Source organism: Loxodonta africana, chromosome 4, assembly GCF_030014295.1.
Source record: "Loxodonta africana isolate mLoxAfr1 chromosome 4, mLoxAfr1.hap2, whole genome shotgun sequence".
Lineage (NCBI taxonomy): Eukaryota > Metazoa > Chordata > Mammalia > Proboscidea > Elephantidae > Loxodonta > Loxodonta africana.
The window spans coordinates 84,518,017-84,590,105 of record NC_087345.1 but is presented as its reverse complement, the minus strand read 5'-3'; the positions used below and the strand labels follow the sequence as shown (position 1 = coordinate 84,590,105).

General features: G+C 37.0%; 1 protein-coding gene and 3 pseudogenes across 1 annotated transcript; all 4 read left to right on the top strand.

Annotated features, from left to right (window-relative positions):
- The first annotated feature begins 7,526 nt into the window (after nucleotides 1-7,526).
- On the top strand, nucleotides 7,527-9,846 carry LOC100667846 (olfactory receptor 6C2-like; annotated as a pseudogene).
- Nucleotides 9,847-38,661: 28,815 nt separating this feature from the next.
- On the top strand, nucleotides 38,662-39,989 carry LOC100668138 (olfactory receptor 6C2-like; annotated as a pseudogene).
- Nucleotides 39,990-49,076: 9,087 nt separating this feature from the next.
- Nucleotides 49,077-50,362, top strand: LOC100668417 (olfactory receptor 6C2-like). The gene has a single exon (XM_003405534.3). It carries the CDS (start codon nucleotides 49,165-49,167, stop codon nucleotides 50,098-50,100), a length of 936 nt encoding a protein of 311 aa, XP_003405582.1. The 5' UTR covers nucleotides 49,077-49,164; the 3' UTR covers nucleotides 50,101-50,362.
- A 20,252-nt stretch (nucleotides 50,363-70,614) lies between these two features.
- Nucleotides 70,615-71,356, top strand: LOC100668697 (olfactory receptor 6C2-like; annotated as a pseudogene).
- Nucleotides 71,357-72,089: the final 733 nt, after the last annotated feature.

Below are 72,089 nucleotides of genomic sequence, written 5' to 3'. Positions count from 1 at the left end.
GAAATCACACAGCATGTATTTTTTGTTGTCTGACTTCCTTCACTAGGCATAAATATTTTGAGATTTATTCATCTTGTTTTGTGTATCATTACTTTATTCCTTTGTGTTGGTTTGTAGTATCCCATTGTGTTTCTAGTATCCCATTTTATATATATTACAGCAAAATTTGTTTACCAATTCACCAGTTAATGGACCTTTGAGTTGCTTCCAATTTGGGGCTAAAATATCGCAGAAGTTGATGTGAGACAAATACGAAAGCTACCTGTGAAATTGTGGCCTAAGTAGTTGTGCAACATATGACACAATCCAAACATAACACTGAAAACCCCATATATTTCTTGACACGGGACGCACATTGATGTGTCAATAAAGGTCTTCAGAAGTTCTGTTTTTGGTTCCAAGCTCTTTCTGGTTCTCCTGTGTCTCACAATTATTTATATCCTTCAAATTAATCAGCATATCTTCACAATGTGAAAGATTTTGGATTATGTGAATGACACAGGCCTTTTTTTTTTTTTTAACCTCACGTATTAACAGAATAAAGAGAACATATTATTTGATATCGGTTATCAATGTAGAAAATTTTTCTGACAATTTCAAAAATCTGTTATGACAAAGAACTCTTAGATGACAAGGAATAGAAGGGCACCTTCTGCATATGAAAAAAAATCTGCAAATCTCTACAACTAACAATATAGTTAATGAAGAAATATTGTACACTTGAAGTTCAAAAAAGACAAAGATGTTCACTATCACTAATTGTTTTCAATATGGAATGGAGGGTCTAGCCAGAATGAAAAGGTGGAAAATGAAATAAACAAAATGTACAAAAATTCAAAAAGAACTTAAATCACCATAATTCACTGATGACATAAATAACTGTAGAAAATCCAAAATATCTACCAAAAAATTATTAAAATCGATGAATAAATTTTTCAAAATTGAATGATACAAAACTCATGTGCAAAATATTAAACAATGTAGGAAGCATCAAACCTAGATGGAAGGAATACACAGAGTCACTATACCAAAAAGAATTGGTCAATATTCAAACATTCCAGGAGGTAGCATATATCAAGAACTGATGGTACTGAAGGAAGAAGTCCAAGCGGCACTGAAGGCATTAGCGAAAAACAAGGCTCCAGGAATTTAAGGACCAGCAATTGAGATGCTTCAACAAACGGATACAACACTTGAAGTGTTCTCTTTTCTATGCCAAGAAATTTGGAAGACAGCTACCTGGGCAACTGACTGAAAGGCATCCATATTTGTGCCCATTCCAAAGAAAGGTGATGCAACAGAAAGCAGAAATTATCGAACTATATTATTAATATTGCATGCAAGTATAACTTCGCTGAAGATCATTTAAAAACAGTTACAGCAGTACATCCACAGGGAACTGCCAGAAATTCATCCTGGAATCAAAGAGAACATGGGATGAACGTTATCATTGCTGATGTCAGATGGATCCTGGCTGAGAGCAGAGAATACCAGAAAGATGAAAACCTGTTTTTACTGACTACGCAAAAGCATTTGACTCTGTAAATCATAACAAATTATGGATAACATTATGAAGAACGGGAATTCCAGAACACTTAATAGTGCTCATAGGGAACACAATAAGGTGGTAGTGCATGGTTTAACATCAAAAATGGTGCGTGTCACAATTGCATCTTTTCGCCACGCTTATTATAGCTTTATACTGAGCAAATCATTCAAGAAGCTGGAGTATATGAAGAAGAAAAGGGCATAAGAATTAGTGGAAGACTCATTACCTCCTATTTGCAGATGAGGTGTAGTGGTTAGGTGCTGTGGCTGCTAACCAAGACGTCGGCAGTTCAAATCCTCCAGCTGCTCCTTGGAAACTCTATGGTGCAGTTCTACTGTGTCCTATAGTGTCGCTATGAGTCAGAATCAACTGAACAGCAGTGGGTTTGGTTTGGTTTTTGGATATGCAGATGACAAAACTTCGCTTGCTGAAAGTGAAGAGGACTTGAAACACTCACTGATGAAGATCAAATCCAGCTTTCAGTATGAATTACACCTCAACATAAAGAAAACAAAAATCCTCACAACTGGACCAATGAGCAACATCATGATACACAGAGAAGAGACTGACGTTGTCAAGTACTTTGTTTTATTTGGATTCGCAATGAATGCCTGTGGAAACAGTAGTCAAGAAATCAATTGATGCATTGCACTGGCAAATCTGCAGCAAAAGCACCCTTTAAAATGTTAAAAAGTAATGATGTCACTTTAAGGACTGAGGTGCACCTGACCCAAGCCTTTGGGTTTTTTCATTTTCTCATATTCATGGAAAAGCTCAATAATAAATACAAAAGACTGAAGAAGAACTGATGCCTTTAAATTTTAGTGTTGTTGAAGGATATTGGAAATATCATCGAATTCCCAAAGAATAAACAAGTCTGCCTTGGAAGAAGTAGAGCCAGAATACTCCTTTGAAGCAAAGATGGTGAGAATTTGTCTCACATACTTTGGATGCTTCATCAGGAAGGACCATTTCCTGGAGAAGGATATCACATGCTTGGTAAAGTAGGTGGTCAGTGAAAAAAAAGAAAACCCTCAACGAGATGGCTTAGCACGGTGGCTGTAATAATGAGCTCAAGCATATCCATGGTGAGGTTGGCTCAGGACCAGGAAGTGTTTCATTCTGTTGTACACAGGGTAGGTATGATGGCACCTAACAACAAAAATATCAACAAAGAGTTGAAAAGGAAATTTATGAAATGATATCTTTTAAAGTTAAAAAAATTATTACATAAGAAAATTCAAACAAAATGTAAAACCTCTACACTGAAAACATTGCTAAGAGGAATCAAAGAGAACTGAACAAATAAAGAGATATCTTGTATATATGAATTTGCTTTTATTTTTAATGGCAATTACAGGCTTGGTAAAGAAGTAAAGCAACTACATTTCTGGTTAACTGACCATAGGAAGATTTTCATTGTTAAAATAGAAATCCTCTCCAACTGACCTATTGATTCAATAAAATCCCAACCAAACTCCTGGAAAATATTAACTTTTGTGCAATTGGGCAAGTTCATCATAAAATTTATATAAAACCATTGGTGATAAAAGTTCAAAAGTGGTTATTTATGTGGGATTATTCCAGTGGCACTTAAGAAAGGGGAACAAAGGAACCTTCTGAAGTGATGAAAATGTTTTTTCTCTCAATTCTTGATGTACATGGTAATTGTACCAGTATATAAAAGAAAAACCAGTATATACACAAGGAAAATTCATTGAGATTTATACTTAGTATTGTTGTGCTTACTGTGAACCTTGCCAAAATTTAAAAAAAAGGCGGGGAGCGGAGCTCGGGGAATGGTATTTACAATAACAACATAAGAACCAGGAGTACTTCACATGAAATGTTCAGAACAAAAACATTCAGAATTTCAGGATGAAAAAAACCATATAACTTTATTATTTAGTCATTAAAAGAACAAATACCATTTTGACCCAGCATGTATACTTCTGGTAATAATTCTAACAAATATGCCAGTTTTTCTTAGTAGATGTCTTTTTCAGAATTTGTTTTGGTTGTAGAAATGGAGGTAAGTCTACCTTTGTTTTAGGTATTGGTAAAACAATGGGGATACATAAAGAAAAAAATTTAATACTAGTGAAAATTTATAGAAAAACATGGATTTATAACAATGGAAAATAAAAATCTCATGAACCTTTAAGATACTGAAAATAAATAATTGCAATAAAATATTCATATATAATTACATGTATATGAATTTACAATAGGTGTAGAGGTTGAAGAATACTTGACAAGCTATGTATCTAACTATACAATTTGTTGTTAATGTAAAAACGAAAACCGAACATGTTGCCACCAAGTCAATTAGGACTCTTAACTACCCAACAGAATAGAGTAGAAGTGTCCCATAGGGTTTCCAAGAAGCGGCTGGGGAATTTGACCTGCTGACCTTTTGGTTATTGGACAAGCTCTTAATCACTTTGCCTCCAGGGCTCCTATTAATGTATACTTACTTTTATTTATTTTAATTTTTCATTGTGCATTAGGTAAAAGTTTACAGAGCATATTAGTTTCCCTGTTTATTACTTTTAAATAATAACTATAAAATAATTGGACATATTTGTATAAGCAAATGGGAATGCATACATTGTAATGTAAGCTGTAGAGTTTATGGCATTTCACATATTTCTCCTATTTTTTTGTTCTCTAGTTTAAATTTCCCAAACACAATAAATAATTCATGTAACAAATCAGTAATCAAGAAGTACGGTCTCCAATGGAACAGAATTGAGAATCCAGGCATAAATCCATCTACATATAAGCAGACGATATTTGACAAAGTCCCAAAGTCTGCTAAATGGGGAAAAAGCAGTCTCTTTAACAAATGGTGCTGGCATAACTGGGTATCTATCAGCAAAAAAAAAGAAACAGGACCCATACCTCACACCATGCACAAAAACTAACTCAAAATGGGTCAAAGACCTAAATATAAAATCTAAAACAATACAGATCATGGAAGAAAAAATAGGGACAACTCTTGGAGCCCTAATACCTGTCATAATAGTATATAAAACATTACAAACAATACACAAACACCAAGAAGAGAAACTAGATAACTGGGACCTCCAAAAAATCAACACTTATGCTCATCCATGACTGGGAAAAAGCTTTTGGCTATGACAAATCTGATCAGTGTTTGATCTCTAAAACCTACGTGATACTGCAAAAACTCAACTATAAAATGACAAACAATCCAATTTAAAAACTGGGCAAAGGATATGAACAGACACTTCACCAAAGAAGACATTCAGGCAGCTAACAGAGACGTGAGCATATACTCATGATCATTGCCATTAAAGAAATGCAAATCAAAACTACCATGAGATCTCATCTCACCCCAACAAAACAAGAAAATTTTTTTTTTTTTTTAACAAAAGGCTGGCATTAATCCAAAAAACACAAACTAATAAATGTTGGAGAGGGTGTAGAGAGACTAGAACACTTATACACTGCTGGTGGGAATGTAAAATGGCACAACCACTTTGGAAACCAATTTGGCACTTCCTTAAAAAGCTAGAAATAGAACTACCATATGATCCAACAATCCCACTCCTTGGAATATATCCTGGAGAAGTTAGAGCCCTCACACGAACAGATACGTGCACACCTATGTTCATTGCAGCACTGTTTACAATAGCAAAAACATGAAATAAGCCAAGTCCCCCATCAATGGACGAATAGATAAATTATGGTATATTCACATAATGGAATCGTACCCAAAGATTAAGAACAAAGATGAATCTGTGAAACACTTCATAGCGTGGAGGAATCTGGAAGGCATTATGCTGAGTGAAATTAGTCAGTTGCAAAAGGACAAATATTGTATGAGACCACTATTATAAGAACTCAAGAAAAAGTTTAAACAGAGAAGAAAATATTCTTTGATGCTTATGAGGGTGGGAAAGGAGGGAGAGCGGTATTCACTAATTAGATAGTAGACAAGAGCTATTTTAGGTGAAGGGAAAGACAACAGACAATACAAGGGCGGTCAACACAACTGTACTAAACCAAAAGCTAAGAAATTTCCTGAATACAACCAAATGCTTCGAAGGCCAGAGTAGCAGGGACGGGAGTCTGTGGACCATGGTTTCAGGGGATATCTAGGTCAATTGGCATAACAAAATGTCTTAAGAAAATGTTTTGCATCTCACTTTGGTGAGTGGCATCTAGGGTTGTAAGCGCTAGCAAGCGGCCATCTAAGATGCATCATTTGGTCTTAACCCACCTGGAGCAAAGGAGAATGAAGAACACCAAAGACACAAGGTAAATATGAGCCCAAGAGACAGAAAGGGTCATATAAACCAGAGACTATATCAGCCTGAGACCAGAAGAAATATAGGGTGCCAGACTACCCTAATAGGGAACACAATAGAGAACCCCTGATGTAACAGGAGAACAGCAGACTTCCAATTCTCTTAAAAAGGTCAGATTTAACGTTCTGAATGAGACTAGAGAGACCCTGGAAGTCATGGTCCCCAGACCCAATGTTAGCCCAAGACTGGAACCATTCATGAAGCCAACTCTGCAGAGAAGGATTGGGCTGGACTATAAGACAGAAGATGATACTGGCGAAGAGTGAGCTTCTTGGCTCAAGTAGACACATGAGACTATGTGGGCAGCTCCTGTCTGGAGGAGAGATGAGAAGGCAGAGGGGAACAGGAGCTGGTTGAATGGTCACGAGGAATACAGGGTAGAGAGGAGTGTGCTGTCTCATTAGGGGGAAAGCAGCTAGGACTACATAGGAAGGTGTTTATAAGTTTTTGTATGAGAGACTGACTTGATTTTTAAACTTTCACTTAAAGGACAATAAATTAAAAAAAAAAAAAAAGAAATGTGCTCTCTTTATTCTCCTCCGTTATGATACGTATCAGATTAAGCAATTTGACAGTAAAATGAAGCTAAGCTTGTGTTTCATAATCTGATTCTTCTGTTGTCCTACTGTTGAGTATGAATGGGGACACTCAATTGGAGAATGTGATTTGTATTTTAAATGTGGTATACGTACATATTTGATACTTAGTGACATTGATACCAAGACGTTGAGGTGTGCTTCAAGCTTGGTTAAGCAGATTGAAAATATAAAACTATCACAATGTGGTTGTACACCAATATTCATGCTGTACCCAAAATAGCTCACATACAACAAATTTTTCATCAAAACACAGCATCTGATGCTGCACCCTTCTGTCTCCAAGGACACTGTCTCCAATGGTGTCTTTGTTACCATACTTTCATTCCTCCAAATTTTATTACTCAGAAGATTCATTAGTGATCTTGTCTGTCGGTCACGAAGGACTCTTTGTTCATTCACTTAGTTGCATTTTTATCAAATAAAGCAATTGTGAAGTCAGATGTAGTAAACTCACTTGCTGCCCGGAGAGGTCAGAATGGCAGCTCTCCTGAAACACGAGAGGATTCCTCAGATTCCATAACCCTCATATTGCTGCCACTTTTTTTCTTCTCTTTCTTGTGGAATTTATAATAGTCCAACAAGGAAGTCCATGTAATTGGTTAAAAATGGGTACTTCAGAGAGCTCTATGCATTCCAGAGTTGTCATAAATATGACAGTGGATTCATAAGCAAAAATCAGCAGAAGTTCACATGAAAATCTTCATCCGAAGTACCATTTTCAACCTAGAAGTTTTAAGACTTGGTATGTTTCAACAGCCAACACAAACTATGACTGACAGTTGTAATAGTAAGTTGTGAGATTAAGTTTGTCATCTGAATTATATTTGCTTCCGTGTTATCTGAGCCTTATTATTCTTTGGAAGCAAAATTTATTTTATAAATCTTTTAAAAATCAAAGATGTAAGTAATAATTTTTATATTTGGGAAAATGCCCATTTTCTCGTTCTTTAGAATGCAATTTCTTTGGATATATAAATGTCATTTGGGGGAGATTTTATGCATAAGTATATTTGGCATTTAAAGTGATTTAGAACTTTATTATGTATATTGTCAACATCATATAAAAAAAGATCTATATATGCATATAATGATATAAGCATACTTCACAATCCCCCAAAAGAATGACATACTGTCTGAAGATGCATCACCTCAGTACCTTCCCTGCTCAAATTTTGAAAAGAAAATAAAGAAAAACCAGTTGGTCACATTTCACTGTCAGTCACCTGTTAAATCTTGCTTCATTATACTTTGTAGTATCTTGGGAAAAATAAAATAAAATTTTTCTAGAGCATTGAATATTGCCCAGTGTTAACAGGGCTGAGGAAGTTTACTCAGTGATATACGCATTACCTGAGGTCTTAGAAGGAAGGGTGGAGAAAGGTAGGAGAGGCTACTTCAGTGACATAGCAATTCAATCAACATAGTTGTTCAACGTGTCCGTAAATTCCCTGGGAGTGATCTAGTGTCAGGAAAACCTTGAGCCATATCAGTTCTTCCTTATGTTGTAAACTGTACCCGTGAAGCCATAACTGGACTCACAGCTCAGGTGGACAGAGTGAATCTGCCTAACATTCATAAAAGAACATATTAATTAACACAACGAAGTGAGTTCATGCACAAATAGATTTGAGTCTCCAGGAAAACATTTCGCTATTCTCTGAAGAAGAAAAATTTCAGGGCTAGAGACACTAATTTTAAAATGAACCCAAAGGAATTGATGAAAACTCAGAGGGATGTCAGTTATGATGAGAGGTGAAGTGGGATGAAGACTACATTAGGAAATAACAACAGATAAAAGACTAAGGGGAAAAAATAACGCCTGTAGACCTGTAGGGTATTTGAAGCTAATTTATGAGAGTATTTCATGCAAGGATGAATGGAAAACCTTTAATTAACCAATAAGATTTGCTGCATTCTGCAACACCGTAGAATATAAGAATTACTTAGGGGCGGATGGAGCTAAGAAGGAGTCAGGAGGGGAGCTGGAGCTCCTGTGTGTGTGTATACGTGCATGTGTGTGTGTAGAGTTTAGCCATGTTCATTGAAGAAAATCCATGTGTGCTATGAACAAAACCAGAAAACAAAACTCTTTGAGCTTAAGAGCTAGAACGGAGAAGTCAAGAGACTATAGAATGTGCAACATGAACCCGTTATCTGACTTACTTTAGCATTTTAAGAAGGAACAAAGTGCCAAGAAAATATATCAAACAAATAATTTTTGAGCTGAATGACATCTGTGCTCCTTATGAAGTGGGAGACTAATAACAGTCAAAAGCAATTCTTTTCAGAGTGTGGATTCAAGATGCAAAAACTGTTGATCATATACTTTGATGAATAAGAAAAGTCTGAACAGAATAAATGTACTACAGTTAAAATGATCTATAATAAAATATCTCTGAATATGACATGCAGATTGGACAGAAGTCAGGAGTCAGTGATGACAAACCGCACAGTAACGACATTCATCCTGTTGGGACTGACAGATGACCCACAGCTGCAGGTTTTGTGTTTTATCTTTCTCTTTCTCACCTATATGTTGAGTGTAACTGGGAACCTGACAATCATCACACTCGTCTTATTGGATTCTCACCTCAAAAGAGCCATGTACTTCTTTCTACAAAATTTCTCCTTCTTAGAGATCTCATTCACATCTGCCTGTATTCCCAGGTATTTGTACAACATAGGAACAGGTGACAAGCTCATTACCTACAGTGCCTGTGCCAGTCAAATATTTTTTACTGACCTCTTTTTGTGACAGAATTTTTCCTTCTGGCTGCCATGTCCTATGACTGCTATGTGGCCATTTGCAAACCTCTACACTATGTGACCATCATGAACAGCACAGTCTGCAGAAGACTTGTATTTTGCTGTTGGGCGGCTGGTCTGTTTATAATTATAATTATAATCCCCCCACTCATCCTGGACTTGAATCTGGAATATTGCAATTATCTGTGATGCAACTCCCCTCCTGAAGATCTCTTGATCAAATACTTGGTTCATGGTATAGACTGTTATAATCTGTACCGTGCTGACTCTCATTATGACGCTTATGTGTGTCTTTCTGTCCTACATTTATATTACCAAGGCAATTCTAGTATTTCCATCTGCTCAGCAAAAGAAAAAAGGCTTTTCTAATTGTTCTTCCCACATAATTGTGGTTTCTATCACCTATGGCAGCTGCATCTTCATCTACATTAAACCTTCAGCAAAGAATTCAGTGGCCATTAATGAGGCCGTGACAGTGCTCACCACTTCCATTGCCCCCATGCTGATCCCCTTCTTTTACACCCTGAGGAACAAGCAAGTAAAACAGGCCTTCAATGACTCAATCAAAAGAGTTGTGATATTTTCCAAAAAATAGGGGAATGGGAAGTACAGTTTACACGTTAGAGTGAACTTTCCAAACTCTGTTATCAGGTCAGCTTTCTCAAAACACTGTCTCACTTATCCTGGTCTAGGCATTCATTTTCTCATAAACATTACCCCTTAATAGGCATGTTAGTAATATTCTCCCTTAATAGACACATCAATGGCATTCTAAAATTTAAATTTTGGCTTCATCTTCAAATCGGTAATACCAAAAAGTAAAACACAACAAAATTAAAATGAAAGCATATCTCCAAATTGGGAACATCAAAACAGAAAAAAAAAAAAATTGTAGGTTAATGAATTTTCCAGTAAAACAATAAGTTATGATCACTATTGCTTCTTCCAAGTAAACCTTCTCAAGTGATACACTCGTTGATTCCCTTAACAAATATTTACTGGTATGTTCCTTAGGCCAGTTATCCTTTCAGGCACTACAAACAGAGGAGTGAATAAAATCACCAAAAACCTGCTCCATGTGCCCTCAGAGGTAAAAAGGAAACAATCATGTATTAAAGAAAGAAAAAAGTTAACGTGCACTCAAATAAATACTTTTGTCTTGAAGGTGAATTATAAGAAGACTTACAATTCTGGAAAAACCTCTGAAATGTTAAAACTGTAAAATTATAAAATTTGTAATGTATCTTGAATTAATAATAATAAAAAACTTTAACTTCCTCACCTTTGTATTGATCAGACCTTCAGTAACTTGCAATCTTTCATGGGAAGCACAGATATTTATCTCAGTGGCTTTTATTCCTATAATGGTATTTTAGGGCACTAACCCAACCCCAGTGCTGTCGAGTCGATTCCCATTAGGGCTCTAATTTCCTATGTTCTTCTTTAATCTTTTAAGGAAGATTAATTTAGTTTAATTTCTTTTTAAACTTGTTAAGTTTTTAAGTCTCCTTTTTTAGTTTATCATGTTTAGGTCGACCTTTGTTAGTTCAACCATAGGTTGGTTAATTTTCCTGACAGATTCATCCAGATTCTGTCATGTTAGGGGTGTGTCCCATAGTAAACTATATGAAGTCTAGGAGTTTGGGATTTTTTTAAAACTACCCACTGTTCAAAAAATTAACCTTGAACTCATGATTTCTAAATTCAGATTCTGTATCTGTTCTTACTGTAAGATTTTTAGTATATTACCTAGCCTTAAATCTTTTCCTTTTGACTGGATCATTTAGTCCATTTAAAAAAAAAAATTAATATAAAATTCAGATACTATAAAGTTCACCAATTTGAAGTATATGGTTCAGTGATTTTAAGTCTGTCATAAAAAGTGGTACATCCATCATCATAACGTAACTTTAGAACATTTTTATAACCCCAAGAGGAGCCTTGTGCCCATCAGCAGTCATTCTGTCCATCCCTTTCTTCCCAGCCTTGATGTTTTCATTGTTGTTAGCTGCCGTCCAGTCAGCCCCTGACTCCATGGCGATCCCAAGCACAAGTGAATGAAATGCTGCCCGATACTGTTCTATCCCCATGACCAGCTGTGAATCGGTCCATTATGATCCATGGGTTCTCACTGGCTGATGTTTGGCAGTAGATCTCCAGGCCTTTCTTCTTAATCCATCTTACAGTTGTGTGGTGGCTGCACATGAGTGCACTGGCCAGGAATGAGCCCTGGTCTTCACATGGAAGGTGAGAATTCTGCTTTACCACTAACGCGTTATTTCCAGCCTTAGGCAACGACTAATGTTCTCTCTTTCTCTATAGATTTGCTCATTCTGGAGTTTTCATATAAATGAAATGGAACAGCAGTTGGCATTTTATGGCTGGCTTCTTTGAAGTCCATTTATCTTAATGTAAAAACTTTTTTTTTTTTTTACACCTGCCCTGTTCTTAGAAAGCACCTTTCGGTGCTTTCAGCTTACCGAAATTTTTCTGTTTTTTTTTTAACCTTTGAAATTTCTACATTAGTTTGTAAGTTATACACTATACTCTTTTTTATATACTCTTTGTGATTTCACTAGAATTAAAACTATTTGGTTATTTTTTTTTTTCCTAATCCATCATGCCACCTTTCAGAGTTTTTTGTAATTTTTTTTAATCTTGGGTTTTTTGAACATAGTTTTTTTAGCAGTCTGTCTTATGTCTTCATTATCTAAAGTAGCATGTATCTATTTCTGTTGTCCATTTTTCCCAGATGGTGTCTTTTCTTTTAATACGTCTGTTAATACATAACTACGGCCTAGACACCGTAGTTGCAGAGTTATTAAAAAATTTAAGCTGCAATAATATTATCTTTCTACGGAAAGGATTTCTGTTTGTTTTTTTCCAAGACCCTGGTTTGTAACCTGAACATACCTCAAACCAAGCTCAAACCCTGATGCAAAATTGGCTTTAATTCTACATGAGGGTTCTTTGACTTCTGGTTCACATTTATCCCTTAGAATTATATTTAGTCATGTCATAGCCCAAATTTCATAGGCAGCCGTTACATGAGACAGGAACTACATATATTTCAAAATCAAGACTTAGATATGTTGCACTTCTGTAAACATCTCATGTTTATGTGTTTTCCGTCTTTGTTTTCTTGTACCCAATCTGATTGGCAAATCTGATTTAATAATTTTACATAACCTATTTAGAGTTCTTGTGTTTTGTGGTCACATACTCATTTCCATCATCTCGTTTTTTTTTTTTAATAATTTTTATTGTGCTTTAAGTGAAAGTTTACAAATCAAGTTAGTCTGTCACATATAAGCTTATATACACCTTACTCCATACTCCCACTTACTCTCCCCCTAATGAGTCAGCCCGCTCCATCCTTCCAGTCTCTCCTTTTGTGACCACTTTGCAAGTTTCTAACCCTCTCTATCCTCCCATCTCCCCTCCAGACAGGAGATACCAACACAGTTTCAAGTGTCCATCTGATACAAGTAGCTCACTCTTCATCAGAATCTCTCTCCAACCCATTGTCCAGTCCCTTCCATGTCTGATAAGTTGTCTTCAGGAATGGTTCCTGTCCTGGGCCAACAGATGGTTTGGGGACCATGACTGCCGGGATTCTTCTAGTCTCAGTCAGACCATTAAGTATGGTCTTCTTGTGAGAATTTGGGGTCTGCATCCCACTGATCTCCTGCTCCCTCAGGGGTTCTCTGTTGTGCTCCCTGTCAGGGCAGTCATCGGTTGTGGCAGGGCACCATCTAGTTCTTCTGGTCTCAGGATAATGTAAGCCTCTGGTTCATGTGGTCCTTTCTGTCTCTTCAGCTCATAGTTATCGTGTGACCTTGGTGTTCTTCATTCTCCTTTGATACAATGGGTTGAGACCAATTGATGCATCTTAGATGGCTGCTTGTTAGCATTTAAGACCCCAGACACCACACTTCAAAGTAGGATGCAGAATGTTTTCATAATAGAATTTATTTTGCCAATTGACTTAGAAGTCCCCTTAAGCCATAGTCCCCAAACCCCTGCCATTGCTCTGTTGACCTTCGAAGCATTCAGTTTATCCCGGAAACTTCTTTGCTTTTGGTCCAGCCCAGTTGAGCTGACCTTCCGTGTATTGAGTATTGTCCTTCCCTTCACCTAAAGTAGTTCTTATCTACTAACTAATCAGGAAATCCCCCTCTCCCACCCTCCCTCCCTCCTCCCTCTCATAACCACAAAAGAATGTGTTCTTCTCAGTTTATACTATTTCTTAAGATCTGATAATAGTGGTCTCATACAATATTTGTCCTTTTTCATCTGACTAATTTCTCTCAGCATAATGCCTTCCAGGTTCCACCATGTTATGAAATGTTTCACAGATTCCTCACTGTTCTTTATCGATGTGGAGTATCCATTGTGTGAATATACCACAATTTATTTAACCATTCATCTGTTGATGGACACCTTGGTTGCTTTCAGCTTTTTGCTATTGTAAACAGAGCTGCAATAAACATGGGTGTGCATATATCTGTTGGTGTAAAGGCTCTTATTTCTCTAGGGTATATTCCGAGGAGTGGGATTTCTGGGTTGTATGGTAGTTCTATTTCTAACTTTTTAAGAAAACGCCAGATAGATTTCCAAAGTGGTTGTACCATTTTACATTCCCACCAGCAGTGTATAAGAGTTCCAATCTCTCCGCAGCCTCTCCAACATTTATTATTTTGTGTTTTTTGGATTAATGCCAGCCTTGTTGGAGTGAGATGGAATCTCATCATAGTTTTAGTTTGCATTTCTCTAATGGTTAATGATCGAGAGCATTTTCTCATGTATCCGTTAGCTGCCTGAATATCTTCTTTAGTGAAGAGCGTGTTCATATCCTTTGCCCACTTCTTGATTGGTTTTTTTGTCTTTTTGTGGTTGAGTTTTAACAGATTCATATAGATTTTAGAGATCAGGGGCTGGTCGGAGATGTCATAGCTGAAAATTTTTTCCCAGTCTATAGGTCGTTTTTTACTCTTTTGGTGAAGTCTTTAGATGAGCATAGGTGTTTGATTTTTGGAGCTCCCAGTTATCTGGTTTCTCTTCCCATCATCTCGTTTTTGTGTTTCTTTTATGGATATTTTCCATTCTTTCCTGAATTTTTCTATTCTTTCCCAAATTTTGTTTCAGTGTTAAATTTTCCTTAAAACACTTTAATCTAGCTACATATATGATGTTCACTATATTTTCATTAGATATTGTAAAAAGTTCTCCTTACTGATATAGCAATAAATGTAAGATTTATACTGAGTGAGATAATCAGCTATAGAAAAATATATAATTAAAAAAAATGGTGCCATCAAGTTGATTCCAACTCATAGTGACCATATAGGACAGAGCAGATCTGTCCCATAGGGTTTCCAAGGAGTGGGTAGATTCAAACAGCCAACCTTTTGGTTAGCAGCTGAGCTCTTAGGATCTAACATATGAATATATATATGCTTTAAGCCTATCATGCAAACAGATAGTATATAATGTAGAAGCATACTTATCAAACTAGTAACAGCTGGTTATTCTACAAAAAGGTTTAGGTTTGGGTGGAGAATAAAAGAGATATTAGCATTCTCTATCTCTTTGGGAAGTCATGACATAATAATACCACTTATCGGTTCATGAAACAAGTTTGGAATCAACCAAAAAATAAGACAAAAGTGCAGAAAATGCGGATAAAACATTCAGTGTTAATGATTAAAAAAGTGCAACGAAAAACACCGCTTGATTCATGGCAACTATTATCTCCTTTAACATACACTATGACTGTATTTTACCACACAGATTGAAGGCCAAGCAGAAATTTTTAGTATTTTCTGCAGAGGAAGATTACTGAAGACATGGCAAGGAAGAAATATCCATGTCATTGAAGATAGACAAATTCACAAAGCAATTGATAAGGCATACCAGAATTCTAAGTCAAGTATGATGAAGATTTTTCTCAAAGTCAACAATCAGATGAGTCACTATAAGATAAAATTGAGTAAGTGAGGACACTGAAAATTTACTGAATTAAGCAGAGATTGGAGTTCCAGGGGGCTGACATAACTGGAGAACGGAGCTATACAACAAAAGTGTGTCAAAGCCCACTTTGTGGCCCCCTTGTGTCTTTGCTGACTACTAAACCATATATGTATAGGATAAAAGTCTATGAGGCTACACAAGGAATGATGAAGGAGCTTTAACTAGAACATATTTCAAAGATCAAATAGGGTTGGAAGATAGTAAACTTTCAATAAACCAGATTGAAATACCCTCACTGAAAACTCAGGGCATTAGGTAGAGACTCCAGGTGGGTCCTTCCTTAAAAGTAAGCCTAAATTAATCTCATAATACAAATTATTCTAGCTGCTGAAAAATAAATCTTAAAAAGAAGTGTAAATGGATCAAGCAAGGGTACTGCTGCATGAACAAAATATAGTACTCAAAAAATACCTACAACAACAAAATCCAGATATTCATCAACATAGCAGTCATAATTTTCAACCTTAAATAAAACAAACTATATATATATATACACATATATTTTTTATATTAGATTAGCCAATATCCATGAAAATACAGCACAAATCAGGAATAAATTCAGTCATTTGAAAGAGCTACAGAAATGACAGCCCAAAGGATTTAAAACAAATATTATAAATATGCTCAATATAATCAAGCATCTTAAAGGAAAACTGAAGAGAGAAATGGAAGATATGAAAAAGAATCAAATGAAATTTACAGAGATGAATTATACAATATTTGAAATGAAGAGTTCACTGGATGGGCGTAACAGCAGATTATATAGTGAATAATAAAGACTAATGAAATTGAAAATGTAACAAAATAAATGTCCTAAATAAAAGCATGCAGGAAGAAAAGCACTGAAAGAAATCAATGGTGTCTCTATGACATGTGGAAAAAACAAGCAATCATTTTATATGTGTAAATGGAGGCCTAGAATGAAAGGATGAAGAGGGGGCAAAAGGTATTTTAAGAACAGAAACTTTTACACATTTAATAAAAACTAAAACCCTACAGGTTCAAAAAGCTCAATGAACTCCCAGCAAAATAAACACACAGCCAGATTAAAGCATGTCATAACAAAATGACTGAACACCAGTAAAAAAGAAAAAAAAAATTTCCAAAGAAAACAAACAGGGGAAAAGACACATTATGTACACAGGACCAAATATAAGAATGTCAGTATGTTTTTCGTCAAAAACATTGCCAGCGGGTGGGGCCAAGATGGCGGACTAGGGAGATGCTACCTCGGATCCCTCTTGCAACAAAGACTCGGAAAAACAAGTGAATCGATCAAGTACATAACAATCTACGAACCCTGGACAACAAACACAGATTTAGAGACAAAAAACGAACAAATACGGGGAAGCAGCGATTGTTTTCGGAGCCTGGAGCCAGCGTCCCAGTCAGGTAACCTTGGGCGCCCGATTTAGGGCAGAGCTCAGGGGAGCTGACGGCGCAAACAAGGGGCGCAGCCCTACCACCCTGAACTCACCCCAGGAGGGGGCCCAGCCAGTTCGCGCTGGTGGCGTGACGACGCAGCCGGTGGGAGAAGTCCCCGGGAGGCAGTGACTGGTCTTGGAGCTGGGAGAGCAGCGTCCCAGCCGGTGAACCGTCCCATCAGGATTTTGACTGGGAGCTGGCACGGCACAAGCAAGGAGAGCTGCTCCACTCCACTGAACTAACCCCGGGAGGGGGCCCAGCCGATACGCGGAGGCGGCGCGGCGACGGCTGGCGGGACGAGAAGTACCCGGGAGGCAGCGACTGATTCTGGAGTCGGGAGTAAAGCGTCCCAGCAGGGGAACCTTCACGCTAAGATTTAGACTGGCAGCGGGTGGCTTCAGGGGGCCAGACCCCCGGGGGCAATCTCCACACAGCCAGCACACATAGGCGACATGCCCCATGGGAATCTCAGATATAATAGTCATTCCAAGCAAGACAAGCAACTCTAGCTATATTCTGAGGTGCTACTCTCCTATCTCTCTGGTCCCTCCTCCACCCTTCCCAGGCTGCTTCATTAACATTGGAATTGCCTGAGCCAGAGGGAGAAAGGCTCTGGCTCCGCGGCGGCTTTGCTTTCTCCCCCCCTTTTCTTTTTTTGGTCTTTTCCTAACCCACTCTTTCGGCCTGAGAGAAGGAACAAAAAAAAAAAAATCCAGGGACCAAAAATCCACCCCTAATAGGGCTAAAAACACAGAACCAGCTACAGCCAAGCATATATAATCCATATCTCAGACTTTCGTCCTTACAGGGAACAAGGTGGCAGTTATAACCCAAAGGCAATTCTGATAGGGATCTGACTGCATTTTTCTTTAGTGGATTTTCTGGAAAAACTAGTTTCCCAGTGATGGCTCGGAGACAGCAGTCCATATCAAACCACATAAAGAAGCAGACCATGACAGCTTCTCCAACCCCCCAAACAAAAGAATCAAAATCTTTCCCAAATGAAGATACAATCTTGGAATTATCAGATACAGAATATAAAATCTAATTTACAGAATGCTTCAAGACATCAGAAACGAAATAAGGCAAACTGCAGAAAAAGCCAAGGAACACACTGATAAAACTGTTGAAGAATTCACAAAGATTATTCAAGAACATAGTGGAAAAATTAATAAGTTGCAAGAATCCATAGAGAGACAGCATGTAGAAATCCTAACGATTAACAATAAAATTACAGAATTAGACAATGCAATAGGAAGTCAGAGGAGCAGACCCGAGCAATTAGAATGCAGAGTGGGAAATCTGGAGAACCAGGGAATTAATACCAACATAGCTGAAAAAAAAATCAGATAAAAGAATTTAAAAAAATGAAGAAACGCTAAGAATCGTGTGGGACTCTATCAAGAAGGATAACTTGCGTGTGATTGGAGTCCCAGAACAGGGAGGGAGGACAGAAAACACAGAGAAAATAGTTGAAGAACTCCTGACAGAAAACTTCCCTGACATCATGAAAGACAAAAGGATATCTATCCAAGATGCTCATCGAACCCCATTTAAGATTGATCCAAAAAGAAAAACACCAAGATATATTATCATCAAACTTGCCAAAACCAAAGATAAACAGAAATTTTAAAAGCAGCCAGGGAGAAAAGAAAGGTTTCCTTCAAGGGAGAATCAATAAGAATAAGTTCAGACTACTCAGCAGAAACCATGCAGGCAAGAAGGCAATGGGACGACATATACAGAGCACTGAAGGAGAAAAACTGCCAGCCAAGGATCATATATCCAGCAAAACTCTCTCTCAAATATAAAGGCGAAATTAAGATATTTACAAATAAACACAAGTTTAGAGAATTTGCAAAAACCAAACCAAGGCTACAAGAAATACTAAAGGATATTGCTTGGTCAGAAAACCAATAATATCAGATACCAGCACAACACAAGGTCACAAAACAGAACATCCTGATATCAACTCAAATAGAGAAATCACAAAAACAAATTAAGATTAATTAAAAAAAAAAATACTCTTAACAGGGAATCACGGAAGTCAATATGTAAAAAATCACAATAATCAAAAAGAGGGACTAAATACAGGAGGCATAGAACTGCCATATGGAAAGTGATACAAGGCGATATAGAACAATACAAGTTAGGTTTTATTTAGAAAAATAGGGGTAAATAATAAAGTAACCACAAAGAGGTATAACAACTCCACAACTCAAGATAAAAGCCAAGAAAAACGTAATGACTCAACAAACATAAAGTCAAACACTACGAAAATGAGGATCTCACAATTTACTAAGAAAAACGTCTCAGCACAAAAAAGTATGTGGAAAAATGAAATTGTCAACAACACACATAAAAAGGCATCAAAATGACAACAAGAAACACTTATTTATCTATAATTACACTGAATGTAAATGGCCTAAATGCACCAATTAAGAGACAGAGAGCCTCGGACTGGGTAAAGAAACACGATCCGTCTATATGCTGCCTACAGGAGACACACCTTAGACTTAGAGACACAAACAAACTAAAACTCACAGGATGGAAAAAATATATCAAGCAAACAATAAGCAAAAAAGAAGAGGAGTAGCAATATTAATTTCGGACAAAATAGACTTTAGACTTAAATCCACTATAAAGGATAAAGAAGGACACTACTCACTGCCATCGACACTACATAATGATAAAAGGGACAATTGATCAGGAAGACATAACCATATTAAATATTTATGAACCCAATGACAGGGCTGCAAGATACATAAAACAAATTTTAACAGAACTGAAAAGGGAGATAGACACCTCCACAATTATAGTAGGAGACTTCAACACACCACTTTCGGAGAAGGACAGGACATCCAGTAAGAAGCTCAATAGAGACACGGAAGACCTAATTGCAACAATCAACCAACTTGACCTCATTGACTTATACAGAACTCTCCACCCAACTGCTGCAAAGTATACTTTTTTTTCTAGCGCACATGGAACATTCTCTAGAATAGACCACATATTAGGTCATAAAACAAACTTTTGCAGAGTCCAAAACATCGAAATATTACAAAGCATCTTCTCGGACCACAAGGCAATAAAACTAGAAATCAATAACAGAAAAACTAGGGAAAAGAAATCAAATACTTGGAAACTGAACAATACCCTCCTGAAAAAAGACTGGGTTATAGAAGACATCAAGGAGGGAATAAGGAAATTCAAAGAATGCAAAGAGAATGAAAATACTTCCTATCAAAACCTCTGGGACACAGCAAAAGCAGTGCTCAGAGGCCGGTTTATATCGATAAATGCACACATACAAAAAGAAGAAAGAGCCAAAATCAGAGAACTGTCCCGACAACTTGAACAAATATAAAGTGAGCAACAAAAGAATCCATCAGGCACCAGAAGAAAACAAATAATAAAAATTAGAGCTGAACTAAATGAATTAGAGAACAGAAAAACAATTGAAAGAATTAACAAAGCCAAAAGCTGGTTCTTTGAAAAATTAATAAAATTGATAAACCATTGGCTAGACTGACTAAAGAAATACAGGAAAGGAAACAAATAACCCGAATAAGAAACGAGAAGGACCACATCACAACAGAGCCAAATGAAATTAAAAGAATCATTTGAGATTACTACGTAAAATTGTACTCTAACAAATTTGAAAACCTAGAAGAAATGGATAAATTCTTGGAACAATACTACCTACCTAAACTAACACATTCAGAAGTAGAACAACTAAATAGACCCATAACAAAAAAAGAGATTAAAATGGTAATCAAAAAACTCCCAACAAAAAAGCCCTGGCCCAGACAGCTTCACTGCAGAGTTCTACCAAACTTTCAGAGAAGAGTTAACCCCACTACTACTGAAGGTATTTCAAAGCATAGAAAATGACGGAATACTACCCAACTCATTCTATGAAGCCACCATCTCCCTGATACCAAAACCAGGTAAAGACATTACAAAACAAGAAAATTACAGACCTATATCCCTCATGAACATAGATGCAAAAATCCTCAACAAAATTCTAGCCAATAGAATTCAACAACATATCAAAAAAAATAATTCACCACAATCAAGTGGGATTTATACCAGGTATGCAAGGCTGGTTTAATATCAGAAAAACCATTAATGTAATCCATCACATAAATAAGACAAAAACCACATGATCTTATCAATTGATGCAGAAAAGGCATTTGACAAAGTCCAACACCCATTTATGATAAAAACTCTCACCAAAATAAGAATTGAAGGAAAATTCCTCAACATAATAAAGGGCATCTCTAAAAAAAAAAAAAAAAAAAATTTTTTTTTTTATGCAAAGCCAACAGCCAATATAACTCTAAATGGAGAGAACTTGAAAGCATTTCCCTTGAGAATGGGCACCAGACAAGGATGCCCTTTATCACCGCTCTTATTCAACATCGTGCTAGAAGTCCTAGCCAGGGCAATTAGGCTAGACAAAGAAATAAAAGGTATCCGGATTGGCAAGGAGGAAGTAAAATTAGCGCTATTTGCAGATGACATGATCTTATACACAGAAAACCCTAAGGAATCCTCCAGAAAACTACTGAAACTAATAGAAGAGTTTGGCAGAGTCTCAGGTTATAAAATAAACATACAAAAATCACTTGGATTCCTCTACTTCAACAAAAAGATCACCGAAGAGGAAATAACCAAATCAGTACCATTCACAGTAGCCCCCAAGAAGATAAAATACTTAGGAATAAATCTTACCAAGGATGTAAAAGACCTATACAAAGAAAACTACAAAGCTCTACTACAAGAAATTCAAAAGGACATACTTAAGTGGAAAAACATACCTTTCTCATGGATAGGAAGACTTAACATAGTAAAAATGTCTATTCTACCAAAAGCCATCTATACATACAATGCACTTCCGATCCAAATTCCAATGTCATTTTTTAAGGTGATAGAGAAACAAATCACCAATTTCATATGGAAGGAAAAGAAGCCCCGGATAAGCAAAGCATTACTGAAAAAGAAGAAGAAAGTGGGAGGCCTCACTCTACCTGATTTCAGAAGCTATTATATAGCCACAGTAGTCAAAACAGCCTGGTACTGGTACAACAACAGGCACATAGACCAATGGAACAGAATTGAGAACCCAGATATAAATCCAACCACATATGAGCAGCTGATATTTGACAAAGGACCAGTGTCAGTTAATTGGGAAAAAGACAGTCTTTTTAACAAATGGTGCTGGCATAACTGGATATCCATTTGCAAAAAAATGAAACAGGACCCATACCTCACACCACGCACAAAAACTAACTCCAAGTGGATCAAAGACCTAAACATAAAGACTAAAATGATAAAGATCATGGAAGAAAAAATAGGGACAAAGTTAGGAGCCCTAATACAAAGCATAAACAAAATACAAAACATCACCAAAAATGACGAAGAGAAACCCGATAACTGGGAGCTCCTAAAAATCAAACACCTATGCTCATCTAAAGACTTCACCAAAAGAGTAAAAAGACCACCTACAGACTGGGAAAGAATTTCAGCTATGACATCTCCGACCAGCGCCTGATCTCTAAAATCTATATGATTCTGGTAAAACTCAAACACAAAAAGACAAACAACCCAATCAAGAAGTGGGCAAAGGATATGAACACACACTTCACTAAAGAAGATATTCAGGCAGCTAACAGATACATGAGAAAATGCTCTCGATCATTAGCCATTAGAGAAATGCAAATTAAAACTACGATGAGATTCCATCTCACTCCAACAAGGCTGGCATTAATCCAAAAAACACAAAATGATAAATGTTGGAGAGGCTGCGAAGAGATTGGAACTCTTATACACTGCTGGTCAGAATGTAAAATGGTACAACCACTTTGGAAATCTATCTGGCGTTATCTTAAACAGTTAGAAATAGAACTACCATACAACCCAGAAATCCCACTCCTCGGAATATACCCTAGAGAAACAAGAGCCTTCACACCAACAGATATATGCACACCCATGTTTATTGCAGCTCTGTTTACAATAGCAAAAAGCTGGAAGCAACCAAGGTGTCCATCAACGGATGAATGGTTAAATAAATTGTGGTATAGTCACACAATGGAATACTACGCATCGATAAAGAACAGTGAGGAATCTGTGAAACATTTCATAACATGGAGGAACCTGGAAGGCATTATGCTGAGTGAAATGAGTCAGAGGCAAAAGGACAAATATTGTATAAGACCACTATTATAAGATGTTGAGAAATAGTAAAAACTCAGAAGAACACATAGTTTTGTGGTTACGAGGGGGGGAGGGAGGGAGAGGGTTTTTTATTGATTAATTAGTAGATAAGAACTGCTTTAGGTGAAGGGAAGGACAACACTCAATACATGGAAGGTCAGCTCAATTGGACTGGACCAAAAGCAAAGAAGTTTCCGGGATAAAATGAATGCTTCAAAGGTCAGTGGAGCAAGGGCAAGGGTTTGAGGACCACGGTTTAAGGGGACTTCTAAGTCAATTGGCAAAATAATTCTATTATGAAAACATTCTGCATCCCATTTTGAAATGTGGCGTCTGGGGTCTTAAATGCTAACAAGTGGCCATCTAAGATGCATCAATTGATCTCAACCCACCTGGAGCAAAGGAGAATGAAGGACACCAAGGTCACACGACAACTAAGAGCCCAAGAGACAGAAACGGCCACATGAACTAGAGACCTACATCATCCTGAGACCAGAAGAACTATTTGGTGCCAGGTCACAATAGATGACTGCCCTGACAGGGAGCACAACAGAGAACCCCTGAGGGAGCAGGAGATCAGGGGGATGCAGACCCCAAATTCTCATAAAAAGACCATACTTAATGGTCTGACTGAGACTGGAGGAATCCCGGCGGCCATGGTCCCCAGACCTTCTGTTGGCACAGGACAGTAACCAACCCCGAAGACAACTCATCAGACATGAAAGGAACTGGACAGTGGGTGGGAGAGAGATGCGGATGAAGAGTGAGCTAATTATATCAGGTGGACACTTGAGATTGTGTTGGCATCTCCTGTCTGGAGGGGGAATGGGAGGATAGAGAGAGTGGGAAGCTTGGAAAATTGTCAGGAAAGGAGAGACTGGAAGGGTTGACTCATTAGGGGGAGAGCAAGTGGGAGTACGGAGTAAGGTGTATATAAACTTATATGTGACAGTCTGACTTGATTTGTAAATGTTCACTTGAAGCTCAATAAAAGTTAAAAAAAAAAAAAAAAATTGCCAGCCAGAAGGCAAAGGAGTATAATCATTCCCCTAAGCAGAAGGAAAAATCCAGAGGACAACGTTTATCTGATACAAGTACAAAGAAGAGAAGTGAAAAACACATGGGTATATATAAAAGTTTTTTTTTTGCCTTCTAAAAAGATTTTTCAATGATAACTGACTATAAATAAAAAAATAAAAATGTTACTGTTGGGACTATAACATATGCAGAATTAAGACAAAAGGCAAAAATAGCACAAAGGCCAAGAGGGGGGAAATGAAAGGATATAATTATAAAATTAGTCTATAACATATGAAATGGTAAGATATTATTTGCAGATAGACTACAATAAGTTAACAGTGTATATTGTAAACCCTAAAGCAACCACACGAAAAAGGGCATTATTAATGAAAAATAATGGAGATTAAAAAACAAAACCCACTGTCATTGAGTTGACTCCTTCTCGTAGTGACCCTGTAGGACAAAGTAAAGTGGAATCATAAAATACTTAGTCCAAAAGAAGTTAGGAAAAGAGACAAAAAACAACAAAGAACAGACAGGAGAGAAAAAAAAGTAGTAAGATGATGAATTTAAAACCAAACATAACCAATAATCACATATCCTTATTAAAAGGAAGAATTTGTCAAATAGGACGAAAAAAAGAAACAACATGTCATGTATAAGATAATACTTTGAATATAAATAAATACATAGGTTAGAGAAAAGTTTTTTTTTTTTTTAAAGATTTACCTTGGAAACATTAGCCAAAACAAAGCTGGAGTGGTTATATTAGTATCAGACAATTTTAGATTTCAGAACAAGACTAAAGTGGGATATTGGGTATAATAATAATTTGTGCAACCAATCGATAGGGCATAAAAAAAATAGTGACCCTAAATCTGTAAGAAGTTAATAACAGAACTTCTAAGTACCTAAATCATAAACTGATATAATGAAAAGAAGAAATAGACAAATGCCTAATCATAGATTAGAGATTGCATTACCCCTCTCTCAGCAAATGATAGAAAACCTAGACAAATACCTTCATAAAAGACTGGAAATACACAATCAACCAACCTTACCAAATTGATATTTGTAGAACTCACCATTCAAGAACAGCAGGATGCACAATCTTTTCAAGGGCCCACAGAATATTCACCTGGGTAGATAATAAAACAAGTCTCAATAAATTTAAAAGCATTGAAATCATACCCAATATGTTCTCTGACGAGAATAAAATAAAATTTACAACAATAACATAAAGATATATGGAGAAAAATCACAAATATTTCGATATTAATTAACCTCAATCTAAACCATTTCTCACACCATACACACAATTAACTTAAAATGATCATAGCCCAAAACACAAAAACTACAAGATAACAGAAAATACTTGGAACCTTGTGGCAGACAAAGATCTTCTAGAAAGGACACAGAAAGCACAAAACATAAAAAGAACTACATGGATAAATTTGACTTCATCAAAACCGAAAACTCTTACACTTCTAAAGACTCCAAGAAAAAAACAAAAATGCAGGCCTGAAATTGGGAGACTATTGTGACACTTCAAATACATGTGCAGTGTAAAAAACAATGGAGATAGGGGGCCAAGATGGCTGAGTAGGTAGACGCTACCTTGGATCCCTCTTGCAACAAAGACTCGGAAAAACAAGTGAATCGATCACATACGTGACAATCTATGAACCCTGACCAACAAGCACAGATTTAAAGAGTTGACCTGAGTGACAGAGATTGAGAACGAACAACCACGGGGAAGCAGCGACTGTTTTCGGAGCCTGGAGCCAGCGTCCCAGTCAGGAAACCTTGGTGCTGGGCTTTGGACTGGGCGCAGGGGAGCTGAGCACAGCATCCTGAGACGGCACAATCATGGGGCACAGCCCTAACCCCCTGAACTGACCTCAGGGGAAGCCCAGCCAGTGCACGCAGGCAGCGCAGTGACGCAGCTGACAGGAGGAGAAGTCACCGGGAGGCAGCGACTGGTTTCAGAGCCGGGAGTGTGGCGTCCCTTCTGGGGAACCTTGGCGCTGGACTTTGGACTGGGAGTGGAGGAAATGACCGGGGCTTCTGAGACAGCACAAGCATGGGACGCAGCCTGACACTCGGGGGCAATCTCTACCTAGCCAGTGCACACAGTTGACGCGCCCCTCGGGAATCTCAGATAAAACAGTCATCCCAAGCAAGATAAGTAACTTTGTCTGTATTCTGGGGTGCTACTCTCTCCTACTCTCTCCTATTTATCTGAACCCTCCCCTCACCTTCCCAGGCAGCTGCATTAACATTGGAATTTCCTGAGCCAGAAAGTAAAATGCTCTGTGGTTATTCTTTCTTTCGTTTTGTTTTTGTCTTTTCCTAACCCATTCTCCTGGCCTGAGAGAAGCAACTACAAAAAACCTAGGGACCAAAAATCCTTCCCTAATTAGACTAAAAACACAGAACCAGCTCCAGCCAAGCATATGTGATCCACAGTATCCAGCTTTCATCACTACAGGGAACAAAGTGGCTAGTATAATGCAAAGGCATTTCTGATAGGGATCTGACTGCAATTGTTTTAGCAGATTTACTGGAAAGACAAGTTTCCCAGGTCTGATATCTCTGCGTATTCAACAGAGCCTCACTGACCCAAAACAGGGAACTGAGGGCTGAAGCTCCCCCCAGACCACCTAGCCTCCTGCCTTAGGGGTCTAAGGACACCTACCAATCTGTAGAGGTACTTGCACTGGGGGCCTAAGGTACAGCTGCAGAGCCCACCCACCAAGGTGCTTTAGGAATAGAGGCACACCTACCTTACTGACACTTGGGGGAAGCCTGTCAGCATCCTGCCCCCCGGAGTGTGAAGCCCAGCTGCTAATAGAATCTGGTGCACACAACTATCACCACTACTTCTTGAGGTGGATAGGTGACAGTCTGCACCACACACTTGATGACCCAAAATCAGATTCTACTCAAGAATAGTGAATGGACTCAGGCTTATATATCTGGTAACAGCCCAAACCAGCTGGTAATAGGACATAAGTGAGTCCAGGGCTACAACACTCAAGACAGCACAATCTAGTAGCCCATCTACGTATATTGAAATAAAACAAAACAAGATAAGACTCAGTGAGCAAATATAGAATAAATCACTACAATATCTTAGTGATGGCTCGGAGACAGCAGTCGATATAAGACCATGGCTGCTTCTACAACTCCCCAAACTAAAGAATCAAAATCTTTCCAAACGAAGATACAATCCTGGAATTGCCAGATACAGAATATAAAAAACTAATTTACAGAATGCTTCAAGACGTCAGGGATGACCTCAGAAATGAAATAAGGCAATCTACAGAAAAAGCCAAGGAACACACTGATAAAGCAGTTGAAGAACTCAAAAAGATTATTCAAGAACATAGTGGAAAAATTAATAAGTTGTAAGAATCTACAGAGAGACAGCATTCAGAAATCCGAAAGATTAACAATAAAATTACAGAATTAGACGACCCAATAGGAAGTCAGAGGAGCAGAATTGAGCAATTGGAATGCAGGGTGGGGGAGATGGAGGAAAAGGGAATTGACACAAATATAGTTGAATAAAAATCAGATAAAACAATTTAAAAAATGAAGAAACCATTAGGATCATGTGGGACTCTATCAAGAAGAAAAACTTGCATGTGATTGGAGTTCCAGAACAGGGAGGGATAACAGAAAATACAGAGAGAATGGTTGAAGATCTGTTGGCAGAAAACTTCCCTGACATCATGAAAGACGAAAGGATATCTTTCCAACATGCTCATCTAACCCCACATAAGATTAATCCAAAAAGAAAATCACCAAGACATATTATCATCAAACTTGCCAAAACCAAATATAAAGAGAAAATTTTGAAAGCAGCCAGGGATAAAAGAAAGGTCTCCTACAAAAGAGAATCAATGAGAATAAGTTCACACTACTCAGCAGAAACCATGCAGGCAAGAAGGCAATGGGATGACATATATAGAGCACTGAAGGAGAAAAACTGCCAGCCAAGGATCATATATCCAGCAAAACTCTCTCTCAAATATGAAAGTGAAATTAAAACATTTACAGATAAACACAAGCTTAGAGAATTTGCAAAAACCAAACCAAAGCTACAAGAAATACTAAAGGAAATTGGTCAGAAAATCAATAATATCAGATACCAGCACAACACAAGGCCACAGAACAGAACATCCTGATATCAACTCAAATAGGGAAATCATAAAAGCAAATTAAGATTAATTAAAAAAAAATTTTTAAAAACGCTCAAAACAGAGAATCATTGAAGTAAATATGTAAAAGATCACAATAATCAAAAAGAGGGACTAAATACAGGTAGCATAGAACTGCCATATGGAGAGGGATACAAGGCGATATAGGACAATACAAGTTAGATTTTTACTTAGAAAAATAGGGGTAAATATTGAGGTAACCACAAAGAGGTACAACAACCCCATAACTCAAAATAAAAACCAAGAAAAACGTAACGACTCAGCAAACATAAAGTCAAATATATGAAAATGAGGAACACACAAGTTACAAAGTAAAATGTCTCAGCACAAAAAAGTAAGTGGAAAAATGAAATTGTCAACAACACACATAAAAAGGCATCAAAATGACAGCACTAAACACGTACTTATCTATAATTACACTGAATGTAAATGGACTAAAGGCACCAATAAAGAGACAGAGAGTCTCAGACTGGATAAAGAAACACAATCCGTCTATATGCTGCCTACAAGAGACACACCTTAGACTTAGAGACACAAACAAACTAAAACACAAAGCATGGAAAAAAATATATCAAGCAAACAATAAGCAAAAAAGAGCAGGAGTAGCAATATTAATTTCTGACGAAATAGACTTTAAAGTTAAATCCACCATAAAGGATAAAGAAGGACACTACATAATGATTAAAGGGACAATTGATCAGGAAGATATAACCATATTAAATATTTATGCACCCAATGACAGGGCTGCAAGATACATAAAACAAATTTTAACAGAACTGAAAAGGGAGATAGACACCTCCACAATTATAGTAGGAGACTTCAACACACCACTTTCGCAGAAGGACAGGACATCCAGTAAGAAGCTCAATAGAGACACGGAAGACCTACTTACAACAATCAACCAACTTGACCACATTGACTTATACAGAAGTCTGCACCCAACTGCTGCAAAGTATACTTTTTTTTCTAGTGCATATGGAACATTCTCTAGAATAGACCACATATTAGGTCATAAAACAAACTTTTGCAGAATCCAAAACATCGAAATATTACAAAGTATCTTCTCAGACCACAAGGCCATAAAAGTGGAAATCAATAACAAAAAAATTAGGGAAAGGAAATCAAACACTTGGAAACTAAACATTACCCTGCTGAGAAAAGACTGGGTTATAGAAGACATTAAGGAGGGAATAAAGAAATTCATAGAATGCAAAGAGAATGAAAATACTTCCTATCAAAACCTCTGGGACACAGCAAAAGCAGTGCTCAGAGGCTGGTTTATATCGATAAATGCACACATACAAAAAGAAGAAAGAGCCAAAATCAGAGAACTGTCCCGACAACTTGAACAAATATAAAGTGAGCAACAAAAGAATCCATCAGGCACCAGAAGAAAACAAATAATAAAAATTAGAGCTGAACTAAATGAATTAGAGAACAGAAAAACAATTGAAAGAATTAACAAAGCCAAAAGCTGGTTCTTTGAAAAAATTAACAAAATTTATAAACCACTGGCTAGACTGACTAAAGAAATTCAGGAAAGGAAACAAATAACCCGAACAAGAAACAAGAAGGGCCACATCACAACAGACCCAACTGAAATTAAAAGAATCATATCAGATTATTATGAAAAATTGTACTCTAACAAATTTGCAAACCTGGAAGAAATGGATGAATTCCTGGAAAAACACTACCTACCTAAACTAACACAATCAGAAGTAGAACAACTAAATAGACCCATAACAAAAAAAGAGATTGAAATGGTAACCAAAAAACTCCCCACAAAAAAAAAAAAAACCCTGGCCTGGATGGCTGTACTGCAGAGTTCTACCAAACTCTCAGAGAAGAGTTAACACCACTACCACTAAAGGTATTTCAAAGCATAGAAAATGACGGAATACTGCCTAACTCATTCTATGAAGCCACCATATCCCTGGTACCAAAACCAGGTAAAGACATCACAAAAAAAGAAAATTACAGACCTACATCCCTCATGAACATAGATGCAAAAATCCTCAACAAAATTCTAGCCCATAGAATTCAACAACACATCAAAAAAATAATCCACCACGACCAAGTGGGATTTATACCACGTATGCAAGGCTGGTTTAATATTAGAAAAACCATTAATGTAATCCACCATATAAATAAAACAGAAAACAAAACCTCATGATCTTATCAATTGATGCAGAAAAGGCATTTGACAAAGTCCAACACCCATTTATGATAAAAACTCTCAGCAAAATAGGAATCAAAGGAAAATTCCTCAACATAATAAATGGCATCTATACAAAGCCAACAGCCAACATCTCTCTAAATGGAGAGAGCCTGAAAGCATTTCCCTTGAGAACGGGAACCAGACAAGGATGCCCTTTATCACTGCTCTTAGTCAACATTGTGCTAGAGGTCCTAGCCAGAGCAATTAGGCTAGACAAAGAAATAAAGGGCATCCGGATTGGCAAGGAGGAAGTAAAATTATCTCTATTTGCAGATGACATGATCTTATACACAGAAAACCCTAAGGAATCCTCCAGAAAACTACTGAAACTAACAGAAGAGTTTAGCAGAGTCTCAGGTTATAAGATAAACATACAAAAATCTCTTGGATTCCTCTACATCAACAAAAAGAACATCGAAGAGGAAATCTCCAAATCAGTACCATTCACAGTAGCCCCCAAGAAGATAAAATACTTAGGAATAATTCTTACCAAAGATGTAAAAGACGTATATAAAGAAAACTACAAAGTACTACTACAAGAAACTAAAAAGGACCTACTTAAGTGGAAAAACATACCTTGCTCATGGATAGGAAGAATTAACATAGTAAAAATGTCTATTCTACCAAAAGCCACTTCCAATCCAAATTCCAATGGCATTTTTTAATGTGATGGAGAAACAAATCACCAACTTCATATGGAAGGGAAAGAGGCCCCTGATAAGTAAAGCATTACTGAAAAAGAAGAAGAAAGTGGGAGGCCTCACTCTACCTGATTTTAGAACCCATTATACAGCCACAGCAGTCAAAACAGCCTGGTACTGGTACAACAACAGGCACATAGACCAATGAAACAGAATTGAGAACCCAGATATAAATTCATCCATATATGAGCAGCTGATATTTGACAAAGGCCCAGTGTCAGTTAATTGGGGAAAAGATAATCTTTTTAACAAGTGGTGCTGGCATAACTGGATATCCATTTGCAAAAAAATGAAACAGGACCCATACCTCACACCATGCACAAAAACTAACTCCAAGTGGATCAAAGACCTAAACATAAAGACTAAAACGGTAAAAATCATGGAAGAAAAAATAGGGACAACCTTAGGAGCCCTAATACAAGGCATAAACAGAATACAAAACATTACCAAAAATGATGAAGAGAAACCAGATAACTGGGAGCTCCTAAAAATCAAACACCTATGCTCATCTAAAGACTTCACCAAAAGAGTAAAAAGACCACCTATAGACTGGGAAAGAATTTTCCGCTATGACATCTCCGACCAGCTCCTGATCTCTAAAATCTACATGATTCTGTCAAAACTCAACCACAAAAAGACAAACAACCCAATCAAGAAGTGGCCAAAGGATATGAACACACACTTCACTAAAGAAGATATTCAGGCAGCTAACAGATACATGAGAAAATGCTCTCGATCATTAGCCATTAGAGAAATGCAAATTAAAACTACGATGAGATTCCATCTCACTCCAACAAGGCTGGCATTAATCCAAAAAACACAAAATAATAAATGTTGAAGAGGCTGCGGAGAGATTGGAACTCTTATACACTGCTGGTGGAAATGTAAAATGGTACAACCACTTTGGAAATCTATCTGGCGTTATCTTAAAAAGTTAGAAATAGAACTACCATACAAGCCAGAAATCCCATGCCTCGGAATATACCCTAGAGAAATAAGAGCCTTCACACAAACAGATATATGCACACCAATGTTTATTGCAGCTCTGTTTACAACAGAAAAAAGCTGGAAGCAACCAAGGTGTCCATCAATGGATGAATGGTTAAATAAATTGTGGTATAGTCACACAATGGAATACTACGCATCGATAAAGAACAGTGAGGAATCTGTGAAACATTTCATGACATGGCAGAACCTGGAAGGCATTATGCTGAGCGAAATGAGTCAGAGGCAAAAGGACAAATATTGTATAAGACCACTATTATAAGATCTTGAGAAATAGTATAAACTGAGAAGAAGACATACTTTTGTCGTTATGAGCGGGGGAAGGAGGGAGGGTTGGAGAGGGTTATTTACTGATTAGTTAGTAGATAAGAACTACTTTAGGTGAAGGGAAGGACTATACTCAATACACGGAAGGTCAGCTCAAATGGACTGGACCAAAAGCAAAGAATTTTCTGGTCTAAACTGAATGCTTCAAAGGTCAGCGGAGCAAGGGCGGGTGTTTGGGGACTATGGCTTAAGGGGACTTCTAAGTCAACTGGCAAAATAAATTCTATTATGAAAACATTCTGCATCGCACTTTGAAATGTGGCGTCTGGGGTCTTAAATGCTAACAAGCGGCCATCTAAGATGCATCAATTGGTCTCAACCCAACTAGATCAAAGGAGAATGAAGAACACCAAGGTCACACGATAACTATGAGCCGAAGAGATAGAAAAGGGCACAGGAACCAGAGACTTACATCATCCTGAGACCAGAAGAACTAGATGGTGCCTGGCCACAACCAATGACTGCCCTGACAGGGAGCACAACGGAGAACCACTGAGGGAGCAGAAGATCAGTAGGATGCAGTCCCCAAATTCTCATAGAAAGACAAGACTTAATGGTCTGACTGAGACTAGAGGAATCCCGGTGATCATGGTCCCCAAACCTTCTGTTGGCCCAGGAAAGGAACCATTCCCAAAGACAACTTATCAGACATGGAAGGGACTGGACAATGGGTTGGAGAGAGATGCTGATGAAGAGTGAGCTACTTGTATCAGGTGGACACTTGAGACTGTGTTGGGATCTCCTGTCTGGAGGGGAGATGGGAGGGTAGAGAGGGTTAGAAACTGGCAAAATTGTAACTAAAGGAGAGACTGGAAGGGCTGACTCATTAGGGGGAGAGTAAGTGGGAGTATGGAGTAAGGTGTATATAAGCTTATATGTGACAGACTGACGTGATTTGTAAACGTTCTCTTAAAGCTCGATAAAAATTATAAAAAAAAAAAAAAAAAAATGGAGCCCTCGTGGCGAAGTGGTTAAGAGCCCGGGTGCTAGCCAAAAGGTCGGCAGTTTGAATCCACCAGGGACACCTTGGGGCAGTTCTACTCTGCCCTATAGGTTCCCTGTGAGGCTGAATCAACCCAATGGCAATGCTTTTTTTTTGTATAAAAATAATATTTACAAGCTCGATAATAAGAAAACACGACCTAATAAAAATGGGCAAAATATTTGAATGTACGTTTCATAAAAGAAAGTCGATGAATAGCAAGAAATCATACAAAAAGATTTTCAACATTAGTCATCAGAAAAATGCAATTAAAAACGACAAAGTCACTTCAAAATGCATTCATTAGAATGACTAAAATGAAAAAGACTGAAAAAATTGTCAATGATATATACCAAAAACCAAAACCAAAACCTGTGCTGTCGAGTCGATTCCGACTCATAGCGACCCTATAGGACAGAGCAGAACTGCCCCATAGAGTTTCCAAGAAGCGGATTTGAACTGCCTACCCTTTGGTTAGCAGCCATAGCACTTAACCACTAAGCCACCAGGGTTTCCCAATGATAACTATCAACTAAAAATCTCACATGTTGTTGCTGGGAAATTCAAGAGTCAGAGCTACTTTGGAAAACTGTGAGACATAACTGTTAAACAGTTAAATATATACTTGCCACCTGATCCAAAAATTGCACACCCAGATATTCACCTGCGAGAAATAAAAATGCATACCCGTACAAAAACTTGTACATGAATGTTTAAAGCAGTTTTAAACACAGTAGCCAAATCCCAGAGACAGCCAAAATGTCTATCTTGTGTTGAACAAGTAAGCAAATTGTGATGTCTAAACCGTGAAATATTTCCGGTAAACAGATGAACTGCTTATACTCACAGTCATAAGAATGAATCTCAAAAGCGTTATAGGAGAAAGATGCCATGTATGATTCCATTCATATGAAACATAAGACAAATCTAGTCTCATTTGTACTGTCTTCAGCAAACCACTGGTTCCTTGAGAATGGGGTCAGGGTTAATCAGGAAGGGACAAAAAGAAACCTTTGGGGGAGATGGAAATGCTCTCTGTCTCCTGTGGTGGTAGGGATTAGTTAGGTGTATATATTTGTCAAAATTCATCAAACTGAAAAATTAAAGATGGTGCATTTTATTGTATGTAAATCATATGCCAATAAATCTGTAAGCCGACCTTGACTGGTATTAGTCCTTGATTTAATTAAGGCAATAATTATACAAAGGAAAAAAAAAAAACCACATCCCTGACGAGCATATGTGCTGACACATACACACTTGACTTGAAGGAACCTATTAATTATTACAGGTTTTAATAGTAATCTACCACCCATCTGTCACTTCTTTATACTGTGGTGACTTGTGTGTTACTATGATGCTGGAAGCTATGCCGCTGATATTTCAAATACCTGCAGGGTCACCATGGTGGCAGGATTAAGTGGAGATTAAAGACTAAGACAAGGAAGGGAGGTCTGGCGATCTGCTTCCAAAAATTAGCCAATGAAAACTTTATGAATCACAACAAAGTATTATGCAACTCATTTACTTTGGGCATGTCATCTGGAAGGATCAATTGCTAGAGGAGGACATTATATTTGGTGAAATAGAGAGCCAATGAAGGCAAGAGACACCCTCAGTGTGGGAGACCCTCAGTGAGATGAATTGGCACAGTAGCTGCAACAAAGGACTCAAGCATGACAGCGATTGTGAAGATGATGCAGGACCAGGCAACCTTTCATTCTGTTGTACATAAGGTCACCATGAATTGGAGTCAACTCGACAGCAGCTGTCTATTTCTCTATTTATAATACTAACATGTTATTGTTCTAAATATGAACATCAATTTTTTAAAGGGATTTCACTTCTATACTTATTCTGGCAATGCACAAAAAATATTTTCATAAGGATTCATCTTGCAGATTTTTCTATAATTGTGAAAAATGTGAAATAATCTAAAAAGATTTTAGGTAGTGATTGAATAAATCATAGGATAGCAACAAAGTGATATTTTAAAATGATGAAATGTTGCAGACAGCATAAATTTACAATAAATTTTCATTTAAACTCCAAGGTTATGTTAGTACAATGGACTGAGATTAAACGGAATTAAAATGACACATATTAATAATTTAATTGCAGAAACAAAAACAAACAAAAAAAAAACCTTTTTCCATCTAGTCCATTCCGACTCATAGTGACTCTATAGGAAAGGGTATAGCTGCCCCACAGAGTTTCCAAGGAGCGGTTGGAGGGTTCAAACTGCGGACCTTTTGGTTAGCAGACATAGCACTTAATCACTATGCCCTAGAGCTCCAATTATATAGGTTCATATAAATTTAAGGTTAACATAGCTTAATATATAAGTATTTTTTAATTTAATATTTGTTCATTTGTAAATATTATATGTTACATGCGTGGGTATATTTCCAGCAAGAGAATTATGGAAAGATATGCTCAAAAACACCAGATTTTATGACATCTACTTTAAACTATTCTCCTAGTTGTTTTCCCTTTATTTTTTCTGTTTTTGCTTATCTAATCAAATGTCGAAAGAATATATAATTCATACCTTTTATGAAAAATTGGTAAGACCTATGATCTTCATTTAATTCATACCTTACATGATCACACCCAGTTAAAACAAACGACAAACTAGAAAAGGTTTTTCTGTTTTTGTTTTTTTCAAGCTACATTCTTACTGTTTTAAATGCTTTTGATTCCATATCCTGCCCCTAAAGGGTATGTCCCCACCGTTTCCCCAAAGTTCATTCATTTGTGATTTTTAAACCTGGTCACTAAGGACATTTTTGTTTATTAGTTTTGTCCCAGATTTGACAAATAAAAAAAATCAGACTAGAGACTGGAAAACCCTTCTCTGAGCAAAGGTAGTTCAGAACATCAACCCTTCCAAAGCTACTTCAAAGGAACTAGCTTTTCTTTTCAGGGATGAGGAGTGAAAGAAAATATTTTCTGAGCCTGTGATAGTGACACATCTATTGTAAGGGATTTTATGCAATTGAGTGCATTTTATCAGTCACTCCATACACACCATTCTTTGAAATTGAGAGAAAATTCAACAAAATCCCAGGCTGTTGTGATTTGGGAAGTGACCAGATTCAATGAGTAGTGACCAAAAATCCTCATGCTGGCTTCCAACATTACATTCATTTTCAAATTGTAGCTATAAATATGGCTGTAATTAAATAACTCATAGAATAAGACAATGATTAGCTGCCAGAAGGGTGAGTATGATAAATTCTGTAATTACAGTTACATTTTCTCTTTTGAAACTTGGGTCATATTTGTCTTTAATAAATGAACCTTTCCCAACTGTATAAAATTTAGAAATGTGAGTTCTAATGTGAATTTTAATGAAATATCATTTCTTAGAGTGCTTTAAATTTGAATAGTGTGTTGTCATTAAGAAGGTTATTTTAAGCAACATTGATCAGGGGTCATTAGAAGTAGTATAACTTGGTAATATGAAGAAGTAAGTCCCACATACAAATTTCTGGAAACTCAAACTAAAAACCAGTAAACATGTGTATCCCAAGTTAGGACTGGATACTTGGCACAGGGATGGAGTGGGAAAACAGAGAGTTGAGGGCAGATGGATAATTCATGTAAAGAGTTTATTTGAATATCTAGCATAACATCTATCCTTTAAAGTCTCAATAAATATCACATATGACTTTTATTATAAAGAACACACTGAAGAAATTGGATGAGAGCTTTGAAAATCAAGAGTTCCGTTTTGGACTTTAAATGTTTGGCTTTCACGTTTTGCACTTCACAGTGTTTGGCTATATGACTGAGATTCTGAAGAGCAATCATTTTTTGGAGATCAAGAGTTCAAGAAAATGCCCAAAGAGAGTGAGTATGTTAGGAAGTAAAGAAGTACTAAGGAGGAAAACTGACAACTATCAAGTTAATTAAGGCAACAAAGAAAATAAATGTCTAGACATTGTTGCTGTTGTTGTTGTTAGGTGTCATTGAGTCGGGTCCAGTTTCCAGTGACCCTGTGTACAACAGAATGGAACGCTCTCCAGCCCTGCACCATCCTCACAATTGTTGCTATGTTTGAGCCCACTGTCTCAGCCGCTGTGTTAACCCATCTTGTTGAGGGCCTTCCTCTTTTTTTGCTGACCCTCCACTTCACCAAGCATGATGTCATTCTCCAGAGACTAGTCTCTGCTGATAACATGTCCAAAGTGAGTAAGACTAGAAAGCAAACAGGTGTCAGAAAATAGTGTATGTTATGTTAAGGTAAATTATGAGAAAATGTTATGAATAGTGTGTGGTAAAAAGTACACGTTCCACTTAGAAATTTCCTAAACTTATGTAGCAAAAAGGAAGTCTTTGATAAACTTTGCTGTAAAGTGTTTTATTATAATGTTGGAGATAAAAAGATGATTACAATATGCTGCAGACTGAATGTATGATGACTGAAAAATAAAAATCATTACCAGTCAGGTAATTTTAAAAGTGCTTTATATAGAAAACATTTAATTTTTATACATTTTTTACATGACAAAACTGAGTCACAGTGAAAGCAAGTAGGCTTGGAGAAATCTAATAATTTTCAGGTTTAGTAGTATCAATAATAAGATGTCAGAAGTGTTTTTCAAACTTGGCTAAATAGATTAAAAGCTACAAATACTTGTGATGAAGTCATGCATCGACATGCATTTTGGATTCCACATATGTTAACGTTGTATAGAAAGACAATATATTTCCTATAAAAAGATCTTTATCTTCTGCAGCAGGGTAGGAAAGAAGTTTAAAAGTTTAAATTTTAAACTGAAAATCATGACAGAGAGTCAGTGGAAGTGGTAACAAAAGGAAGTTGTATAAAGAAAGCATGATATTTAAATTGAACAAATGCTAGATCTCAAAACGTTATGCAATGGATGTGAAGAGCCTCTATGCCAAAAAACTCAAACGCATTGCGATCAAGTTGATTCCAACTTATAGCAACCCTATAGGACAGAGTAACCTACCCTATAGGACAGAGTAACCTGCCCTATAGGGTTTCCAAGGAGAGCCGGGTGGATTTGAACTGCCAACCTTTTGATTAGTAGATGTAGCTCTTAACCACTACACCGCCAGGGCTAGAGCCTCTATAGTGAGCTCCGCACTCCTTGTGTTATATTTTCACTTCATAAATTTTCACTTTATAAAGAACAAAACTTTAAGGAAATACATGAAGGTGATCAAGAAGCTTTACGATTGAGCTTTATAACTCAGTCTATAAGTGTGGAAGAGTAGTTGATCTAAAAAATATTAGCAGTCAGTTCTAACTATGTGGAAAAATCAAATGCAAGGCATAGATAAAATGTAAATTACAAATGAAATATGACGAGGAGGAAGAACCAGTAATATGATGTAGTATGGTGTAGATAAAGCTATCTGTTTTTTTCTCTTCCCTGAAATAACCAAAAATGCACAATTGTAGACCTATGCAAACAGTATATTGATAATATTGGTGATCAGTTTTTTAATATACGTGAGATGATTTGCTCATTATTTTCCACCAGTAATTACCACTCTACTCCTATCAAAAAACTTTAATTTCAAATGCAGATTAGAATTCAGAAGCCAATGATGGAAAAGCAAACAGTAACATTTATCCTGCTGGGACTGACAAATGATCCACAACTAAAAGATGTGATTTTTATCTTTCTATTTCTTACCTGTATGTTGAGTGTAACTGAGAACCTAACAATCATTCCCCCCTGCCCCATCAGTTCTCACCTTAAAACTGCCATGTACTTTTTCTTACAAAATTTCTCCTTCTTAGAAATCTCCTTTACATCTGCTTGTATTCCCAGATGCCTCTACAACATATCAACAGGTGACAGGACAATCACAATGGTTATCATTCAAATTTGTTCTACTGACTTCTTTGGTGTAACAGAATTTTTTCTACTGGCCACCATGTCCTATGACTGATACATAACTACCTGCAAACCTCTGCATTACATGACCATCATGAACAACAAGGTCTACATTAAGACTCATCTTGTATTGCTGGACAGCTGGCTTGTGGATCATACTCCCACCACTTAGCCTGGGCCTAAATCTGGAATTTTGTGACTCTAATGTCATTGACCAGTTTGTCTGTGATGCAGCCCCTCTCCTAAAGATCTCATGCTCAGAAACATGGCTCATAGAGCAGGTGGTCAGAGTTTGTGCTGTGTTGACCTTATCATGGCCCCTATATGTATTGTCCTGTCCCTTGTGTACAGCGTCAAGACCATTCTTCAATTCCCTTCTGCCCAGCAAAGGAAAAAGCCTTTTTCTACCTGCTTTTCCCACCTGATTGTGCTTTCCATCACCTATGGCAGCTGCATCTTCATCTATGTCAAACCTTCAGCAAAGAATTCAGTGGCCATTAACAAGGGTGTGATGGTGCTCACTACGTCCATCGCCCCCGTGCTGAACCCCTTAATTTACACCCTGAGAAACAAGCAAGTAAAAGAAGCCTTCACTGACTCAATCGAAAGGATTGTATTGTTCTTAAAGAAGCTAGAAAATTTGCTAATGAAGAGCAATCGCGTTTTTACTGAAGGATAATTAGCCCCTAAAAATGTGTGTGTGTCTGTGTATATATATACATATATATATATATATAATCTTTTTTTTGTTTTAAGTTTTTACTTCTTTCCTTTCCTGAAGAGGAATCTGTTTCAGGATAAGATTTCTCAATAAGAGAGTATAATGCATTTTTAAGAAGCAAAACAATGACTTCATATTTAAATAAGCCTTGACAAAACTGCAAGCAAAACAAAATAATATAAACAGACTCAATGAGTTTATTATATATTTTGGATACACTCATTGTGCTCACTGCCTTTTCCAATCCTAAATTCTGAGGACTCTTTTTTTTTATGCCAGGTACCATTTTAGACACTGGGGATAGAACAGACAACAATACTCTCAAATTTCTTATCCTTCTGTGACTTATATTTCATCAAGCAGAATGATCAGCACTTTAAAAAAAATATGAAAACCACAAACAGCAAATAACAAGAACATATTGCATTTATAAGTTAAAAAAAGGAATGTAGTACAAATTATAATAGCTTAATTTAGAAGCTGAATTTAAAAAATGAGAGTCTGTAATTTTGAATACTCTAAAAATCACAAGAATGACAGAGTAATTTGAACAGACAGTATGTGAAACAGAAGTGCTAAATGTTCTTAACAAACAAGTAAATTTGTAATAAAAATTATTACATATCTAAGTTTCTATTTGTCTCTATACTTTATATGCTTTAGCTCTTGAGAAATAAAAATAATGAAGCGGTTGCAAAAACATCTAGATTTTTGTCTTAGTTAGTGCTGCTATAACAAATACCACAAGTGGATGGCTTTAACAAAGAGAAATTTATTTTTTTGCAATCTAGTTGGCTAGAAACCCAAATTCAGGGCGTCAGCTCGAGGGGAAGGGTTTCTCTCTCTGTGGGCTCTGGAGGAAGGTCCTTCTCGGCAATCTTCCCCTGGACTAAGGTCTTCTCCATGCAGGAACCCTGGGCCCAAAAGACATGCTCTGCTCCTGGTGCTTCTTTCTTGGTGGTATGAGGTCCCCACTTACTGCCTGCTTCCTTTTCCTTTTATTTCTTGTAAGATAAAAGGTGGTGCAGGCCACACTCCAGGGAAACTCCTTTTACATTGGATCTGTGAAGTGACCTTAGCAAGGATGTTACAATCCCACCCTAATTCTCTTTAACATAAAATTACAATCACAAAGTGAAGGACAGCCACACAATATTGGGGATCATGGCCTAATCAAGTTGGTACAGATTTTGGGGGGACAGAATTTAATCCATGACGGTGCTAAAATAAAAATTGAAGGAAAAAACATGGAATCTGTAAAAATTAGACATGTAAATGACTACAACACAATGGAAAACATGAAAGCCCCAGAAAGAGAAACCCAGAAGTAATCCTGGAAAATGCATGGTGATCTGACAAGAGAGAAAGAGATGAAGGAAAAAAAAAAAATTACAACCAAAGTGATAATTGATTTTTTATGAATGAAGAGGGAAAATCAGTGCCAAACTAATTATCCTCAAAAAAATAACTCTACATAACAATTTGTTAAATGACTCATGCTCTTTTTCCTCTGTTGAAAATTTTCTTCCCCTCATTTTTTATCTAGTTAATATTTAATTGCATAACACATCACAAAACTCAATACATTGAACGTTTTCATTTTTCTTGTTCGTGTTCCTCAGTAGGTAGTAAGGGCTATGAAGGCAGAAAACTTGTCTGTTTTTCACTTGTGTTTTTAAGCCAGTCAGCAAAATATCTGGTACATAGTAGGCAAACTTCGAATATGTTGAAAGAACATCTCCCACAAAAGGAGACCAATTTAAAGAACAAAATGCAGATAAATTAATTTGGACTTTAAAAAATAAACCGGAGAATAAAATGGCATGGAGAAAGTAGGATTAATATTAAAGATGATCCTCAAGTATCGAGTTAAGAGTATTGGTAAAGATATTTATGTTGGTATTGTAAGAAAAATGATTATAGCTGCTGTCTTTCACTACAGACCTATCACTTTTTTTAAGTAATTGAGCATACAAAATCATACTTTCTATTTTGAGATAATTGTAGATTCACACGCAGTTCTAAGTAATAAATCAGAGAAATGCCCCAGATGGTTCACTCCGTCCCACTAAACGGTAACATTTTGCATAACCATAGCACAGTATGACGAACAGGAAATTTTCATTAATACCATATGTACTCTAATTCAGACTTTACCAGGTTTAATGCAACTCTTTGAATTTGGGTGTGTTCAGTTCTATGCAATTTTACCACATATGTACATTTATGTAGCCAATACCACAGTCAAGATACAAAATAGTTCTATCACCTAAATGACCCATTTTGCCCTTTTATGACACTCATTTCCCCCCTCCTATTGCCTGACCTATCCCTTATCAGCTAGCTAAAATCCACTAATCTGTTCACCAGTTTTATAATACTGTTATTTGAAGAAGGAAATCATGTGGAATCATCTACTACATAACCCTTTCAGATTATATTTTTTCACTCAGCAAAATTTATTGGAGATTCATTTGAGTTGTTACACATTTTGACTGTCTATTCCTTTTTATTTCTGAGTGATATTCCATGTATAGATGTATCACAGTTTGTTTAACCATTTCTTCATTGTAGGATAGCTGCATCGTTTCCAGGTTTTGGCTATGAAAAGTAAGCTTCTATCAAATTCCATATATAAATTTTTATGTAATGTAATGTAAGTTTCCTTAATTCTGGGATAAATATTCAAAAGTGCAATTGTTGAGTTGGATTGTAGAAGCCCTGGTGGCACAAACATTAAGTGCTCAGCTGCTAACCAAAAGGTCACAGGTTTAAAACCACAGCTGTTCTGGGAGGGAAAGATTTGGCGGTCTTGGAAAGATTACAGCATTGGAATCCCTAGGGGGCATTTCTACTCTCTGCAATAGGGTTACTATTGGTCGAAATCCATTCAATGGCAATGGGCTTTTAAGATGTGACTAGTTTTGTTTGAGGAAACTAAAAATTGAAAGCTGTTTCTTTAATTGCATAATTTGTTATTTTTTAGTTTGTTTGCTTTGTTTTGCTTTTTAAACCCCTGTAAAAGTAAGTTGTTTAATTCTGTCTGTACTTCACAGGTAGGTAAATTGAAACTCAGGAGAACAAAATAATTCTAGTGAGTGGTGCAGTTAGGATCCAAATTCATTTTTATCCGACTTCACCACTCATGCTTCTTATATTTTGTGACTCTCCACCAATACGTACTTCAGCATCAAGATGTCCACAAGAGGCATCTTAGAAATGTGTACATATTCAGAATGCAGGCATTGTTTAAATCATGAAAACTGCAAAATAGGCATGTGATTTTATTAAGGTAAAACTGTAATTAGGTGAAATATAGCATGTCAGACAATGCTGTAGACCCCTACTGGTGCAATGGTTAAGCACTTGGCTACTAACTATAAGTATGGTATTTGGAACCAGCCCAGCGGTTCTGCAGTAGGAAGGCCTGCCTGGTGATGTGTTTCGGTAAAGATTACAGCCAGGAAAACCCTATGGGGCTGTTCTGTTCTGTTACTTGGGGTTGCTGTGAGTCGGAATTGACTCGACAGCACCCAACAGCAGCAACGTCTTTCTGCTATTGATTTCTAGTTTGATTCCACCCTGGTCAGAAACCAAGCTCTGTAACACTTCGATTCTTTTTTATTATTTTGAAATTGTTGGGATTTTTGTTATTGCCTTGCCTATGGATTCTTTTAATAAATGCTACATGTGTATTGGAAAAGATATATATTCAGCATTTGTTAAGATTATTGCTCTAAACATGGCTATAATGTCAAGTTATTCAAATCATCTGTATCCTAGCTGATTTTTGCTTTTCAACTCTTTTACTAAGAAAGCTGTGTTCCAATATCCAGCAATGGTAGTGAATTGGGTTTTCTTCTTTTAGTTCTGACAACTTTGGCTTTATATGCTTTGAATCGATAAGATGCTTACAAAATTACAATTGTTATGTCTTCTTGTTAGATTGATCCTTTGTCATTATAAAATGAATCTCTTTTCCTCTTGTAGAATTTGGTGCTTAAAATTTCCTTTGCCTGATTAGTTTTTGCACAATATATGTTGCCATAATTTTTTATCCTTTTAGTCATCTTGTGTGCTTACACAAAATGTTCTTACAAATAACAAATGGTTATCTGGGGTCTCTCTTGAACATTTTATGGTTGAGTTTTGCTTTCGCTGTAGTCTGGCATCTCTAAGACATCATTACCTGTAATTACTACCATAAATATTTTTAAAACCACACTCTTACTATTTTTTTCTCGATCTATTTCTTATTCGTTATCTGTTATATGTTTCTTTTTCATTCTTCCCACTTTCCTCTAATTTTAAATTCCTTCGAAAAAGTGTTTCGGACAAGGCAAACAAAGCCAAAAATTATTCATATATGAGGCAAAATAAAAAGAATTCCTAAGATGAATGAAAACTCACTCTTCACAAACAATCTCAAGAAATCACTAAGCATAAAAAGCAGAAGTGAACACGGAAGGAAGTGTTTATTCTGAGAAGGAAGCGCACATGTCTTGACATTAAACTGTATACAATAATATCCAAAATTAAGTTTATTATTTAAAAAAAAAGTATATAACTCACTTGATGTAAAGCCCTATATAACCATATCTTAAACAGTGGTGAAAGGGGAAGAAGAGGATAGTAACAATAAAGTGTACAAAAAAATATGCTAAGCATCTTTCTTCTTTGGGAAGAGGATAAAAAGAGGGACTATCTCTACAAACCGATATTTTAAAAAGTCTTAAATATTTGTGTCAAATATTCAGGGTAACCACTAGAAAAAATACAGCAGTGAAATAGGTAAATTATGTAGGAGCAAATAAATTTCAGATAGGTAGAAAAGTATAAAATTAAGATTAACAATAATATCATTCTTATTAAAAAGCAAGATCTTATTAAAATAGCAGTAATATATAAAATTCATAGAAATTAACATGAAAATATACATCTTTTTAGAAAAAGGTAAAAATACAAAATTCCAAAAGGTAGTACCAGTTTTACCAGTTTCCATATATCAAAAATAGCATAACACAAAATTAAAACTAATGACAAACTGATGAAAAAAATTCACATCATACGCTGCCATAAAACATGGCCACGTATTTCAAACTAGGTATGGATATAAGTATAGACCCATAGAAATACTTTAGCTATATAATTTGGTATTATCTTTCTGAAGGTATTTAGGTAACTTAATCTAAAATCTCTGAAATGTGAATATATATTGATCATGATAGAGCACTTCTAGAATTTCATCTAAATGTGTTTTCTACAGAAATTATTAGTTGTGAAAAAGACATAGTAAACAAAATATATGAGAATATGATGTTTTTAACTGCCATCAAGTCGATTCCTTCTCCAAGCGACCCCACACCCCATAGGGTTTTCAAGGCTTTGACCTCTCCAAAGCAGAACCCACGCCTGTCTCCCAAGGCACCTCTGGGTGGGTTTGAACACCAATCTTCCAACTAGAAGTAGAGCACTAAACCCATTGTGCTACCCGGGGATTCCTGTGAGAAAAAGATAGAATTGTGCAATTGAATACTATGAAACTCTTTTTAAATAATAAGGAAAATTGCACATATGCTTAAAACTAATAAAAAAAAATACAAATGGGATACCCCAGAACACATATGGTATATGGTGCAACTTTTCTATGATTATTGATATGATTACAGGTTACAAATGTAAAGCGTATTGTTTTATAAATATTCATATGCAAAACACATTTCCTTAAATTTTAAAAAGAATTATCACTAAGCTTTGGGTTTTCTAGTATTATCCAGTTTTGTTATCTTTTTTAATATTTGAGAAAAAAAATGGCAGATGAGGAAGTCAAGAAATCTGCCTTTCCTGCATTTTTTTCTACCACTTATCAGACACCTTAGGTGGTACAAAAAAAAAAAAAACAAAACAGGAAAGGCAGACTTGTTCTTTACCACCTAATTTTTTTCTATAGTATCTTGGCCAGTCTGTTGCTATTCTTGCCTCTTTGTGTCTCTCAGAACACTGTCCCCACTGGTGCACCTTGCTGGATTTTTGCCCAAATTCATTATAAAAAAGACTCATTAGTGACTTTTGAGCTTGAGTCACCAAGGACACATTTGTTTATTATTTAGCTTAATGTTTAGCAAATAAATAAAATGCAAATCTTGTGTAAAAGTCCCTTACCCTATCTGGACAGGTCATAGAATCGACTCTTTCAAAACCAGAGAGGTAAATGTTTGAACAATGTTTTATTTTCAACCAAAAGAGCTAGGACATATTTCCTAGGCATAAAAGGGACAAAGTCCTTGTTTAGACAGTCTTCTCCATTGTGCTGGAAATGAGAAAACACAGAGTTGTAGGTCCGTCCAGAGAACCAGTGAGGATAAGTGGGGTTCCTAAGCAGAAAGACAAGCAGATCCCATGCAAGTCTTTTCTAAGTGGGTCCCCTTCATCAGATCAGCCTTTAGAAATATTGCCTTTAAAGAATCAGCCAAAGCTGTTACTAACCCTCAGAAGAGTAAACACAGTGGTTATGATTTCACTTACTTTCAACTTTGGGAGCTATACATAGTAATTTCCTCTGAGAAGCAAACTGCTGTAATTTACCAAAATCAGATGTAACTAGCTATTTGAATTATTACGTAAAGATCCACAAATCTTTCTGAGTTTTTTTGTTTTGTTTTGTTAATGCTGGTTTGAATATCTTACTAACAGAATCTTCAAGCAAACACAAATAGCAATCAACAAAGATTCAACTATTTATCAGCTTGGCACTAAAGCAAAGAGGGATGCCAGTTAACAGTTTGGTCAGCAAAGAAGGTAATAACATAAGCAGAGAGGATAATAGTTGGTATGGCTTTATTCATGGTATGACTTTATTCACTAGCAAAAGTACTGAATCAAATACAAAATAAAAGCTCAATGTTAAAGATAGAACCTTAAAAATTTCAATAATTAAAATCAGAGGCAAAGCAGTTACAAAATGAATTTCAAATAGAACAGAAAACAGCTTCGAATATGTCTGCAGATGAACTAGATTAAGTGTATTTATACAACAAATATTTCTTAGGCACTAACTGTAAGTATAAGATTGTGTTAGTTGTGGTAGCTCTCCCAGTAAAAAAAAAGATAGTCACCTGATTCAACAAACTTACTTTCTCAGAGGAAGCACTCAGATAAAAGTGACAGCTATATGATAGGACAAATGGGGTCCAGTGGACACAGATAATAGCATTTTAGAAGATTGTCTACTGGGATGAAGCTCAGGCTGAAAATCATGAATAAGTAGATGTGTCCACACAATTTGGGAGAACAAGGAGTAAAAACGAGTGGAGAAGTGGAAAGAATAGGAAAGGAGTTGTGGTGGTGGTGGTGGTTGTTTTTACAGACAGATGATCCATGTGAAGTGCTTACTATAAGACTTATCACATGGTAAGTTTTTGATAATCTATTAGTTTTATTATAAGAGACATAAAGTCAGAGGAGAAAGATATGGGATACACAGAGCATAAAATTTACTTTGGGTTTTGTAATTTTGAGATCACATTACATGAATTATCTGTGAGAAATCAAAAAACAGTAAGAGCTGACATATGTGAAGTAATTCCTATGTACCAGATTGTTTTATATATGTCTTATCTGTATTTTTTATCTGTATTACCCGTTTCAATCACTTTAACTGTATGTTGTAGATACTGTTATTATCCCCCTTTTTCTGTAGGAAAACTGGGGCCTGAGAGGTTGAAAACTTGCCCAAGATCTTACAGATATAAGTGGAAAGCCGGGTATTGAACTGTAGAGATTTGGCTGCAGAAGGTCTGCCCTTAATCACCGGTGCAGGTAAGACCCAGGAAGTGAGTGAAGACAGGCAGTGCTTGGAGAGCATATGTAGTATTCTGCTTGATTTTGAACTTGGTGATACTGATAACAAGGTATGAGACTGTGTGCCATACTTAACTAAATATACTAAAAACATAAGAGAAACATGTTTTTTTTTTTTTTCAAGTTGTGTATCCTTGGACCAAACATTTCTTCATTATAGCAAATGAATTGTGCATTAAAATACTCTCTGCATTGTGTATACCAGTGGATATTGAGGGTAAACTACAGACTAGCAGGGAATCATAGAAAGAGCCAAAGGAGTAATCCAATGATGTGACAGTTGCATTCAGACACAGAACAAAGCCACATAAGCACATGCTTTGTCATAGTGAGGGGTTAGAAAACACAAGCTGCAGAGGGATTAACAAAGGCTATGTAAGGACACCAAATTCTTTGTTACACACTCACATTTTATCAAGCATCAAGTCTTAAAGGAAAGACATGAAACAAATGATTAGGATTAAATACCTTTAAATTGGGAATAATTCCTGGATGTAAAAAGAAAGTATAATTTTGTTGACTCACATCATATTGTGGGTCAAATCTAATCACGTGGGAAAATCCAATCTTGAGTATTGATTAAAAATGTGAAATAAAAATGGTTGTTGGAATGGTAGATTGATTTTTTTTGAATATTTTTAAAAATCTATCATAAAAATACAACAAAATAAACAGATGAGTAGCCAAGTCCATCAGAATATTGACAATATTAATTATCAATAAATAGAAGAAACTACATATGAATTAGTTTGCAGTCCCTGGTTTTTGTTGTAATTAGCTGCCACGGAGTTGACTCTGACTCATGGCGATCTTATAGGCAATGGAGGGAAATGTCCAGACCTGCGTCATCCTTACAGTTGCTGGTGTATTCTAGTCCATCTTTGTGGCTGCCGTGCTAATGCATTTAACCAAGGGTCTCCCTGCCCTCATTCCTGCTCTAACAATTGATCCCTCCTGATAACAAGTGATTTGGACAATATTCTGTTGTGATCCAAAGTTTTGCATTGACTAATTTTCTGAAGTAAATCACAAGGCCTTTCTTCCTAGCCTATCTTAGTCTGGAAGCTCCACTGAAACCTGTCCACCGTGGGTGACCCTGCTGGTATGTGAAATACTGGTGGCATAGCAACCACAAGCATGATAGCAACACCCAAGCCACCACAATACAATGAATTGACAAACAAGTGTGCCGTCCCTAGTAGTCATTGTTTATCACTCTCTGACTTTGATACCATTCTATTCAATTAAAACATCTCTAAACCTCACACGAATATTGAATAAAATTTATAAGTCAGTGATGAAAAACTACACAATAACAACCTTTATCCTGCTGGGACTGACAGATGACCCAAAACTTCAGATTCCAATTTTCATTTTTCTACTTCTCACGTATATGTTGAGTATAAGTGGAAATCTGACCATCATATCCCTCACTTTAGTGGACTCCCACCTCAAAACAACCATGTACTTTTTCCTACAAAATTTTGCCTTTTTAGAAATTTCATTCACATCTGCTTGTATTCCTAGATATTTGTACAACATAGCAACAGGTGACAGATCAATTAGTTATCATATTTGTGTGATTCAAGTATTTTTTACTGATGTCTTTGGAGTGACAGAATTTTTCCTTCTGGCTATCATGTCCTATGACCGCTACGTGGCCATCTGCAAGCCACTGCATTACGTGACCATCATGAGCAGCAGAGTCTGCAAGACACTTGTCCTCTGCTGTTGGATGGCTGGCTTATTGATCATATTCCCACCACTTACTTTGTTCCTAAACTTGAAATTCTGTGATTCAAATATGATTGATTATTTTGTCTGTGATGCACCTCCTATCCTGAAGATTTCTTGCTCAGACACATGGCTCATAGAGCAATTAGTTATTGTCTGTGCTGTGCTCACTTTCATTCTGACCCTTATATGTGTTGTTCTGTCCTACATATACATTGTCAAGACCATTCTAAGGTTCCCCTCTGCCCATCAGAGAAAAAGGGCCTTTTCTACCTGTTCTTCCCACATGATTGTGGTTTCCATCACCTATAGCAGCTGTATCTTTATCTATGTCAATCCTTCAGGAAAGCAATCAGTGGATAGTAATAAAGGTGTGTCAGTGCTAATCACGTGCATTGTTCCCATGTTGAACCCATTCATTTACACTCTGAGAAACAAACAAGTGAGACAGGCCTTCAGTGACTCCTTCAAAAGAATTGCATTTGTTACAAAGACGTAAGAGGATGGTCAAGTCGAGGAATAAAATATCAAGCTAAGAATAAACCATGGTGTTCTAAATCTGTTTGTCTCTTCTTTGTCTGTGTTCTGTTGAGGCTAACCTTCTCAAACACTTACTGCACCCAGAAAAAACGCCCACCACCACTTAAGTGTACTCTTTATTTCTTTCACAAACAAATCCTTTCAGGTCAATATCCCTAATCAGAAGAAACGATAATATTTTTTTTTAGTAAATGTAAGCCTGATTTTACTTCGAATCTAGCAAAAAAAAAAAAAAAACTGAAAATGAAACAAAATATAAAACAAATAAGAAAGTAGCTTACCTTGCATTTTCTGACATGCAAGAAAAAACTTGATTTAAAGTGTTCATTACCACTTCTAATCTAAAAATTGCTGAAATCTTTAATAACTGATTAAGTTAAATCTCTTTGAATACCTAGTTGTTGGTAGACCTAGTCCCAAGCAGAGACTAAGAATTGATAATATCCCTGAATTTATTTAGCTCATTAATAATTCTATATGACTAAAATTTTAAAAGCCTGCCACTACTAAAAAGTCACATTATAAAATATAAAAGTAAATATAACAAAAATAAATGTATGTCCAAATAAATGTGTTTTGAATAGAATGTAAATATTCATACACATACATACAAACATAAAATGCTGAAATTTTAAAATTAAAAAATTCAGAGATTATACAGAAAATAAATAAGGTAAGTAAAAATTTTTTTCAAAAAAAGCCATGAAATTAAAAGCATAATGTCAAAATGATAATTACAGTTGAGGAAATAAAGTTATTAAAATTGGAAAAAATATCCAATTGCTCAAATAGAGTATAAATATCTGTTATAGGTTTGTGTCCCCAACAAAGTGATGTTGAAGACCAAACCACTGGTACCTGTAAATGTGACCTTATTTGGAAATAGGGTCTTTGCAGATGTAATTAGTTGGGTTAACACGAGGTCCTACTGGAGTAGGGTGGGCCCTAATCCAATATGAGACATGTCCATATAAGAAAAGGAGAAGAGACAAGGAGCCAGACAGATGCAGAAGGAAAATGGAGGCAGACGTTGGAGTTATACTGCCACCGCCCAGAACAGTGATGAACTATTTAAAAACTTCTGTTGTTTAGAGCATCCAATTTTATGGTACTTTGTTAAGCCAGTCCTAGGAATGAAACACAGTACCCAAACTCAAAACAACTAAATGAAGCAATAATTCTTTGTACATCGTAGAAACTTACTGTTTAAAAGAAATCAGAGACACCAAACCAACAATATATGTGGCTGTCTAAGGCAACTGATTTAAAGCAGTTGACTGCTAACCAAAAGGTCAGTGGTTTGAAACCAGCAGTGAGTGGCTCCATGGGAGAAAGATGTAGCAAACTGCATCCATAAAGATTTACAGTTTTGGAAACACAATGAGGTCAATAGGAGTAGGAATCGCCTCAATGGCAGTTGATAACACAATTAATAGGTGCCCTGGTGGCACAAGGTTAAGCACTCAGCTGTTAACTGAGAGACTGGAGGTTTGAATCCACCCAGAGGCTCCACAGAAGAAAAACCCAGCAATTTGTAAAGACCTCTTAAAGATCGCCTAAAAACACTATGGAGCAGTTCAATTGTGTCACATGTGATCCCTATAAGGTGAAATTAACTCCATGGCACCTGCCAACAATAAGAAAAAGAAAATTGAAAATAAAATCCAAATGGAAGTTATATTTAATTTTTTCTTGAAATAAATGGCTTATGGATTAGAAGAACACAAAAAGTCCATTAATTTTCCTCAAAGAAAAGAACTCAAACAGCTACTTAGTAAATTTTCTTATGGATAAGCTATCTTCCATCTTTCTGGGGTACAGGCCTAATAGCTGTCCTTTGGTGACTCTCTTGGTATTTTCAGAATTTTGCATTTGGGGCAGTTCTACTCTGTCCTACAGGGTTGCTATGAGTTGGAATCGACTCAACAGCAATGGGTTTTGTTTTGTTTTGTTTTTTAATGTGAAGTATACTTTCCCCCTCAGTCTTCAGTTTACTTCTATTCTTCATTTGGGTCTCAGTTTCAATGTCACTCACACCTACGGCTGTTTTGTTTCTTCATCACCCACCACACAAACACACGAGCCAAGTCTGGAGAAACTTCTGTCCTACCTGCCGTTTTGACCTAAGCTTTTTCTTCTATAGCACCAATCTCACTAATATTTCCTGTCTATATTGGGTATCTAAAATCTGCCATAAAGGCAAAAACTTCATTTGTTATGCACACTTGAGTTTGCCTAAAACCTGGCATATAAATGACACTAAACACATTACCTCTGAACATATCCAATAAAAAGTCTCACAACACCCCATAAAAAAGAATCACAACTTAATGCAGAAAAATTAAAGAACAGTTTTTTACTTGAAAACTTAAGTATAATAGAAACAAATGGGTGAAATATGCTGTATATTATTAAAGAATTTTGAATCAAGATTTAACTATCTGGCTACATATATGTTTAGATATGACAAAGATTAAAAAGTTATGTAATTTACAGGAGATAATTTAGGCAAACATAATATTCATAACCTTATCAATTATAGATTTACTTACATATATATGTATATGTGTGTATGTGTGTCTGTAAATATATACCGTACCCATTGTCGTCAAGTTGATTTCAACTCATAGTGACCCTACAGGACAGAATAGAACTGCCTCATAGGGTTTCCGAGGACTGGCTGATAGATTAGGACTGCTGACCTTTTGGTGAGCAGCTGAATTCTTAACCACTGCACCACCAGGCCTCCGTATAAATATATAAACATATGTATATACATAATATTTATATTATAATGGATAATCTTCCAAAAAGCCCTGGGCTAAATGTAAATTTTTGTTTCATAGGCGGATAAAGTGTTGGAGACAGGGTTCATACCCTGCTTCATATGATTACAGGGTCTATGATTGCTACAGGACATGGCACTGCTTCTGCGGGACTGCACACATAATTACCAAGATTATCTCAAGGAAAACCTAAAGAAAATTTATTTTCATTTAAAACACCCAATGTTTACGTCAGGAAAATGCCACAACAATATTTAATAAGTATAGGTAGATAATTTTATAATGAAATGAAATTACCCAAAATATATCATTATTTGATATGAAGATTTATTATGTTAAAAATTGCAATGTCATATTGAAATAACTTATTGTATTTACTTACACTCTGTAGGGTCCCTATGGTTTGGAACTGACTCAATGGCAGTGGGTTTGGCTGTGGTTTATATCCTGTAAAAATATGTCATTTAAAAATTATATAATGGAATAAAGAAAAGTTAATGCTCTAAGGAAAAAAAAACCCATTCTGGGTTTTTTTTTTAATACAATGCTCTAATGTATAGTAATAAGGAAAAGAAAGGTTTGGTGAAAGTTAGTGAGCCAAAAGTCCTTTACAAATACAGTTTAAAGTAAAATAAGTTAAAATTTTTTTGGAGGGAAGAAATGAGGACGATGGGTATCATAATTTTCCTAGTTATCAAGACAAGGTCCACTAAACATTAACCCACAAAGAATGAAGGAGAACGATATTCTGGGAAGAAAAAAAAAAAAACTTGGCCTCGAACGAGGAGAAAAATTGAGGCCTGGGCTCTAGACGACTCCTCAGAGTCAGGATTCTGACTTTTCTATCCCTTCCCCTCTCAAAGTCGGATGTCTTTTCTGCTGGAAAAGATCTTACCTGGGATCTCAAATTCACGACTATTTGAAAATTGAATTGTTTTTCAGATGCCAAAATGAAATTCACCCATATGTTGAGCCAAAAGTCATTGATTTGGCCACTCTGAGAAACCTGTGTGGCAAAAGAGGACTATCATGGGGAATCTGCATTAAAAAATATTAAGTCAGCCAAGCTTTGTATCCAAGGGAGAGAATATCACTATAGCTTAGTCCAGAAATCTGGCGACTATTGCTCTGGGATTGTTAGGTCTATGAATGCCAATTCTAACAGGAAATTCCAATTGAAATTTTCCCATTTCTATCATTTATAAAAATACCCTTGACTGTATTTTAAAAATCCAGTGCCTCACAGGTCTTGTGAAGCTCTGTGTCTTAGTTATCTAGTGCTGTTATAACAGAAATACCACAAGTAGATTACTTTACCAAAGAGAAGTTTATTCTCTCTCACAGTCTAATAGGCTAAAGTTCCAAATTCAGGGTGTCATCTCCAGGGGAAGGCTTTCTCTCTCTGTAGGCTCTGGAGGAAGGTCCTTGTTATCAATCTCCCCTAGGTCTAGGAGCTTGTCCACTCAGGAACACCAGATCCAAAGGACCTGCTCTGCTCTGGGTGCTGATCTCTTGGTGGTATGACGTCCCCAACTCTCTGCTCCCTTCCCTTTCCTTTTATCTCTTGTAAGATAAAAGGTGGTGCAGACCACACCCCTGGGAAACTCCCTTTACACTGGATCAGGGACATGACCATAGTAAAAGTGTTACAATCCCACCCTAATCTTCTTTAACATAATCTAATCTTGCCTCATTAGCCACTGGCAGAGATTAGGATTTAAAGCACATGGGAAAATTACAATCAAAATGGAGAACACCCACACAATACTGGGAATCATGGCCTCGCCAAGTTGACACATATGTCGAGGGACACAATTCAATCCATGACACTCTGTGTGTTCTCTGTAATGTGTGCACTCCAAATGATTGATCTCCCTCACTGTCTGCTGTTAGCAGGCCTTGAGTGCCTTGTGATGTTCCACTGTCAGCAAAAATATTCCTGCATTTACCTTCATTTCTGAAAGCAGTGCAATGTGCATAAAGATTCAATTGCCCACTGATGTTTCTCTAATCCTTTCAAGTAGGTCTGTTGAGTGTCTTTCACAGCTTTACCAAGGTATAGATTATAAAATGAGATAAATATTGACACATGAAAACATCCATGAAACCATCACTCAAATCAAACAGTGAACATATCCATCACTGCAAAAGTTTCCTAATGCCCCTCTGTAATTCCTCCTTCGCATCTCTCCCCACCCACCTCTCCCCATGCAACCACTGATCTGCTTTCTGTCTGATTACACATTAGTTTATAGTTTCTGGAGTTTTATATAAATGGAATCACACAGCATGTATTTTTTGTTGTCTGACTTCCTTCACTAAAAAAAACTCCGATGCCATCGAGTTTTTTGTTGTCTGACTTCCTTCACTAGGCATAAATATTTTGAGATTTATTCATCTTGTTTTGTGTATCATTACTTTATTCCTTTGTGTTGGTTTATAGTTTCCCATCGTGTTTGTAGTATCCCATATATATATATACCAAAATTTGATTATCAATTCACCAGTTAATGGACATTTGAGTTGCTTCCAATTTGGGGCTGCTAAAAATAAATCTGATGTGAACATTCATGTACAAGTCTTTATGTGGACATATGCTTATTTTTCTCTCGAAAAAATTCTTAAGAGTATAACGACTGCCTCATGAAGAAAGTATAAAAGTTTAATTTTTTAAGCTATTTCCAAACTCTTTTTCCAAAGTCATTGCACAATTTTACATTCCCTCAGAGAACAAATTGAAGTTTTCCACATCCTTGCCAACAATTAATATTTTCATTTTTTTAATTTTAGCCATTTTAATAATTGTGTAGCAGCATTTCATTGTGGTTTTAATTTGCATTTCCATAAAGAATAAAGATGTTTAGCATCTTGTCATATGCTTATTTTCCATGTGAAAATAAGCAATACAATCTTAGTAAACTCACTAAGAGTTCCAGTAATTTTTTTTAGATTCCCTTGGATTTTCTATGTAGATTATCTTGTCATATGGCTCCTTTCATTTAGCATAATGTTTTCAAGTTTCGTTCATGTTGTAACACGTACCAGTACTTCATTGTTTTGGTCACCAAATAATATTCCTTTGTATGTATACAGCCAGTTGCTGTCAAATCACTCAGACTCATGACAACCCCGTATGTATAAGAGCAGATCTGTGCTCCAAAGAGTTTTCAACATCTGATTTTTCAGAAGTACATTGACAGCTGTTTCTTCCAATATGCCTCTGAGACGAGTTCAACCTCCAACATACTGGTTAGCAGCTGAGCACATTAACCTTTTCTACCACCCAGGGACTCCTGTGGATATGTTGCTGTTGTCGAGCACACGTCAAGTAAGTTCCAACTCATCATGACCTTAGGTACAGCAGAATGAACTCCTGTGCCACCCTCACAGTCCTTGTTAGATTTGAGCCCATTATTGAAGCCACCTGTGTCAGTTCATGTCCTTGAAGGTCTTAGTCATTTTGGCTGACCCTCTACTTTACAAAGCATGACGTCCTTCTCCAGGGACTGATCCCTCCTGATAATATGTCAAAATTATGTGAGAAGAAGCCTCACCATCCTGGCATTCAAGACTACACTAGCTGTATTTCTTTCTGAAACAGACTTGTTCATTCTTCTGGAAATTCGTGGTATATTCCATATTCTTCTCCAACACCATAAATCAAAGTCATCAATTCTTCTTCAGTCTTCCTTATTCATTGTTCATCCTTCGCATGTGTATGAAGTGACTGAAAATATCATGGCCGAGTCAAGCACATCTTAGTCCATCAAAGTGATATCTTTGCTTTTTAAGACTTTAAAGAGGTCTTTTGCAGCTGATTTGCCAATGCAATAAGTTGTTTGGTTTACTGACTGCTGCTTCCATGGCCATTGATTGTGAATCCAAATAAAATGAAATCGTTGACAATGTCAGTCTTCTCTCCATTTATCACAATGTTGTGTATTAGTCCAGTTGTGGGATTTTTGTTTTCTTTATGTTGAGGTGTAATATATACGAAGGACTGTGGTCTTTGATCTTATTCAGTCTGTGTTTCAAGTCCTCTTCACTTTCAAGGGAGCAAGGTTGTGTTATCTGAATATCACAGGTTGTTAATGAGCCTTCCTCCAATCCTGATGCCACATTCTTCTTCATATAGTCCAGCTTCTTAGACTATCTGCTCGGTATACAGATTGAATAAGTATGGTGAAAGGATGCAACCCTGACTCATATCTTTCTTGATTTCAAACCATGTAGTATCACCTTGTAAATTTCGAATGACTACCTCTCGGCATATGTACAGGTTCCTCATAGAGCACAGTTAAGTGTTCTGAAATTCCCATTAGGTTGTCCATAATTTGTTATGATCTACAAAGTTTAATGCCTTTATATAGTCAATGAAATACAGGTAAACGCCTTTCTGGTATTCTCTGCTTTCAGCCAAGATTTTTCTGACACTGGCAGTGATATTCCTTATTTCAAATCCTCTTCTGAGTCTAGCTTGAATTTCTGGCAATTCCCTGTCGATGTGCTCCTACAACCACTTTTTGAATGATCTTCAGCAAAATTTTACTTGTGTGTGATATTAATGATATTGTTAAATAATTTCCACATTCTGTTGGATCATCTTTCTTTGGAATGAGTAAAAATGTGGATCTCTTCCAGTCAGTTGGCCAGGTAGCCATCATCCAAACTTCTTGGCAGAGGCAAGGGAGCACTTCCAGAGCTGCATTCATTTGCTACACTGTCTCAACTGGTGTTCCTTCAGTTCCTGGAGCCTTGTTCTTTGCCAATGCCTTCAGTTCCTCTTGGCCTTCTTCTTTCAGTACCATCGGTTCTTTCTCATATGCTACCTTCTGAAATGATTGAACACCCACCAAGTCTTTTGGTACATTGACTGTGTATTCCTTCATCTGCTTTTGATGCTCCTTGGGTCATTCAATATTTTCTCCATAGAAATCCTTCAATGTCGGAATAGAGACTTGAATTGTTTCTTAAGTTCTTTAAGCTTGAGGAATGAAAAGCGTGTTCTTCCCTTTTAGTTTTCTAACTCCAAGTCTTTGTACATCTCATTAAAACATTTTCTTGGTCTTCTAGAGTTGCCCTTTGAAATCTTTTGTTTAGCTCTTTTATTTCATCATTTCTTCCATTTATTTTAGGTACTCTACATTCAAGAGCAAATTTCAGAGTATCTTCTGACTTCCATTTTGGTCTTTTCTTTCTTTCCTGTCTTTCTAATAACCTCTTGCTTTCTTCATGTATCTTACCCTTGATGTGCTGCCACAACTCATCTGGTCTCCCTATGTACAACAGAACAAAACACTGCCAATCCTGCACCATCCTCACAATCATTGCTATGTTTGAGCCCTTTGTTACAGCCATTGTGTCAATCCGTCTTGTTCAGGGTTCTCTTCTCTTTCACAGACCCTCTACCTTACCAAGCATGATGTCCTTCTCCAGGGACTAGTCCCTCCTGATAACAAATCCAAAGTATGTGAGATGTAGTCTGGCCATCCTAGCTTCTAAGGAGCATTCTGGCTCTACTTCTTTCAAGACAGATCTTGTTTGTTCTTCTAGCAGTCCATGGCATATTCACTATTCTTCTGGAACCCATAGTTCAGACACATCAATTCTTCTTTGGTCTTCCTTACTCATTGCCTGGCTTTCACAAGCATATGAGGTGATTGAAAATACTAGGGTTTGGTTCAGGCATACCTTAGTCCTCAAAGTGACATCTTTGCTTTTCAACACTTTAAAGAGATCTTTTGGAGCAGATTTGCCCAATGCAATATGTCATTTGATTTCTTGACTGCTGCTTCTGTGGGCGTTGATTGTGGATACAAGTAAAATGAAATCTTTAACAACTTCAATCTTTTCTGTTTAGTTTGCCAAAATATTACATTTTAGTGGATATCCAGGATAAAACCAAACAAACAAACAAACTCATTGCTGCCGAGTTAATTCCGACTTATAGCAACGCTAAAGGACAGAGTAGAATGCCCCAAATGATTTCCAAGAAGCAGCTGGTGGATTCAAGCTGCTGGCCTTTTGTTTACCAGCTGACCTCTTAACCACTGCCCCACCAGGGCTCTTTCCATTATATAGATCCAAAATTTAACATAGTACCTAATTTTCATTGATATATTTAATATTGTTTATTATGATTGATTTATTTAGTGACCCCTGAATTCTTTTACAATGCAAAAATCAACGAAATCCAAAAGAGCAGTAAGAACTAAATCAGTCACACTTTAAATAGGTTATTTTGCCAAAACTTGCCACTTAGTAGTTTGAAAAAATAAAGGTTAGAGCACTGTCCGGAGAGCCCTAGTGGTACAGTGGTTAAAGTGCTTTTTGCTAACCTAAAGGTCAACTGTTAGAACTCACTTGCAGCTCTCTGAGAGAAAAATGTTGAAGTCTGCTTTCATAAAGATTTACAGCCTTGGAGACCCTATGGAGCAGTTCTACCCTCTCCTACAGGGTTGCTATGAGTCAGAATTGACTCAGCTGCAGTGGGTTTTGTTTGGCGTCAGTGATTAGAGGAAAAGAATGATTTTTGGAACAAGGGGCCTTGCCCAGGCCATTCACGTGTGGAGACATTACCAATTGATGCTCTAAGTGTTTCTAGGTTGTGGAGCAGAAGATGGAAAGGAATTGGTGGCTTGTAAAGTTAGTGCCTTCAAGTACATCATCCAGAGTGGCATGGTGAGCATGACACCCAGCAGAAAATCATGATATTACCTACGTCAGGCCTCCTTACCTAGCACAGTAATCATTTAACTATGGGAACTGGTCACAGAGTGGAAACTGGCAGCGCCATTATCAACAGAAAGGGAATGTTTTAAAGAAAACCCATGAAACCATTCACAACACAAGCTAATTCGGTCTCCAGGGAAAATTCCTTTTTACTCATCAATTTCAAGAAGCTGTGAAACTTAAAATACTTATTCAAGCCTAAAATTTTTGATTAACCACTATCATAAATGATTGGTCATAGCTTAGAAAGTGTTATGAAGCAGCTATTGTCCAAAACTTACATTAATAAACCCCTGAGCTTTTTACAAAAATATCTTACTGAAGAATGTATTGACAAGATATAATTTGAACAACATAGAGAAAGCTACCTAGAGAAAACGTTTTATCTGCAGAGGGGAGAATGGAAGAAAAATAAATTTTTATTTTCCTTATAAGTAAAAGTATTATGCACAGACTGAGTAGGTAACCATTTCATGGGTGATTTCAGAGCCACTCGCAGCAATTCCTACACCAAAGTGAATCTGTTTTTGAAATTAAAAGGAAAGAAAATGCATCATAGTGTCTTAGCTAGTTCTGCTATAACAGAAATACAAGTGAATGGCTTTAACAAACAAAAATTTATTCTCTCAGAGTCTAGGAGTCTAGAAGTCTGAATTCAGGATGCCAGCTATAGGAGCAGACTTGCTCTCTCTGTTGGTTCTGGGAGAAGGTCCTTGTCATTAATCTTCCCCTGGTCTAGGAGCTGCTCAGCATAGTGACCTTGGGCCCAAAGGACACATTCCACTCAAGGTGCTTCTTTCCTGGTGGTATGAGGTCCCTCTGTGTCTCTGCTCTTCTCTCTTTTAAATCTCAGAAGAGATTGACTCAAGATACAACCTAATCCCATAGATTGAACCCTGCCTCATTAACATACCTGCCTCTAATCCTGCCTTATTAACGTCATAAAAGTTAGGATTTATAATACATAGGATAATCACATCAGATCACAAAATGGAGGACAACCACACAATACTGGGAATCCTGGCCTAGCCAAGTTGACACACATTTTGGGGGGACACAATTCAATCCATAACATTCCATGCATTTGATCTCCAAAATTCATGTCCTTGCCCTAGGTAAAACACATTCACCTCATCATATCATCCCAAACATCTTAAATCAACTCCAGGACCAAATTCCATCCTAGGTCAAAATTCCTCTTCATCTATGAAATCCAGAATCCAAGTTATCTGCTTCCAAAGTACAATGGTTGAAGAGATACAAGGTAGGAATTTCCATTAAAAATAGGAGAAATTGGAGGGAAATAAGGGAAAACCGACACCAAGCAAGTCAGCAGAACAGTTTACTTTAGCTCTCAAGGCTTGAAAATAATCTTCTCTTCTCTGAAAGCATTTAGGCAATGGCTCTGCCCTCCTGGCTCTGGATGTTGGCCATATTCTCTGGATTCTGATGGAAGCCCCTTGGCCTTGGGCTTCAGCTTTGCCTTCCAGGTCAACTGGAACGGCATCTGTGTTCTCTAAGATTTGGGAAGTCCTATTCTCCTGGTTCATCTGAGTAGCAACTCCAGGCCCTCGGCTCTAGCAAGCCCCATTCTGCACCTTGGTCATGGGAGCCCCATCCCCTCATCTTTGGGCAGTGGATCTGGCCCAATCCCGCTGTCATTCATGAATTGAATTGGTGAAGTTATGACTCTTTGAAACCTAGGAGGCTGTGGCCCCACCCTTTAAAATTCCAGAGGCCATGGCTTTACCCTTTGACATTCCAGAGGTTGTGGCCCTACCCTTTGAGACCAAGGCAGCTCTGCTACCTGTGTTTCTTGTCTCTTCAGCTTCTGATTCATGATTCCTTGTCCTGTCAGTCATTCGCTCCCTTGGTCCACCCTGATATCTGCCCTGATCGGTAAGTGTTTCAAAGCTCTTAAGGTCTAAGGGAGGCACCTTACTCTGCCAGTAACTTTGCCCTGAAGGCAATCACCTCTCTTGCTCAGTGGGTGAGATCTTTACTGTCTCCCGCTGCCCTCCTGGTTCTGCTGCTGCATTTTCTCTACTGCTGTTTCTCACTGTCTGCTCTAACTCTGGTGCTACAGCTCTCCTCACTTCTTTCTGAGCCCTCACCAAAATTGCCTTTGATGACCATAGTTTCACCAACAGTTTCTTCAAGGCAATCTAAATTTTTACTACTAGACATTTTAAAACTCTTCCAGCTTCTTCTACCCATTACTCAATTCCAAAACTGCTTCCAAGTTGTAGGCACCTGTTAGTGCAGCACCCCACTCTCAGTACTAAATCCTGTCTTAGTTATCTAGTGCTACTGTAACAGAAATAATGCATATGGATAACTTGAACAAAAATAAATTTATTCTCTCATGTTCTAAAAAAAAAATAAATAATGCACATGGATAACTTGAACAAAAATAAATTTATTCTCTCATGTTCTAGAAAGCTAGAATTCCAAATTCGGGGCATCAGCTCCAGGGAAATGTTTCCTCCATCCGTCTGTCAGTTTTAAGGAAAAGTCTTTGTCATCAGTCTTCCCCTGGTCTAGGAGCTTTTCAGTCACAAGTCCAGGGCCCAAAGGTAGCACTACACTCCCAGCACTCCTTTCTTGGTGGTATGAGGTTCCCCTGTCTCTCTGCTTGTTTCCCGATTTTGTATCTCTAAAGACGTTGACTCAAGATACAACCTAATCATATAGATTGAGTCCTGCCTCATTAACATAACTGCCTCTAATCCTGCCTCATTAATACCACAAAGGTTAGGATTTACAATACATAGGATAATCACATCAGATCGCAAAATGGTGACAACCACACAATACTGGTCTAGCTAAGTTGACACACATTTTTGAGGGAAACAATCCAATCCATAACAGTGGGCTAGGTGACCCAAATGGATAAGTGCTCAACTACTAGCCAAAAAGTTGAGTTTGAACCTACCAAGACGTACCTCAGAAGAAGGCCTGGTGATCTGCTTCATAGATGTCACAGCCTTGAAAACTCTATGGAGCAGTTCTATTCTCCACACATGGGGTCACCATGAATCAGAGTCAACTCTACAGCAACTAACAACAACAGTAAAATTCATGTAGGCAAAATCAAAGCCATACAGCTGACTTGAAACATAATGTTGATATAAACAATATTACAGATTCCTGAACTCACTTAAAAACACACTGAAAGGTAGAAATAACATAAATATGAATCACACAATTTTTTTTTTAAATCCTGTTTTGTAATACCTAGTGAGATAGAGTTTTCAAGGGTGTATAGTAGTAGTCTACTACTACTATGCTATTAATAATCGTGAAAAATGTTTTCAGAACATGGTATACTTCCCAAAAGGAGCAAGGCTGACTAGGGCACTACACTGAACCACAAGGGCCTGTAGGTTGAGGAAAAGGGGATTGAGTAAAGGTGGGCAGGCTGCAGGGCTGGTCCTTTGCTCCAACTGAATGTGATCTCTTGTGATTGAGCCCCGTGTGAATCAACACTCTTGGGAGGATTCTGGATCTCAAAATATGAGGCTAAGTCAGTGGCCCTTTTGTATGATGCTGACTGTAATATCTGAAGACATAACTATGGAAATTGTTGTATGATCAGAATGAGCCTGCTTCTATCTGACTAAAAAAGGAATATTTTAAAAGGCATGTGTAAAATTAAATCAAAGTGCTCCTGTGTAAAATCACCACAGGTCTGATTGAAAATGTTTGATTATCTGCTGTTGAGAGTAGTTTTGATAACTAAGGAATATTCTACAGAGTAGCTATTGACAGAACTCAAAAAGGCAATTTTTTTTTTTAATCTCTGGTTTTACTATCTTACTGTTAGGTGCTTGGGGAGGAAAAAAAAGTAGCAAAAATGATGCTTTTTGGTAGATAAGGCAGAGAGAAACAGCCAGTTATTTCCTCTGCAATAAGGTACTGCGTTCATCATTGGAAGTGAATTTTGCCCTGAAACAGTTTCTAAGTATATTATATATTGTCAGAAAAATATCAGAGAGAGAGTCAGAGGGTGGACCAGAAAAGTCAATGTTCCTTTAAAAGCAAAACAAAACAAAAACAGAAACAAAACCCACTTTTAGTCATAGTGGTGAAACAGAAACAACACTTTACAGATAGATCTAGAAAGCCTCTATAATGACAAATAACACAACTATTTGTCATGAACTTTTATTTTATCAAGTTCTAAAATCCAGCAAAAACATCAACTTGATTGTGAAGATTTAGTACAGACTAAATAATGAATAGAGGCCCTGATGGAGCAGTGGTTAGAGTGCTCAGCTGCTACCCCAAAGGCCAGTGGTTCGAACCCACCAGCCACTCTGTGGGAGAAAGATGTGGCAGTCTGCTTCTCTAAATATTTACAGCCTTAGAAACCCGATGGGGTGGTTCTACTCTGTCCTGTAGGATTGCTATGAATGGGAATCAACTCTATGGCAGTGGGTTTGGTTTTCCGGTTTTTAGTGAATAGATTATAAGGTGCAAAAGGTGTTGTAAGATAAGTAACATTACAGCAATTTTATAAGTCAATTGTAATTGTATGGACATGCAGTATGTATAGAGATTAAGACTGTAAATAAATTGGAAGAAATATAGTGAAGAACCTATACTTTTGACATTAAAGGAGTTACAGATATTCATAATACTTAAAAATCTATACGGATCTCTCTCCCATAACTAAAAAATTACACAATTGGGGTCAAGTCAACTAGTGCATGGACAATATTCATTAAATTTTTAAAGAAGAGAAGCAGAGACAACATTGTGTCATAGACAGACACATCACGCCATCCCTCTGCAGCAAAGATTCAAAAAGCTAATTAAAACAGATACAAATGTCAATCTTGGAAACTTAAGCATCAAATGAAGGGATAAAGAACTAGATTAAACACCAAATGGAAGAGGAAACTAAGGGAAAACAGAGAACAAGAAGAGATATGGAGTTTAGGTGCCCTGCCAACTAATACAGCATAAACTCACCATCTTGGAACAAAATCAGCAGTGACCCCAGACAGGAAGTAGTGAAGGCAACTTCACAACAGGAAACAGAGCACCCAGTAAGGAGAGAAGCGCACCTTTCCACCACTCAGCCTTCTGCCCCATATGCCATCATCCCTTACCAATGGGCCACGCCACACCGCTCGGTTATAGATCCACAAGCCCACCACCACCCAGGGCCTGCCCCGACTGCACTTGCCAGCTCCCACCACATCATTTTTTTCCCCTTTCTGCCTTTTCTTTCTCTCTCCCACCAAGCCCTGTATATCATCCCTACCCCTTCCCATTGGGCCACGCCACCCATCAAACCACTGGGTCTTCCCTGCCCCCACTGCTCTGCATTTTTCTTCTTGTTCTTCCTTTTCTTTCTCACTCCCACCTAACTCAGCACTTCACCTCATTTCCCTTCTAACTGGCCCTTAGTTAGGACCGTTCCCAGCTGACGGCTGCAAAAGACTTCTTTAAAATGTTGAAAAGCAAAGATATCACCTTGAAGACTAAAGTTTGCCTGACCCAAGCCATGATGTTTTCAATCACCTCGTATGCATGCAAAAGCTGGACAATGAATAAGGAAGACCGAAGAAGAATTGAGCCTTTAAATTTGTGTTGGTGAAGAATATTGAATATACTGTGGATTACCAGAGGAATGGACAAATCTGTCCTGGAAGAAGTACAACCAGAAATCTCCTTAGATGCAAGGATGGTGAGACTATGTCTTACATACTTTGGACGTGTTATTGAGAGGGCTCAGTCGGTGGAGAAGGATAACATGCTTGGTAAAGTAGCCCAAGCCGAGCCCGTTGCCTTCGAGTCGACAGCAGCTCATACCGTCCCTATAGGACAGAGTAGAACTGAGGATCGGCAAAAAAGAGGAACACCCTCAAAGAGATGGATTCATACAGTGGCAGCAACAGTGGGCTGAGAAAAACAATTGCGAGGGTGTAGGAAGACTAGGCACTGTTACGTTCTGTTGTATATAGGGTTGCTATGAGTAGGAACTAACTCAACGGCACCTAACAACAACTAAGAACTGCTATGAAATGTATTCTTTCTCCTTCTTTTAGCTAAGTCCTTTTCATCATTCAGGCCTTAGCTCAATAGTTATTTACTTCTTAAAGCTGTCCCCCCACACTCCCTACCACGTCAAAAGCACTTCAATCACTGGAGAGAGATTATCTCTCAGAAACCAAGAACAAAGACCAGATGCTTTGGTTAAGTTCCTTTTAAACTCATGCTTGGTTTTTGAAGTTTGGAGATACCAGAGTTCACATGCTGGAGGACATATGCTGAGCCCTCCTCATGGCAGGGAGGCAAGCCTGAATCTGACTGTGGTTTTGAGAATGTGGTGAATAACTGTAAGTCACTGTCTTTATTGTTTTCATTCCTTTTAAATTTGCAATAAAAGAATGTTGGACCTTCTTAGTCTAAGATGAACCACAGTAAATTTTGTAACAGTTTTCAGAAGCAATAGGCAAAGGAAAAGTATCATTCCTTCCCCAAGAATGGAATGGAGGCATCATCAGTAGATTCCAAATGTGAATAGTAGTTCTGCAGAGTGACAACCACAGGAAGCCATCAGAAATACATGCAGCAACATTATTTAATGATAGGTGTAAAGCTGGGTGGGTAAACAGGAGTTCCCTATATTCTTCTGTGGACTTTTATATATATTTGAAATATTCTATAATAAACGTTTTAAAATATTTCTATATTGATATCTGTATCTCCACAGCAGAATGGTGTAAAAAAAGGGGATTTTTTTTTTTTTTCTTTGTGAGGTGCCAGTTCATGTCCACTGTTAGCCAGGTCATCTTTAAGGGACATAATTTTGCTTCATAAATGCCAAAATATGACTAAAGAGTCCACATTTCATATACAGTTTTAGAGCATCTTATTTTTTTTCTTTCAGTGAAAAGTAACTAATTCTTGGGACCATGATCTCACTCACCACAATCCTGTTCAAACAGATGAGAAACAGAATAGCAGAAGAAGACCTTTCAGAGATAAAGGTCATCCTTCAGCTGCAACACTTCTAGAGGGCAGATGGACCATTCAGGCTCAGGCTTTTGGACCCCCTGAGAAGGCATTTCTCATATCAGCCTGGAGTACCAGGTGTATATTTTAAAGATTTGTGCAGAAATATGTCCCAACTTACATACTCTTCTATAATTTGCTCTTGCCACGCTGTCATCAAGATGTGGAGTCTAATTTCCTTCCCTTTAGATTTGGCTGGCCTTATTGCTGTATCTCTGAGTTGTGAAGACAAATCTGAATATCCAGTTTTGCCTTAAGACTGTGGAGCTTACAGAGAAGAGCACAAAAGAGAGCTGGACAGTGCAACAACTCCAGAGATCTGCAAAGGAGCATCTTTGCGTCTTCCGCTGCACATTAATCAGTGAGTGTGCATGGAAAAACATCCAAGGAAAAACCAAAAACCCACTGCCATCTAGTACGTCGAGTTGATTCCGACTCATAGTGATCCTATAGGACAGAGTAAAACTGCCCCATAGAGTTTCCAAGGATTGCCTGGTGCATTTGAACTGCCAACCTCTTGGTTAGCATCTGTAGCTCTTAACCCATATGCCACCAGGTTTTCCATCCAAAGCAAAAAAACACACCCAAAAGGATTAAAGAAAATAAATCTCCATGCTCACAAAGGTATGGGATCAATGGCCATTCCCATCAGCTAGAGTGGAAAACCACATAAGTCATGGGACTTTGGGCAGAGTATTTAGGAATGTTTTACCTCTGTAATAGAAAAAAAACTACTCCTAAACCAAAATTCTCTATTCCTAGTTAAAAAACTTAAAATGAAGATCAAAATGGATCAGATTGTTTCCCAGTAATGTAACCACATTCCAGAGCAAAACTGAAGATTGAGGTATCTAATAGCCAACAAGATAAAATTTAAAAGGTCTGGCATCCAGTCAAAATCATCATACATGCAGTCAAACAAAACAAACAAACAAACAAACAAGCACTCTGTAATTAAGAGAAAAATGAATAATTGAAGCTCTGGAAATGACCGGATGGCTTTGCTAGTGAATTTTACCAACCGTTTAAACAAACATTACCAATTCTACACAATTTCTTCCAGAATACCGAAGAGGAGGGAACACTTCCCTTCTCTTTCTATGAGATTAGCACTACTCTGGTAAATATATTACACTTAAAGAAAACTACAGACCAGTATATTCCATGAATGTTGTGTTGTTGTTAGGTGCTGTTGAGTCAGTTCCAACTCATAGCGACCCTATGTACAAAACAACAAAATACCACCTGGTCCTGTGACACTCTCACAATCTATATTACGCTTCAGCCCATTGCTGCAGCCACACCCCATGAATACAATTGCTAAAAATATGTATATTTTCTTATTTAGGTAATCAAATCCAATAATCTATAAAATTGGTAATTCATCTGGACCAAATGAGGTTTATCCCAGAAATGCAAGGTTGGTTTAATATTTGAATAACAAACAATGTAATTTACCATATTAACCTACTAAAACACCAAAAACATATAATCATCTCAATAATTTCAGGAAAAACATTTAACAAAATTCAACATCCATTCCTGATTTTTAAAAAGCTCAGGGTCAGCAAATTAAGAATTGGATAAAACATTCTCAAACTGATAAAAGATAATTATGTAATTATGAAAAACTTATATTTAATATTTAAAAATAGAACACTTCTAAGGTCAGGGAAGACAGTGATGTCCTTAATTACCAGTTCTCTTTAACCTTAAACTGCAGAAACAGACATCCAAAATGGAAAGGAAAAAAGTGAATCTGTCTTTACTTGCAGACCACAAATACTATGGAATCTATAAAAAAGCTACTAGATTTAACAAGTGAATTTAGCAAGGTTGAGGGATACTAGATCAACACAGAAAAATCAATTTTATTTCCATACATTGGCAATAAGCAATCAAAATTGATATCACAGAAGAAAAATACCACTTACAATTGTTTCAAATAATATGAAATATTTAGGGTTGAATCTTACAAAGGATGTGTAAGATCTATACACAGGATCTATAAAACATGACTAAAAAATTAAAGAGAACCTAAATAAATGGAAAACTATACCGTGTTTATAGATTGGAGGATTCAGAATTGTAAGAAGTCATTTTTCCCCAAATTTTTCTGCAGATTCAATACAATCCCTAAAAATCTCAACAGGTTTTTCTGTACAAATTTATAAGCTGAATCTAAAAGTCACACAGAAATACAAAGGACATAAAAATAGGCAACACAGTTTTCACAAAGATGCCGCTTTGGTATTTTTGGTATTTTTATGTCTTGTACTTCTTTCTTGTCTTTTTAATGATCTTTTTCTTTCTTCATATGATGTTCTTGATGTCATCCTGCAACTCATCTGGTTTTCATTCATTAATACTCTGCGTCAAATCTATTCCTGATGGGGTCTCCAAATTCAGGTGAGATATACTCAAGGTTGCATTTTGGTTCTCATGGACTTGTTTTAAATTCTTCTACTTCAACTTGAACTTGCATAGGAACCCCAGAGTTGTCCCACTGCCCTTGCTCTGACTCATGGTATTGAGCCTCTCTATTGCCTCTTTCCACAGTTGTAGCCGATTTGATTCCTGTGTAATCCATCTGTTGAGGTTCACTTTTAAAGTCGCATTTATGTTGTTGAAAAGGTATTTACAATGAAAAGAATGTCTGTCTTGCAAAATTCCATCATGAGATCTCTGGAGCCATTTCTATTGCCATGGCCATATTGTCCAAATACCAATTCTTCTTTGTTTCCACCTTTCGAATTCCAATCACCAGTAATTATCAATGCATATTAAGAGTGCAAAGTTGGTAAAAAAAAAAAAATCTTCATCTTTGGCATAAGTAGTTGCAGCATAAATTTGAGTAATAGTCGTATGAACTGGTCTTCCTCATAGACATTCTCATTATCCTGTCACTGACAGCATTGCACACCAGGATTGATCTTGAAATGTTCTTTTTGACAATGAATGTGATGCCATTCCTCTTCAATTTTTCATTCTTAATATATGATTGTCTGATTTGAAATGGCCCATACTTGTCCATGTAAGCTGACTAATGCCTAGGCTATCAATTTCAAGATTTCTATTTCATTTTTGTCAACTTCCAATTTTCCTAAATTCATACTTCATACATTCCACATTCTGATTATTCAAGAATATTTGCAGTTGTTTCTTCTTATTTTGAGTTGTGCCATATCAACTAATGAAAGACCCAAAAGATTTACTCAATCCACATCATTAGGGTTGACTCTACTTTGAGGACACTACTCTTTCCCAGTCATACTTTGAGTGCCTTCCGCCCTGAGGAGCTCATCCTCTGACCCTATATCAGACAAGGTTCCCTGCTAACATAACGTTTCACAAGCCAATTTTCTTAGAAGTAGATTTCCAGGTCTGTCTTAGGCTGGTAACTCCACTGAAACCTGTCCACCATATGTGACCCTGCTTCTACCTGAAATACCAGTGGCATAGCTTCCAGCATCACAGCAACACACAAGCCACCACAGTATGACAAACTGTCAGATGAGTGGTGGAAATTGAGCATGAAAATTAGTAAAAAAAGAATTCAGAATGTGTTGGAATATAATATGGATAAAGTAATCTGATTTTTAAGAAATATTCATTGAAATTACAAAAAGTAACAACTTTGGAACCTATGCTACTGTTATAATATTTTTATCAATAAATGACAAATTGCATGTGAGACGGTTTTCATAGCTTGTTGAGTCAAAAATTATTGCTATGTATTGCGCACCCCATTTTCCTCATATCATATGTATCTGAATTACAAATCCCGGTTGAGTAGAAATCAGAAGTCAACTATGAGAAATCACAGAATAACAACGTTTATCCTGATGGGACTGACCAGTGACCACAACTAAAAGTTGTGATTTTTATCTTTCTTTGTGTCATTCTATTTATTATTATTACTATTTTTTACTGACTTCTTTGCTGTTACAAAATTTTTTTTCCACTGGCCATCAAGTCCTATGTCCAATATGTACCCAACTGCAAACCCCTATATTACTTGACCATTATGAACAACTAGATCTGAAGTTGGCTTATCCTTTGTTGCTGGACAGCTGGCTTGTTGATCATACTCCTACCACTAAGCCTGGGCCTCAATCTGGAATTCTCTGACTCTAATGTCACTGACCATTTCGTCTGTGATGCAGCACCTCTCCTAAAGATCTCATGCTCAGAAATATGGTTCATAGAGCAGGTGGTCATGGTTTGTGCAGTGTTCACCTTTATCATGACCCTTGTATGTGTTGTTCTATCCTATGTACACTTCATCAAGACCATTCTTCAATTCCCTTCTGCCCAGCAAAGGAAAAGGGCATTTTCTACCTGTTCTTCCCAGATGGTTGTGGTTTCCATTGTTTATGGAAGCTGCATCTTTATCTATGTCAAACCTTCAGCAAAGAATTCAGTGGCCATTAGTAAGGGTGTGAGATGGTGCTCCTGACTTCCATTGCTCCCATGCTGAACTCCTTCATTTACACCCTGAGGAACAAGCAAGTAAAAGAAGTCTTCAATGACTCAATCAAAAGGATTGCACTGTTCTTAGGGAAAGAAAATTTGCTAATGTAGAGCAATTACATTTACGTAAAAAGATCAAAAGTCCCTTTGCTGTGTCTTTAAACATGTGTTCCTTTCCTTTCTAATAAGAGAGAATTTTCAGGATAACATTTCTCGATAAGAAACTATATTACATTCCCAGATAGCTAAACAATGACTTTGCACCAAGCCAAACCTTAATAGAGCTGCAAACAACAACAAAAAAGAACCAGTAAATTCATCTTATTAAATGCTTTGACATGAGTGTGCTTATTGCCCATTCCAATTCCGGCTTTTTAGGGCCTTTTTAACTCCTGGTGCCATTCCAGGTTATTTTCTTTTGACTTTAAACTATAAACTAAAGAAGGAGAATGGTGTCAGGCTAGTGGGTTTGATATTAATGATGAAATTTAAGTCTTGAAGTATTACTATTATTAAAGGGGTTAATCTTGGTATTATGATCACAATGAATACAATAGTTACCACTTAGACAATCATTAGAGATTTGTAATTTTTTTTAAATGTAATAATGAATTTAAAAAAGATATTTTAACTCTGTCCTATAGTGTCGCTATGAGTTGGAATCGACTGGACGACAGTGTTTTTTTTTTTTTATTATTATTTTATCTTTACTTCATATTTTTTCTTCACTCCACAAATATGTAAACTGAAGCTCAGGAGAGTTAAATAATGCAACTCAGGGAGAAATCAGGATGCAAATCAGTTTTTATTAGAGTTAAACTCTTTGTTTTTACAGCATGTGAAGCTCCAGTGACACATATTTCAGCATTAAGATCTCCTCAGGGGACACCTTAGGAAAGTCTACATATACCAAATAGTGGTATTATTT

Excerpts from the sequence above, each read along its gene's own strand:
- LOC100668417 (XM_003405534.3), top strand. The coding sequence starts at position 49,165 with ATGAAAAACTACACAATAACAACCTTTATCCTGCTGGGACTGACAGAT.